The sequence below is a fragment of the Solanum dulcamara genome, chromosome 4 (genome assembly GCF_947179165.1).
Source record: "Solanum dulcamara chromosome 4, daSolDulc1.2, whole genome shotgun sequence".
NCBI classification, from domain to species: Eukaryota; Viridiplantae; Streptophyta; class Magnoliopsida; order Solanales; family Solanaceae; genus Solanum; species Solanum dulcamara.
This window is the reverse complement of record NC_077240.1, coordinates 47,946,933-48,019,021: the sequence shown is the minus strand read 5'-3', so window position 1 is coordinate 48,019,021 and position 72,089 is coordinate 47,946,933. Positions and strand designations below refer to the sequence as shown.

General features: G+C 34.9%; 2 protein-coding genes across 2 annotated transcripts; one reads left to right on the top strand and one right to left on the bottom strand.

Moving 5' to 3' along the window:
- Positions 1-35,920: 35,920 nt before the first annotated feature.
- Positions 35,921-46,906, top strand: LOC129887413 (pentatricopeptide repeat-containing protein At5g56310-like). The gene is given in 4 exon segments (XM_055962503.1): positions 35,921-37,667; positions 37,670-37,700; positions 45,741-45,803; positions 46,222-46,906. Coding segments are annotated over 2 exon segments (1,698 nt in total). The 5' UTR covers positions 35,921-35,992; the 3' UTR covers positions 37,693-37,700; positions 45,741-45,803; positions 46,222-46,906.
- Positions 43,550-54,161, bottom strand: LOC129887412 (kinesin-like protein KIN-14B). The gene is made up of 11 exons (XM_055962501.1): positions 53,725-54,161; positions 53,550-53,633; positions 53,298-53,453; positions 50,345-50,451; positions 49,655-49,839; positions 49,226-49,387; positions 48,792-49,007; positions 48,563-48,600; positions 46,913-47,040; positions 44,354-45,719; positions 43,550-44,190 (listed from the first exon to the last, which is right to left on the bottom strand). Exons 1-11 carry the CDS (start codon positions 53,987-53,989, stop codon positions 44,075-44,077), a joined length of 2,823 nt encoding a protein of 940 aa, XP_055818476.1. The 5' UTR covers positions 53,990-54,161; the 3' UTR covers positions 43,550-44,074.
- Positions 54,162-72,089: the final 17,928 nt, after the last annotated feature.

Genomic DNA, 72,089 nt, shown 5'->3' with positions numbered 1-72,089 from the left:
CACTTCTCCTAACGAGGTTCATAGTTTTTGTCGGGTTGGCAGGGTATTACAGGCAGTTTGTTGAGGGGTTCTCTTCTATTGCAGAACTTTTGACCAGATTGACTCTGAAAAATGTTCTTTTCCTGTGGTCTGACAAGTGTGAGGCGAGCTTCCTGAAGCTCAAAGCCTTGTTGACCTCAGCTCCAATTCTTACTCCTATTGTCGAGGGACATGGATTTACAATGTATTATGAGGCCTCAGTTGTTGGATTGGGTTAAATTCTGATGCAGCATAGTAGAGTTATTGCGTATGCTTCCAGGCAGCTGAAGGTGCATGAACGGAACTACCCCACACATGATTTAGAGTTGGCAGTGGTAGTTTTCGCATGGAAGATTTGGAGGCATTACTTGTATGTATCCCATTTTGAGATCTACACTAACCACCATAGTCTTCAGTACATATTCAGCCAGAAAGACCTTAATTTGAGACAGTGCAGGGGTTGGAGTTACTGAAGGACTATGATGTCACTATTCTCTATCACCCGAGCAAGGTAAATATGGTAGCAGATGCTTTGAATGGAAGGAAGTGAGCATAGGGAGTTTGGCATTCTTATCAGTTGAGAAGCGACCTCTAGCTTTAAATATTCACTCCTTAGCTAACCAGATAGTTCTCCTTGATATTTCTGAGTTCGATAAGGTACTTGTTTGTGTAGAGGCTAGGTCTTCCTTGATGGAGCAGATTTGGGAATAGCCATTTGAGGACCCACAGCTGAGGGTGGTGATTTATGATAAGGTACTCAGTGGGGAAGATAGTAATGCGAACTTTAATTCGGAGGGCATTTTGAGGATTAAGGGTCATATCTGTGTTCCTAGAGTTGGAGATCTACTCAGGCTCATCCTTGATAAGGCCCATTATGCCAGATATTCCATTCATCCTGGTGCAGCAAAGATGTATCGTGACCTACAGAAGCATTACTGGTGGTGTGGGATGAAGCAGGACATTGTAGCTTTTGTGGCTATGTACTTGAACTATAGGCAGGTCAAGTTTGAGTATCAAAGGCTAGGAGGTTTGACCCAGTGACTACCCATTCCAAAATGAAAGTGGGAGCAGATAGCTATGGCTTTTGTAGTTGGTTTACCATGTACCTTCTAAGGTTTTGATTCTATTTAGATAATTGTATATCAACTGACTAAGTCTGCTCACTTCTTACCGGTCCAGACTACCTACACTTCACAAAAGTTGGCTCAAATCTATATCCGAGAGCTAGTCCGATTGCATGGGGTGCTGTATTTATCATTTTTGACCATGGTACTCAGTTTACTTCACATTTTTGGAGGTTTATTCATATGGAGTTCAGTACCCGAGTTGATCTTAGCACAAATTTCCACCCTCAAACCGATGGTCAGTCAAAAAGGACTATTCAGGTCTTAGAAGACATTTTGCGGGCCTGTGTTATTGATTTTAGAGGTTAGTGGGATTAGTCCTTGGCTTTGGCAGAGCTCGCTTATAATAATAGCTACCATTTGAGCATTGTGATGGCTCACTTTGAGGCATTGTATGGTAGGAGATGTCGTTCCCCAGTAGGCTGGTTTGATGCTTTTGAGGTTAGGCCTTGGGGCACTAATTTGTTGCGTGACTCGATGGATAGAGTTTGTATGAAACAGGAAAGGCTTTGTACTTCCCAGAGAAGGTAGAAGATTTATGCTGATCGAAGTATTCGTCCTTTGGAGTTTATGGTTGGAGACTGGGTATTCCTGCGAGTGTCTCCCATAAAGGGCCATTGTTTATTGGTCCTTTTGAGATCTTGAGACGGGTAGGGGAGGTAGCTTATGAGTTATCCTTTCCCCTAGAACTATCAGGTGTTCACCCTATGTTTCATGTGTCTATGCTACGGCGGTACAGCTCTGATGAGGCTCACATACTTTAGTGGGATTCAGTTCAGTTTGATGAGTCCTTAGCCTTCGAGGAGGAGCTTTTAACTATTTTGGACAGACAGGTTAGGAAGTTGAGGTCAAAGGAGATTCCATCTATGAAAGTCCAGTGGAGCCACCAACCGATCGAGGAAGCTACTTGGGAGACCGAGCAGGACATGCGGACCCGATATCCTAATTTTTTTCAACCACCAGTTACCTCTCTCTCTTGACTTTTGAGGATGAAAATCCTTTTAGTATTGGATGTTGTAATGATCTCTAAGATCATTTTTATGCTTTTATGTGTTTTTACCATTTTAAACCTTCCCATAGTTTCTTAATAGCCCTAATATGATGTCGGGATAGGTGGCATTCTCCATAGGGTGTCCGTTTGAGTTTTGGAAGTGGTTGGCCATTTTAGAGGCTTAAGGTTTGATAGAGTTGACTTTGGTCAAAATCTGGAGATTCGGACATCGTGTGAGAATTCTGACGGTTTCATCAGCTTTGGAAGGTCCATTTTGGTCTAGCAGGAAGGTTGGTTTGGGTTTTCGCTTTAAGGTTGAGCCTAGTTTGACTTTGGCCAACTTTTTGAGTAAACGCGCTCGGATAAAAATTTTGTCAGTAAGGTTAGCTTCGGGATGCCATTTTCAGTTGGTGTAAGCTCCTAGGAGAATTTGGGAAGTTCCTATTCAAAATAGAAATAGAGAATGAAAGTGCAGAAAGATGCAAAAAAATAGCACCAGGAACCAACCACGGAAGGCCATCAAGAGCCATGAAATGCAGTACTCCCTATGGTGATCCTCCGTGGTGGTGATTCAGAGGCTCAATCCTGCAGGCATGGATCACAAAGGTGGAACACGGACCATTGTGATCACCACGCACTGTAAAGACCTCCGTGATGAGCCATCCTCAAAGTCCTCAAAAAACATTCCAAGGCACAGGCGACGAACAACCACCACAGCTCATGGAGCATTTCACAGACCATGTAGTAATCCGTGGAGGGAACCTTTGTAGGCCTTCTGCAGGACCTGCACCATGGCCACTCTTCATAGGCCGTGATGCGTTGCACGGACTGTTAAATCCCCCGTGAAGAAACTTCAGAGTTTACCCAGCAGGCCCTTTTTTTGAGATTTTTCCAAGTCCCTTACCACGGGACACCACCACGAGCCGTGGTGAGCACCACGAACCATGAAGGGGTCCGTGAAGCCAGTTTTGGCCAAAATTTTAAAGGGCATTTTGCTCTTTTCCTTGTGTTTTAACACAAAATGAGGTCATTTTGTAGGCAAAATTTCACCTATCTATAAGACCCAAAGTCCTCCTATTCTCATTTACTCTTCCTCAGCTTCTAAGATGCAAACCCTAACTCCTCAAGTTTTCTCAAGTCTCTCTCTCGTCTTTAAGAAAGGGGTCTAGGGTATTACTCCAAGAAGGTCAAGTTTGATCATCCCTCACATATTTGCCATTGTTTATTCATACACTTCTCGAATATCTTGTGGGTTGAGATTGTTGATGTGTTCTTTGATATTTTGATAGAGTGACATCATTGGAGGTGGACCGAAAAGGAAAGACTCAAATTTAATGGTTCAAATACGGTTTTGGCTTTGAGGTAGGTTATGGGTAATTTTTGTTAGACTTGGTTTGGCTAGAATTGATATATCTTGAGTAGTAGTGTATGCTTAGGTTGGTGATTTAGATGTTGTGATACATTGAGAAATTTAGAATCGATGATCATCGATAGTGACTAGTTCGGGTTTTAGTTGTTGGATCCTTAGTCTAAGTGATATCTTGCCTTGGTTATAACTTTTAGAATACTTAGATATTGCTCCTAGGTGATTTGAACTTAGGATACCGATTGTTGAATTATTTGGTTCGGTTGGTGTCACGCCCTGAGAGGGTACCCTAGAAGTGATCGGCACTCGAAGACAATTGCTGGTCCCCAAGCGAACCACTTGGTCCAATCACACATCCATTCAATATCAATCAACCAGCGGAAGTTTAAAATAAATAAATAATTTAGTGGGCAACTCAAATCATCAATCTAACTCAAAGAATAAAGGCCATGGGCCAACAAATCGAACTCCAATCTATGTCGTTAAAAATAGTTTGACAAGAATAATTCAAAGAAAGAAAATACTCAATCGACCCATCACTATCTAGTCTATGAAGCCTATATCACTACTATCTAATTGGTGCCAATGACATGTTCATGGCTAACTCGACGCAAGAATGACATAAGCGGTGTCCTCCAAATGTAGGGAAGGATCACCAATACGCTGAGTGTGTATAGATCCTCAATGGTGCTCCTATTGATGATCTCTTAAACTTGTCTCTACATCATGAAACAATGCATGCCCAAATGGACGTCAGTACATGAAATGTACGAGTATGTAATATGGCAGAATGAAACATACCTCAAGGAAGAACAACGTTGGTTCAAATATCTCAAATCAGAAAGATAAGAGAGATTCAATCAAAGTGTCATAAGTCTAAAGTAAGAATACAATTTTTAGACAAAGACCAATCATATACCATACAATTCAATCCAATCATGTACAATACAGTTCAATCAAATCATATACAATTTGATCCAATCCAATCATACACTATCCGATCACATATCATTTAATCCAATCCATCACATATCACCTAATCCGATCAAATCATACATAATCAAATCACATATCATCCAATCCAATCCAACCATGTATATTCTGATTCAATCCAATCCAAGCATATGCAATCAACTCCACCATAAATTCAAAGGACTCAATTCAATAGATATGCAAATTAAGTTATGCAATGTTTTACAATTCAACTCAATCATCTACAATCACAATCAAACCAATCATATCAAGCACAATCCATTTAATTGGGAGTTTCTCTAACAGACAACTATCACCATATGAGCGAGTGATAGTACAATAAGCCGATGTTATTGCCACATCCGTTCATACCTTGCTAGGGTAAGAACGAATTAATAATCATGGATCCATAACCAATCAAGTCCTATCATGTCAGGACAATAATTTAGGAAACATCCAACTTTAACGGTTCAATCCTCTCCTTGTTTGGCGACGTAGTTTATTGGTTCGAGTATGGACTATACTCTTACCCAATTCGGTGCTCGATACTCCTCCCAAGACTCAATATGCTCATATCTATCAAGTGAGTAAAATACTCAAAATACTCATTTAGTCTCATTGGACTCTTTCAAATCAACTCATTTAGTCTTATTGGACTCTTTTCAAAACTCAAATCAAATCTGGCCTCATTGGACCTTCTTTCAAATCAACTCATCTCAAATCATCAAACTCTTCTCTTTAAAATTGATACAATCTCAACTCAATCTCAAAAATCGACATTTTAAAGTAAAAATGCTCAACTCATTTATACTCAAAATACTCATGTTCAAAAATGAGAATTTAAGAGACTTTTTCAAACTCCATTTATGCTTAAACTCTTTCTAAATCAAGAATGAAAATAATCACTCTTTAAACTCAAAATAGTGTATAAATAGTTTATGCAAAAATGTTCATAAATCATTTATTTAAAACTCCTTCTCGGAAGATCATTTATTTTCAAAATGTTCATAAGACTCCAATCAAATCAAATCATGCAAATCACATATAGCGCCAGCAAGATTTTTGCCCAGTTTTCCAGATTTTGAAGAGGGGTAACTTGGGCATTTTCCCTAAACATATATACCCTAACATAGAATGTTTTGGGATCATTTTTTTCAGCCTTCTCACCTCCCAAAACCCTAATCTTCATCCCCTCTTCTCTTCCAAACATCTCCAACAAGATTTGCCCTCAAAAGCTCAAGGATTCAAGCTTCCCATTGAAGACCCAACAAAAAGGTTTCTTTAAAATCTACTCTAAGGTATGTAAGACTAACTTAAAATATGGATTGAGTTCTTCCATATGCCCATAGATGTGATGGATGGAAGTTGTGAAATATTTGAACCTTCTATGAATGTTTCTTGAATTTGTTTTGTATATAAATTCATATATTAATAATGTTCTTGAGTTGAGTTTGTTGAGATTATGGATTCATGTATTCATTCACATGAAACCAAGATGAGATTTTCTTTTTGGTCATAATTTGTCTTGAGGTTGAGATTGATGGTTTTTATGTATAATAAAAATAATATTATTTTTTATAGTGAAATGAGGTATTCATTTACATGAGTTTGATAAAAATTGATTTTTAGTTATATGAGAATTTTGGGATAGTTATGAATGTGAAGGGCATAAAAAGAAACGAAACCTTGGTAGAGTTAGAATGTCCTTTTATCTCTATAAATTGAACATAGAATTAAATAAGGATTTTGGAGTAGATGTTTAATGATGATGTGATGATGATGTTTGGTGATGATGTGAATAATGATGTGAATGATGATGTGAATGATGATATTTGACGATGATGTGAATGAAGAGGTTATATTGATAAGGATGTTGTGTGATGAAGTGGATTGGAGTCTAATGTGATTATGTGCTATAGTGGCGCATCGCGCCACTGCAGTGCCAAGCCAAAATGGGCTTAAAACCATGCACACCTAATAGTGGCGCGTCGCGCCAAGGACCAAACTACTGAGGCTATTTTCTGGCGCTGTAGTGGCGCCGGATGCCACTGGAGCGCCAAGCCTAAATTCCTGGAGTGGTCGCCCAGGCCTAAAATTCCTGCAGTACTAGTCTGTAGTAAAATGGTCATACTTTTTGACTCCAAACTCCAAAAATTACAAACTTGGTGGCATTGGAAAAAAGACTCAAAGAGATTTAATTTGGTAGGTCGTTATCCACCCATTTCATTAAATTCTAGGAGATATACTCGTTTGAAGTTGACCCTTATACTAACTCATTCAAAAACTTAATCGATCGGAATTCTTTAGACTCAGTTTGGTGTTAGAGATCCCTTATGACCCCTAAACATATCAAACACACTTCAAATACTTAGGAATTAATCCTAACTCATATATAAAATTACAAGTTCTTTGGTTCGAGTCTACACACACGTGAAGAAATATTTGAGTCTTTGCAGAAACAAATTTTGGGGTGTTACAGTTGGCCACTTATTATGATTTTTGGCTTATGCTCATGCCTTGGTTGCTTATAATTTTGAAATGTTGGGCCCGAGGCCTTGCTTTTGTTATGCTGGTATCTCAGGTGAGTAATTTTTTGGTTGTTTATGAGTTGAGGTTATGGCTGAGAGTACATGACTTGTTGGGTTTACTTGATTATTGTATCATCTTCCCGTACCTTTTTCCCTGAGATTATAGATTTTATGCTTCTTTCTTGTTGTTATTAGTATCATCGTGCTACTTATTATGTATTTTATTCTTTTTGAGGTTGATCAGCCTATGATGCTTATAGAGTACCCCGTGTTTTGGTAGTCATAGCACTTCTGCATCTTTTTGGATACAGCTCCTAGTTTGAGCCACCCTTATCGCGCGCTTGATTATCTATAGCAGTGCTAGTTCCAGATCGTAGTGAGCTCTTAGTATTCATAGACTTGCTACACTTCCTCTTTCGCTCTAACACGTATTTTGTATTTTGGGTAGTCAGATCTATATTGTATAGTTACATATTGTCAGCTTTTGTACTTAGTAGCTCCTGTATCGGTGATACCAGGTCCGGAGTTTGGTCTAGTGTCAGTACATCCTTTCATTTTGGTCACTACCAGGCCTTTTGTATATTTTGTATCGTATTTACATATCTATACCATGACCCCACTTTTATTTGGTTATCTTCTTTTTCTTCCGCCTTCTTATGTCATTAATTATTCAATTAGATTGAGTTTAGTCTTTTTCTTGTCTTGGATTGGCTTGCTTACTAGGGGTTTATGGTAGGCGTCATCATGACCAAAATCTGGTCGTGACAAATATCTTAAAACATAAGGAAAACCATGGAAACATTAAAACATCATAATCATTGTACAATGCATCAAAATATCATTATCATAAGAACTTTACAACTTTCTTTAACTGGTGTGGGATAGGACTTTAACCGATACTTAAGACCATATGACCAATTACATGGAATCCGATGATCCCCACATCTTAAAAGGGAAGGCTACCTTCCCAGGGCATACTCCATTCTGGTACTCTCTTTAACTGTGTTATATCTATCCATTACCTTCGCCATATTGGCATCTTTGAACCTACGCGGCCAATATAGGTAGCGACTAAAGGTTGCTGCTAGGATTCTCTTGTGTAGCTACAATGGCTACCGGACTGAACCCCACCTTAAATTCCTTTCAATGCTAAGTCTTTATCCCAATGAAACTTTCATCAAAACATAATCATTAACATCATTCAGAAAGATAATAAGAAATATCAATCTATCTTTATAAAATAACATAAGAGTATCTCATCTATCAACTTCATCATAATAACATCACAAGAATAGATCATTAACTTGATTGATTCATAAAGAATAAATAAATTTGTTGATAATTGTCCTTATCACCTCTTTAACTTGATTGTGCAAGAATTATCCTTATTGCACAAGAACTTCTTTTCTTATAGCATTATTGAAACACCATTCATAACTTTCTTTGCTTGAAGCATCTTTAAACATCATTCATAAAGCTTTTATTGAAATAACTTGAAAACCATGATCATACCTCATAAATCATACTTGAAACTAGCATATAGCATAGGTCTTTGAAATTCATCTTGAAATCATACAATGTAATGTGAATTATGAATAATTAAGCTAATAGCATTGAAATATATCATAATTAAGAAGACTCAATGCAAATCATGAAATTAGGGCTTTTAGAAGAAGATATCATAAGAGATTTAAGAAGAAATCTTTGAGATTCCATGAATGAAAAGGCTCAAGGATGAATTTTCACATACCTTTGATCTAGGAAGCCCTAATTTTACTCTTGATTGGAGAATGTGGTCTATTTCACGATCCATAGTGGGCTTCGTAAATACCACCTGGTGCCAAAAAGTTGAGTTTTCTGGGGAAACTTCCTTTGTAACTCATTTTTTGGCTTTTTCAATTTCTGGGATCTTACATTTTGGGCTTGCTATCCAGTGGATGTGTATCATTAGGATATAGATGCATCACTATACGTGAAATTGTATTGCACTCCATTGCATTATACATCTTTTACCATTTCTGAAGCGTGTTTACCCCTGATATTCCCATGATTTATACTATTGAATGGTGTGGTTTGACTGAGACTTGATTTGTACTATTGATGATATATATATATATATATATATATATATTCTTTTATTATTAGAACTATTAAACTGTGCTGATTTCTATCCATGTTTTAGTTTGAGGAGTTCAGTTGGTATGACAAGAGTAATTGCATTTTGTTAGTATCAGGACCCAACCTAGGTCCTAGTCATAATATGGCGATTAAAATCCCAAGGGACTCCAACTAAGCCTCTTAGCGTAACATTCATGAGCATACATAAGGTAAATGAAATAAACAAACAAACAAGAATCAATGATATAGAAGCATAGTCTCAAATAGAGCATAAGTCTCAAAACGACAGAATGACATCATAGACTCCATAATATCTAACATGCCTCTACTACTATATGGGGGCGTGAGACAATCTCCTAGCTTACCCAAAATAAAGTGTAAACAAATTCTTATACTTGTAAGAATTAAATATCTCATCCTCGAAAGATGAGGACTCACCATAATAAGCTAATAGCAAAACTCTAACAACAAGTGGGAGGAGGATGAATGTGATCGTCGGCCCCTACATTATGATACAATATAGGAAAAAAGTATGTGTTAGTACATGAAATGCACTAAGTATGTGAGAATATGCATGAATAATAAATATGGGACATAATCAATATGAATCATGGATGCAAGACCAATATCATTAAAAGCATGAGTAAACATGAAAAATATTAAAATATTTATCTCATTGGTCAATGCATCAAAACTTAACTTACATATGTGGGAGATAACCGTAACTGACATTAGAGGTATTACATGGAATTTGATGATACCCACATCAAGAAGAGGGGAGGATACTTGCCAAGGTATGCTCCATCTAATTAATATCATGATGTGTTATATGTGGATCCACTAGGTAGGCCATATTGGCAAATCCTATGATGGTAACGTAGTTTAATAGACTACAGGGTACTACTAGGGCTTAGGTCGATCCCTCACCACAAAGTTCACTCAGTGCTAAGTATATAAACCCACAGAATACATATCATAATTAAAATCATAAAGCATACTTGCATAAATCATAAGTTTTTTATAATCATACTTCATAAATATGTTCATAGGAATAGCTCATTAAGGATTTCAAGTCACCTTTCCATTATGGTCTTAAGTCGCCCTTTTTCATTAAGGTCTTAAATCACCATGAAGGGTCTTGAGTCACCCTTCCATTGAATTCTTCATCATGCAATGTGGGTGTAGGCCTTCCATCATTACACATACTTTATCATATAAACATCATTAGTTAGGGTCTTAGGTCACCTTCCTCATTAAGGATCCTAAGTCACCCCTTGCATGCACCTTCTTGAAAAATCATCATTCATAATCTTCTTTGTATAAATCATCTTTAAATTCATTCATAAATCTTTCATAGATTATAACTTGAAAATCATGATCATATCTGATAAACCATACTTGAAACTAGCATAAAGCATGGGTCATTAAAATTTAACTTGAAAATAGGTAACATGATGTGAATTATGCATAATTAAGCTACTAACATTGCAGAATATCATAATTGAAAAGACCCAATGCAAATATGAAATTAGGGATTTTAATTGAATAAACCATAAGAGAATTGAGGATAAATTATTGGTATTCCATCAGTGAAAGGTACCCGTGGATGAAGTCCCACAACCTTAACCTTGATTCGCCCTAGATTGTAGAGATTAAAAGATTGACTTTGAACAACCCTTTTGAATTTACTTGAGAGAGAAGAAAACCTTGAGAGAAGACCTGGGAGAGAACACTTTGGGGTTTTGGAAGTTATGGAAAGAATGAGAGAGTTAGAATATATTAGGGTAGTTAATAGATATGAACTTAGTCCCAAAAACCATCCATATTCTTTAATGAAGTATTGGGGAAATAAAAAAATAACTCCTACTTAAAACTGAATCCGAAATCAAAATGGACCATTACCACGGTCTGCGATCCCCTCCGTGGTGAGGGATTTGAGATTTTCCTCAAGGGGTTTGGGAAGGCTACCCACTACAAAAACCACCATAACCTGACATAGGCACCATGGTCCGTGGTGGTAGACATGGTCATGAGATTTTGAGAGTTGTAATAAGGGTTGCAAGAGTTTCTCCATGGAGACCTTCATGGTCCATGGAGGACATTACAATCCATGAAAGTGGGTCATTGAAGTGATCCTGATAAGAGCCTACAGAGATGTCCACTACGGAAGACTTAACGATCTATGGTGTGGACCACAACTCGTGGTGGTCCTTCGTGGTCATCACATCTAGAACTAATTAGTTGGGCATGGACCACGGCTGTGTAGGGACCAAAGGCCATGTAGGGCCCATGGTTCTCTTCACGGCCTATGGTGGATCCTATGAAGACTATCTGGTGCAAAAATTTGAAATTTTCTTAGATTTCACCTTTTGTTCCTCATATTCCGATTTCCCAACTTTCGGGGTCTTATAATATCTCCACCTTGGGAATATTCATCCTCTAATGGGACTCAAGCTAGTATGAATGGAATAGGAAAGGAACATAATAGCCCAATATGAATGTAAAACATCTCAATAATTCATAAAATATTAAATCTTTAATCTCAAGCACAAAATAACTTTAAAACTTATTTCATGAACATGAATGCATATGAAAGCATGAGAACAACTAAAATGCATGATTTGAGATGATTGGATCATGAAGGAACTGAATACCTCAACTAGGCACCGAAGGAAAGAGATGACGATATCAGGACATCATATCGGCTTCGGCCTCCCATGTAGCACCCTCAACCTCTTGATTCCTCCATATCACTTTAATAGAAGCTATTTCTTTTTTCTCAACTTTCTAACTTCCCGGACCAAGATCTCAACTGAAGCTTCTTCATAAGAAAAACTCTCCTTAACCTCAATGATTTCCAATTGCACAATGGAGCTAGGATTACCAACAAACTTCCTCAATAATGACACATCAACACCGGATGCATCGATGCCAACTCCAAAGGCAAATCCAACTCATAATCCACCTGACCAATTCGTCTTAAAATATGATATGGGCCAACATAGCGGGGACATAGCTTCCCTTGCTTACCAAATGCATCGCACCCTTCATGGGTGAAATTTTCAAATAAACATATCATTAACCTCAAATTCAAGTTTCCTTCTTCTCACATCTGAATAAGATTTTTGCCGTGTAAGTTCTCGAAAGTTGGAAAGTTCTAAAACTAGGAACAAAGGATGAAATCGCAGAAAAATACAGAAACTAACACCGGGTGATGATCACAGAAGGCCATCATGGGTTGTGAAATGCACCACGAACCGTGATGAGCAACCATGGTGGAGATGCAGAGACTCATACCTGTAGACAAAGGACCACGAACCATAATGACCTCCATGGTAACCCCTCCCCTAAGGACCCAGGAAACTTTCCAAGGCAAGGACCATAGATGACCACCACATGTTGTGGAGCTCTTCACAGACCGTGGTGTATTTCCATGGTGGTCACTCTGCAGGCCTCCTACAGGACTTGTACCACTACCACGTTTCACGGGCTATGATGCCCTCCACATACCATAAAAAGTCTCATTAGAGGAAGTTCAGAGACCTTCCCTGCAACCCCATGATTTTTCCCTCCAAGTCAATCATCATGGGAAACTACCACGGGCCATAGTGAGCACTACGGATCGTGATGGGTCCTTCATGAAGCCAGTCCAGCCATAATTTTAAAAGGGTATTTTGGCCTTTTCCTATATTTTATAAACAAAGTGAGGTCGTTTTTATAAACAAAGTGAGGTGATTTTGAGGGTTGAATTTACCTATATAAAGGACCCTAAACCTTCTAAAGCCCCCATTCCTCACATTCCCTCAAACAAAAATCCTAACCTCTCAAGTTCTTCTCAAGTGTTCCTCTCCATTAAGAAAGCTAGGGTTTCATTCCAAGAATATCAAGTCTCCATTATTTTCAAGCTTGCATTAGGGATTCATTCCCCAAGGTATGTGGGCCTTATTCAAGGGTTCTTCCACCCATGGAGCCCGAATGTTTTTACCAACTTAATAGTTCAATTTCAAATGGTGAAATCCTATGGGTTTCTATATAGTGATTCCAAATGCATGGAATATTGTTTATTTAAAGTTTATTTATCTATCATAGTCTATATTGACTCTTAATTGCATGAAATTGATGATTTTATTAAAGGTCCTCATATGAAGGCATAAAAGGGTTTTAAGGTATTTTGTGGGTTGTTCAAAGATATCTAAATTAATGTATTTCATTACTCTCATGCATGCTAGCATTGTTTTAAATGATTTAAAGGTTGAATGAATAGAACCCACCAAGTTTTACTATCTTCTCAATGAAGTTTGAATTGAAAGCTTTGACTCCAAATGAATATTTATGAAAGCAAATCTATGAATAAAGGGAGTCTCAAGAAATGAAAGAATGATAAAATGATTATGAAATGATGTATTCCACTTGTGAAAGGCCAATTCTCACTTGTGTGAATCCAATGAAAGTTTTTATGAGCTATTCTACCGAATGATGTTCTGATGATCTAAAGATATATAAATGATATGTTCTTACTATATGAACTATTCTGTGGGATTGACTTAGCATTGAATGGGGGCATTGAGGTGGGATTCAGTAAGAGAATCCTAGTAGCAAACCCTTGCCTCATAAACTATGCACCAACATAGGAGCCCTTGTAGGATTAGTCTAGTAGATCTACAAATAGCTCTTAAAGTTAAAGTTAAAGAAATGAATGAAGTTGAAAGAGCTCTGCCCGGCAAGTAATATCTCTGTGCCAATGTAAGGGGTTATGTTATATTTTATGTAATAGCTCACATGGTCTTAATGTCGGTTATGGTCATCTTCCCAAAAATGAATGTTTCAAATGTTAATTACATGATTGATTACGCATGCATTACACTACGTTTTGTACTATATTAATGTTCAAATGTTTCTTTAATGTCCATGAATGGCTACATACTTAGTACATTCAAATTACTAAAGCATACTCTATTGCCTTCATGGTATCACCAAGTAGGGACTGGCGTTTCTTTGCATTCACCTCCACGTGGCTAGTTTGTAGGCTACTACCTTGGTGAGTTCCCATATTTTGGGAATAACATCCTTTACTTTCTAACTTTATTATGTAAAGACTTTTGGCACACTTATCACGACACTTATTTATATTAATTATGAGGGTGAACTAGGGACATATCTTAGCCCCCGCCAAGTCTAAAGTAGTAGAGGTATTATTGGACAAATAGACTATGTTGATATGGCTAATTACTCTTAACTATATTGTTTTCCCTTAGTCCCATTTTTACTTTTCACCTCTACTTATTCTTGAATATCATTGCCTATAAAATCCATGAGAATGTCAAGAGGCTTGGGTGAGGTACCTCTGAGTGTCTCATTTGTCGTGTCGCATCTAGGACCTAGACTTGGGTTGTGACATGCCAGCTTTGGGCCATATTCAATCTTTCTCTAATGAGTCTAACTTTTTCCATATCCTGAAATACCAACTCGGATTCTATCAAAGCGACTTCATCTACTTCAAACCAACCAATAGGGGATCTACACCGCCAAACATAGGAAGCTTAAAGTGGACCCATCTCAATGCTTGAGTAGTAACTGTTATTATAAGCAAACTTTATTAATGAGAAATGATCATACCAATTTCCTTTAAAATCAATCATGTATGCTCTAAACATATCCTCTAATGTCTAAATGGTACACTCGGCCTGACCATCTATTTGTGGGTGAAAAGTTGTACTAAACTTCACTTGGTTCCAGGACCCTTTTGGAAAGATCTCCAAAACTGAGATGTAAACTGAGTACCTCTATTTGAAATGATACACAATGGAATACCATGAAGCTTAACCAACTCTCGGATTTACAATCTAGCATAACCATCAGCTTAATATGAAGTCTTAATTAGGAGAAAATAAGCCGACTTAGTCATTCAGTCGACAATCATCCAAATAGAGACATGTTGCCTATGGGTACGAGGCAAACCTGTAATGAAGTCCATATTTAAGGCTTCTCACTTCCAATTAGGAATCTCAATGTCTTGAGTCAAACCTCCCGGATTTTTATGCTCAAATTTCACTTGTTGACAATTGGAACACTTAGTCACAAACTCCGTAATATCCATCTTCATGCCATTTGATCTTGGGCGTATTTATGTAACCAATAGAAAATAAAACCCATAATTCATATCAAGTGGAGAGCAAATTCCTAGAGTTTAATTTATATTTTAGCATATTTGTGTATTTTTGTAACCAACCAACATGATTAGACACTTTCAAGGCAAACTGAGGAAAAATGGACATTCAAAACATGGTCGGATTGAAAGTGGATCTCTAAGGAGAAGTTGGGAACAAATGCAGAGAAAATACATTATTTTGGAGTGTGTCAGCGTAGCGCACTGAATTTCAGTGATTTAATTCCAACACTTGAAATTTATTTGACGTAACAGAGTGGTGCGCATCAGGTCCATGTCGCGGGCCTAGTTCTGTATAGAACAAATTTTTACCGGCTCAGATACTGTAAAATTGCATTAAACTAAACCAAGTCCACATTGCGGACTTCAGTGCAGTTACATTAACTCTGCATTTTTAGTGTCTATAAATAGCACCTTAATATATTTTATAATAGATCTAGATCAGATTGTCACATTTGGACTAAAGGAGACGAAGGAAGAACTACTTTCAGGTGATACTTTCTTTTTTTCTTTCAATTGAATTCGACTTTTTATGCTATTAATGATTGATGTAATTATGTTACAAACTATGAGTGGCTAAATCCCCTTGTTCTTGGGTTGTAGCCACAAGATAAAGGTTTATATCTTATTTGCTTTGATTGAAAATGGGTTTTTGTATGTAATTACTCCTATATTCTTGTTTTGATTATTTTAATGCTTGATCACCATTAGAACAAATTTGTTGTCCACACGGAACTCGGAAGATGGAAAGGGAATATAACACTAGAATATATGAAGCATGTTTTTCCTAGAATTGCCTAAACCAATTCATGTATAGAATGACTGTGACATATATCTATACACCATATTTAGTTATTAAATAGGATGATATAATTAATACATTTTTTTTGGTTCATGCTTATCCCCGCTGAATGATGTAGTTAAGCTGTCAACAAACGTAGAAAATTAGAGGTCGAAAGATCATAATTGTAAAATCAACTCTGTAAATTAGTAATCGAAAGATCCATTGGATACAAAAGTAAAGGATGTTAGACTGGAAATCTATAAGCGCTACAACCCTAGGATAATTCCTTAAATTGATACAATTTCTCTAATATATTTGAGTTATTTTCTTATATCATTTTTAGTATAATTATTTTAGATATAAATGAACTCAACTCTTTGCAAACACACATGAATAATTTGATTCATTGAAAAGCTAAACAATGCCTAATTAAACTTTCCTGTGGGTTTGATATCCGACACTTAAAAAGAGTCACTATATTACTTTTGAGACCGCGTACACTTGCGTGTGCGTTTGGACACAACACCATTCCACCTATATACTTCCCTCAAATATCGATACATTTTTGTAGAATCAGGATGAATGGAATACCGCAAGCTATGAGCTTCGGAAAATATCATATCTTTCAGGCCATCAACATTCGAAACACACAAACGGCCTTGATATCTCAAAATACCATTTTTTCCTTGGGAGAAAGCCTCAATGGCTTTTTTGAAAACCATTTTCCTCAATTCGACCAAAGTGGGATCACTATCTTGTTTTGCCTCTACATCCGCCATAATAGATATTCAGAATCATTTTGCACAACAACAACACCATCCTCGAAATCGACCAATCGAACACCTAAATGGGATAATTTGTGCACATCCCGAACTAGTTCCCTCGTTTCATCCTCAATATGGGAAACATTATTCATGGATAATCTACTAAGGGCATCGGTAATCACACTTTCCTTACCTGGATGGTATAACACACTCATACCATAATCCTTTAATAACTCAAACCATCTTCTTTGTCGAAGGTACAAGTCCTTCTGAGTGAACACATAGTTCAAACTCTTGTGATCAGTGGAAACATCCACATGGACAACATAAAGATAGTGTCTCCATAATTTCAAAGCAAATACCACCGTCGACAACTCCAAGTCATGCGTCAGGTAATTCTTCTCATGTGCCTTGAGTTACCTTGAAGCATAAGCTATCATCTTACCATTTTGTATTAGCACAAAACCAAGACCAACTCATGAATCATCACAATACACAACGAACCAATTGGAACCTTCTAGTAGAGTCAACACCGTAACAGAGGTAAGTCTATCCATCAACTCTTGGAAGCTTTTCTCACATGCATAGGACCATTGGAATTTCACTTTTTTTAGTCAAAGAAGTCAAGGGTAATGAAATGGAAGACAAACCTTCCACAAACCATCTATAATAACTGGCTAAGCCCAAGAAACTTCGAATGTCAGAAGGAGTTAATCATTTAGGCCAATTCTTAACCACCTCAGTCTTCTTAGGATCAACCACAATGCTTTCTCTAGAAATAATGTGACCAAGAAACACAACTGACCTTAGCCAAAATTCACATTTACTAAACTTTGCATACAACTAACGGTCCTTGAGAATTTGCAACACAATCCTCAAATGATTGGCATGCTCTTCCTCACTCCGAGAGTAGATCAAAATATCATCAATGAAGATAATCACAAACATATCCAAGTATTTCTTAAACACCATGTTCATCAAATCTATAAAAGCTACAGGGGAAATTTTTACTCCAAAAGACATAACCAAAAATTTAAAGTGACCATACCGAGTTTTAAAGGTCGTCTTTGGAATGTCACACTCCCTCACTAGGAGTTGATGACAATCTGATCGAAGATCAATCTTTGAAAAGTATCTTGCTCCTTAAAGTTGATCAAACAAGTCATCAATCCTTGGAATGGGATACTTATTCTTAATTATGATCTTGTTCAATTGCCAATAATGAATACACATTCGAAAAGAACCATCCTTCTTTCTGACAAAGAGAACCAGAGCAACCCATGGAAAGATGTTCGCTCTAATAAAACTTTTATCTAGCAAATCCTTTAACTAATCCTTTAAATCTTTCAATTTTGTTGGAGCCATTCGGTAAAGAGAAATAGAGATAGGCTATGTATCGAGTAGGAGATCGATACCGAAGTCTATTTTCCTTTCGGGGGGAATACTTGGGAGATCTTCGAGAAAAACTTTTGAAAACTCATTAACAACTGAAACTGACTCGAGTAGGAACTTCAGAATTAGTATCTCTAACCTAAACTAGATGATAAATGTAACCTTAAGATAACATTTTCCAAGCTTTAAGGCATGAGATGAATTTACCCTTAAACAAAAAATTACTACCTTTCCATTCTAGGACTGGCTCATTAGGAAACTGAAACTTAACTATAGGGGTTCTATAAAATATAGAGGAATAACATGCATGAAACCAATGCATACCAAGAATAATATCAAAATTGGTCATATCAAGCTCTCTACAATATCTACGGAGATGACTTTATGAAAACTAAAACTGGATATTTCTATAGACTCTTTTAGCCACAACTGAATCACCAACCAGAGTATAGATCAAAAAAGGTTCTAACATGATCTCGGGACTAACAATGAACCTCATAGCAAGATAAAGAGTTATAAATGATAGAGTAGAACCCTGATCTAATAACACATAAACATCAAACTCAAAGACTTTCAACATACCCGTGAACACATCAGGAGACTCCTCAACTTCTTGCCTAGCTTGAAGGGCATAGAACCTATTTTGGCGTGGGCCACCAACTTGTGGATTTTTTCTACCTTGAGTAGTTTGACCTTGAGGACACCCTTCTTTTCCCTTGTTAGGACACTCGAAAATCATATGACTCATCTTACCATATCCAAAGTATGCACCCATTCCAATCAAACATTTACCTCCATGATTTCTCCTATAATTTGGCACACTTAGGAGTAGATCCACTAACACCGCCTTGATCCTTAGATTGTGAGACCTTATATTTGTCAAACCTTTTCCCCTAAGCTTGTGAAGAACCTTGGCCTTGAAACTTTTTTCCTTGTCGAAAATGTTCATTACCACCATCGGATTTGTTGTGAGAAAATCTACCTTCATACTAAACCCTTTTGGACTCACTTGCACTTCTCTCCTTAAGTTTCTCTCATTTGATTTGCTCGGCATAGGTCATGAGCTTAGAGATGTCCATTTCTTTGATAAGCATGGATTTTTGACACTCTTTCATAACCAAGTCCGATACTCCATAAATAAACTTACTTATTTAGGCACGAGAGTCAGCTACCAAAGACGGAGCATATTTAGACATCTTAATGAACTTGAGGGAATATTCCTTCATACTCATGATGCCTTGCATAAGATTGATAAACTCCAACACCTTTGCTTCCCTTAACTCAAGTGGGAAAAAGTGATCAAGAAAGGCAACCTTGAATTCTTCCCAACCTATGGGACCCTCTTCAACCCTTTCCACTCTCTATTGAGTGTACTAAACTTGAGCGACACCTTTGAGTTGATAGGCCGCCAATTCAGCTTTCTCCTCCGAAGACACTCCCATAATCCCCATAATCTTATACAACTAATCAATAAAATCTTGGGGATCCTCATCAACCTTGAATCCATGAAATTGGGGAGGGTTCATCCTCATGAAGTCTATTAGTCTAAAGCCAGAGTAATCACATTTTGATGAGCTACCACCCCTCGATTCACTTAAGTGGTCAAAACTTGGGCTAACATCTGAAAAGCTGCTCGAAACTTCACATTAGAGACTTGCTCATTCACATGATCATTTAGAGCATGTTTTTCCTAATCAACAATATTCCTTTGAATAGGGTATCATCGTGGAGGCATGATTTTAAAATTGCAAAGAGAAAGCATTAAAGGAGGAAACGTTAGAGTTAAAATCTATAGCATGATAAAATCATGAAAGAAGTGAAGTGTTTCCTAAGACTCCTCACAGCCTCCTATTCATAGATGTGGTACGCTTCACACAAATGAACAAGAATCTACTTGAGGCAGCATGTTAGACTCCCTACGACACTTGAACCTTGCTTTAATACTAAGTTTATCACGACCTGATCTAGGGCCTAGTCATAACATAGTGATTAGAATCTCAGGAGACTCCAACCAAGACTCTTAGTATAATATTCATGAGCATACATAAGGTATATAAAATAAACAAATAATAATCAATTATACGAAAGCATAGTCTTAAATAGTACATAAGTCTCAAAATGAGAGAATGACAACATAGACTTCATAATATCTATCATGCCTCTACTACTATATGGGGGCATGAGACAATCTCCTAGCTCACCCAAAATAAAGTATAAAGAAAGTCTTAAACTCGTAAGAAGTAAATGTCTCATCCTCAGAACAAGAGGACTTACTAGAATAAGCTAATAGCAAAACTCTAACCATAAGTGAAAGGAGGATGAATGTGATCATCGGCTCCTACATTATGATACAGTGTAGGAAAAAAGTATGCATTAGTAAATGGTGTTATACCCCATACCTTTATGCTTCGGAGCATCTTCTTAAGCTTCTTGAAAGTTTTCCCGTGAACCATATTATCTATAACATGATTAATTAACTCTAAGGAAGGGAGGACGTGACGCCCCTTAAGAGTGATGGTTGGAAATAGGTCTATAAAGATTTGAAATGAGTTGGAGGCCAAAATAACAAGTCATAGGACTCGACTTACTTACGTAAGCGACCAACTTAGACGACTTACATAACTAAGCTACTGGAGTACGCATCAAGCTTAAGTAGCAAGGAATGCATAGGCTCTTGAAGTAAGACGAGATTATGGACCTACGGAAGGGAAATAAGGAAACGACGCGCCTACTTGAAGAAAGTAGGTGATACACCTACTTGGACAAGCAGGTGATACACCTACTTAGGCTTAAGTAGGTGATGCAGCAGCTTGGGGTGGACCCCACTGCCACATGGCAACATGTGGTTGGCCGTTTGGGTTGAGGTATCACCCTAGGAGGCTGCTACGTATCACCCCTAGGGGGCTTCCACATGGCACCTTCTAAAGAGGTACATATATATGTCTTATGATGACTATTAACTTGAGTCCTTAGCCAAAAACAAATCAGCAGCAACATGAAATAAGAACCCTAATCCGAGAGAGGAAAGGGTGACGGCTTAGGAGGAAAAAAGAGGTAAGTTCCCCGATTTATTTCCATGAATTAATTATTTAAGGTATCCTACGGTTATATGATGGTGTTTAACAACATAAAAATTATCATTAGGGAGAAGAGGAGGTTTTTGTTCTTGTTAACAGACCCATTTTTGAATGATACTGTTGTTAGTAAAACGAGTATAACTCCTTGTGTAAGGCTTCGTTTCAAGTGATTCAAGATGTTTTGGAAATCTATTTCATAGGAATATAACTTTAATTTAGACTCTAAAACCCAGTTTTGCTTTTCTCTGCTCGAAAAAGGGTGGTGAAGCATGGGGGAGCTGCTGCCCAGATTTCATTTTAGAAATTCTACAAGGACTACTGTTGGTATTTTGGGCATATCGTTTTGTACAAAATTGTTGTAGGGTTAATTCGAAATTTTATGAGACCATAAGAAACATGTCTATAACTTTAATTGAGAAAACAAATCCTGTTTCCCTCAATTACCCCTTCGAAACTAACCGACAATACAAGACAGTAGGCTGTCTAGAATTCACATTTTGATAATTTTGGCGAGTTTGACGAGTTTAGGTTAAGGTAAGGGTTTTACTTCCAATTTGGAGTTTATGGTGTGGTTATGAAGTGTATTAGATGTTGTGTAAGTGGCTATAAATAGGTAAATTCCATATATATGCTTGACGTTCGAAATAATCTAAATTGGAGTCGTTATAGTTGAATTGTCATCGAAGTATAGTGTTATTCATGTGAGGTGTTGCTGCAGGGGTGTGGCGTGTTGTTGCAGGGCCTAAATGTGTTATAAAATGGGTAGGGGTGCTGCGGGTTGAACCCACATGACCCCTCGTTTTGTATAATTAAAGGTGTTACAAAATAAAGGCTAAACACCCTATTTTGATATCGTAATTTTGAGCGAGTCGTTTGGAGCTTATGTTATATATTATTGGTGTGAATTGCTTAATCATATGTTGCAGGTTGTTGTTGTTGGTTGGATGTAGTGTTTAAGGAGCTAATTGAAAATTTTGATAGGGCACATTATAGGGGAGGTGCTGCCCAATTTTTGTTAACGCCTTAACTAATTAAAGAACTAGTTGAGGAGACGAACAAGGAAATAGGTTCCATGAATACTAAGGTGCAACCTAAGATGATGGAAAGTTAAGAGTGGTTGATATTCGTATTACTTTCATGTTGAATAGTTTCAAAGGACGACGAGGCGAATGGGATAAAGAGTAACTCATAAGAGGTATGTAAAGCTATTCCTTCTTTTGGCATGTTTTGGTATAAATATGTAAAGCCTATCTGTTCTTTATTTTGGGCCTGTGTTAGATCTAAGTTACAAGTGATATGTGTATGAAGCTTGGGGTAACTCTATTCATGGGCTCTGAACATGGTTCATGATTTATAATTTGTGTTCACAGTTGAATGTTAAGACTCTTAAAGTAGTTAAGCTTCCATTCCTCAAGTATTCTATATACTGAGAAGTAGTGTATGTAAATTTATTCTTCCTCTCCTTTGGCACGACTTAGATGTAAGTATTGTGTATATGAAGTTTGAAGTTATTCCACTCTTAAAACTCTGAGGGTGAGTTAAGACTCTTGTTCACTTCCTACTGATTAGAACTCCTGTAACAAGTTGAGTCATTACTTTTCAAGTCTTCCATGTGATAGAAAGTGGTGCATGTAAAGCTTGTCTTTTCCTGCTTCGAGAAAGACTAGACTAAAGGTTCTATAGGACATGGATTTGTATATAGCCCCATTTATAGATTCTGGATGTAACTCATGACTTGTGCCCACTTTTGAATGATAAGGGCCTTGAAGTAGTTGAACTACGACCCTTGAGCCTCCTATAGGTTGAATAGTGTTGGGATGTGTAAGCTCCTATACCTAGGGGCTCTTGAACATGCTTTATGATGATATCTAAGGGATGTTTGATATGTTACAGAGGTTTGCATGCACGTATATGCATTATGATATATATATGGATCGGGTCGGACGTACCTCGGCACATTTTTCTATGCAAGGATCGGGTGGTACGTTCCATAACAGATTATGCATTATACGGATCAAGCCGTCGTACCTCGGCATTATTATGCATTATACGGATCGGGCCGTCGTACCTCGGCATTATTATGCATTATACGGATCGGTCCATTGTACCTCGGCATCATCATATAATATATGGATCGGGCCATCGTACCTCGGTATTATCATGTGACATATGGATTGGGTCGTTGTTCCTCGGCATGTGCTTGCTGTATACATGAATTAGGTTGTACGTCCCACAGTGCTAATAATATGCATATGCCTATTATGATAGATGATGTGTTTGTAACATCGAGTCCCCGAGCGGGTCGGATACAGTACGTGATAATGGTATACATGACTTGATTTTATGAGATGCAGGTATAGTACCCTATTAAATGCTATACTTGGTTTCTTGCATCCCTGTTTCAGTTGTTATCTCAGTTATGTATGCTTATATACTCAGTACATATATCGTACTGACCCCCCTTTCTCTAGGGGGCTGCATTTCATACCCGCAAGTACAGATGTTCATTTCGGAGATCCGCCAGCTTAGGATTTCCGCTCAGCTATGTTGGAAGTGATCCACTATTTCGGAGCCTAGCTTTTGGGTACTGGTCCTGCGATGTATATATTTATTTATGCAGGGGTACGGCGGGGGCCCTGTCCCGCCATATGATGTCGTTTCTATTCTTAGAGGTCTGTAGACATATATGTGTGGGTTGTTTAGGAGTTTATTTCGGTTATGCCTATGTGATATGTTATAAAAGCTATTATGTTGTGGCAGCTTTGTCGGTTGTCTTTCCCTTTCATGGCATGATGCAAATGAAAGAAGCTACATGTGTATGAATATTCTATCACCCACTGGATTCATGTATTTGGTTCCTATATCTAGAAAGCTATATGGACATGAAAAAGTTTTAACCTATTGAGGTTTGTGTGAGCAGTATCAGGCTATACATAGTCCAATTTGACTATAGTCGACAGATAGGTACACGGGGGTCCAGGTTGGACCCCAGTCGTGGCCCACGGGGTTGGGTCGTGACACATGAAATGAACTAAGTATGTGAGAATATGCATGAACAATAAACATGGGACATAATCAATATGAATCATAGATGCAAGACCAATATCATTAAAAGCATGAGTAAACATGAAAAAAATTAAACGTTTATCTCATTGGTCAATGTATCAAAACTTCATAATCATCATAAGAACTTACATATGTGGGACATAATCGTAACCGGCATTAAGACCATACGAGCTATTATATGGAATTCAATGATACCCACATCAAGAAGGGTGGAGGCCACTTGCCAAAGTAAGCTCTATCCAATTAATATCATCATGTGCTATACGTGGATCCACTAGCTAGGCCATATTGGAAAATCCTATGGTGGAAACATAGTTTACGAGACTAGAGGTTGCTACTAGGGCTTAGGTCTAGCCCCCACCTCAAAGTCTACTCGATTCCAAGCATATCAACCCAGGAATACATGTCATAATTAAAATCACGAATCATGCTTGTATAAATCAGAAGCTTTTCATAATCATACTTCATAAACATGTTCATAGGAATAGTTCATTAAGGATCTCAAGTCACCTTCCCATTATGGTCTTAAATCTCCCTTTTTCATTAAGGTCTTAAGTCAACATGAAAGATCTTGAGTCACCCTTCCATTTAATTCATCATCATGCAATGTGGGTGTAGGCCTTCCATCATTACACATAATTTATCATATAAACATTATTAGTTAGGGCCTTAGATTACCTTCCTCACTAAGGATCCTAAGTCACCCCTTGCATGCACTTGCTTTAAAAATCATCATTCATAATCTTCTTTGTATAAATCATCTTTAAATTCATTCATAAATCTTTCATAGATTATAACTTGAAAATCATGATCATATCTGATAAACCATACTTGAAACTAGCATAAAGCATGGGTCATTAAAATTTAACTTGAAAACAGGTAACATGATGTGAATTATGCATAATTAAGTTACTAACATTAAAGAATATCATAATTGAAAAGACCCCATGCAAACATGAAATTAGGGATTTTAATTGAATAAACCATAAGAGAATTGAGGAGAAATTGTTGGTATTCCATCAGTGAAAGGTACCCATGAATGAAATCCCACATACCTTAACCTTGATTCGCCCTAGATTGTAGAGATTGAAAAATTGACTTTGAACAACCCTTTTGAATTTTCTTGAGAGAGAAGAAAACCTTGAGAGAATACCTGGGAGAGAACACTTTGGGGTTTTGGAAGTTATGGAAAGAATGAGAGAGTTAGAATATATTAGGGTAGTTAATAGATATGAACTTAGTTCCAAAACCCGTCCATATTCTTTAATGAAGTATTGGGAAAAGACCAAAACCTAAATTTGGAATCAAAATGGACCATTACCACGGACCTTGAAGGGAACCACAGTCTGTGGTCCCCTTTGTGGTGAGGGACTTGATATTTTCCTAAAAGGGTTTGGGAAGGCTGCCTATCATTAGACCCACCACGGTCCGTGTTGGTCCTCCGTGATGGTAGACTTGCTCATCAAATTTTAAGAGTTGCAGAGAGGGTCCATGGAGGACAATATAGTCTGTGGAAGTGGGTTGTTGAAGTGATCCTGATAGGAGCCTACATAGGTGTCCACCACGAAAGCCTAAACAGTCTGTGGTGCGGACCACGGCTTATGGTGGCCCTTCGTGGTCCGCATATCTGGAACCAGTTGGATGGGCATGGACCATAGTGGCCCTACATGGCCTGTGGTCCTCTTCACGGCATATAGTGGGTCCCATGAAGACCATCTGGTGCCAAAAATCTAGTTTTTTAGGGGATTTCACCTTTTGTTCCTCGGTTTCCGACTTCCCAACTTCCGGGGTCTTACAGTTAGCTTTACTTAGTCTTAATTATTTGCTTGTTAGGTACTGTGTTGGTGGTAATCACTATTTTCTATCTACACTTGTGTAGGTTCTGAGCCCGAACAGTGATTCAGTTCTCTTTTCTTTCATCCGAGACTTACAAAGGAGACTAGAGAGGTAGTTGTTGATGCCGGCGATCTTCCTTATTTCTCTTTACTTTACATTATTCTATTTGAGTAACAAAGATTTTGAAATATGTATTTATTTCATTATCATTGTATTAGAGGCTTGTACATGTGAACCAATCATTTGGAAGTTTTTTGTAGTTGACTAAGACTACCGCTTTTGTCTATTATCTATTTATTTTAAACTATTTTCGTATTATATTCCATAATTTTTGGGTTTCGGCTGACTTATCTAGTGGGAATGAATAAGTGTCATTACACCCGAATTCGATTCATGAAAAGTATGCAAGCAACTAACGATTTAGTTCACAATAAAATATACGATAATTTCAAGCATATTATTGAGCTATTTATGTGATCTCTACTGACCTCGAATTCCAATGTTTGAATGTGTATTATTCCAATAGGTTCTATCACCAACTCTAGCTGAAAAGTTGTGTCACCGTTCCATACTTTTGAGCTAAAATCAAAAAAGTTAGTCAATACCTTCCCCTCAAGTGATATATATCATGCACTTGAATTATTGTATCCGAATTTTAAAAATAAATATTGTATCCTTCATTAACTCACCATCTCCATTTATATAAAGTATGAACCAAACTTTTAATGAATATTATCCATAGAATGATCTTTTACTAAATTTCTTTTTTCTTTTTCTAATCAACACATTGTTAACCGATGAAATTGACTTTGTATCAAGTTGCTTGTTTCACTTACATCATATTAGTGTTAGACTTATAGTAAATTTCTGTTATGTCTATTTAAGAACAAAACTTCATATTTTTATATTATGAAGTAATTCCTTTATCTTTCACTTTTTATTTGTCTAGTTTATATCATAATAATTTTTGTTAAAGAAAGGTACACTGATAATGTGATAAACATAAGAAAGTAGTTATAGAGAAATATGTATCCCTGTTTTATGAATGTATTATTTCAATCAACTAAAAAACATGTCTTCTCCCCAGAAAGTCCTTTAAATTCCTCCCCGATCAACATTTAACAATATATGTGCAAAATGTCAATTAATGTTTTTCTCTAGATAATAAATATAAGTTTTCAACTAGTGAATAAGTGAAGGAAGTACAACACTACTATAAATATTTAATTTGAGATTGATATATTTTTGTATGGTCTAAGTTGAAATGAGTAAAGCAGGTCAACAAATTGAGAAATTATATTACTAAGATATAAAATGAGTATATACTTGTCTGCAATTCATCACCATATTGATCTTTTTTGGAAACCATCTTCAAAATTCAAGGTTATGAACTTTTCATGCAACAATCAATAACATGATATAAGTTTTTAGTAATTATTGTACCTACTTGCAATTGAATAATTAATTATAGTCGGTTGAATTACCAGTTCAATAATTTCATCTTTCATTCTCTCTATTTCAAGTTTTCCTCCTCTGCATCATAACTTGGTAATGTCGCACAAGAAAATTATTCTTTCAGGTTGATTGGTAAAGAGATTTTTTCTCTTCGTATTGAGACTATGTTCAACATTTGTTACAAACATGGACATTACAAAAATTACCTTTCAAATGTTATCTTAGCTAGCTAACAAAGTCACAATAATATAGTTGAATCAAGCCCCTAAATATATATATACTTTTGATCTTGCATGTCTAACTCTGGTGCAAACACTACGATGCATGTAACAACAAATAATTAAATAATAAGAAAAAAACAACGATTCATTAATTTCCATAATATAAAAATAAAGAAGTAAAGAAGCAAAACTCAACTAATAATATTATGGCTACCTATAACATCAAAGCAAAACAGAGCAGAAATAACCTTCTATAAGTCAAGCAGTGTGCCATTTTCTCACCTTGACCAATTTTTACTTTTAGAAAAGTGTGAAATTATAATTTTACAATAATTTTATTCTATCTCTATGAATCATAAATATTTAGTAATCTCATGCGTTAAGAAATTAAAATCCTCAAATTATTAACATTGGAAAAGATGTAAACGGATAGATCCAAAAGATTATGATAATGTAACAAGAATTCAATAACACGGTACATCTTTGGAAGCCAGAGAAAGAAAAAAAGAGCTAAGCACTCTGCACTATTAATTTGAACCAATTAAAAATCATGTATTATAAGTAGTTTTGTTAGCAGCCATGACTGATCAGTTCTAACTCAGAAGATCAAACTTATGCTTAGAATCAGAGAAGAAAGAAGAGAGGAAAATATCTGAAAATGAAAATTTTGTTTCACTCAATTCTCTATAATCAGATGAGTACAATATATAGTTAGCTGTCTAACTAACTTATAGTAACTGACTAACTAATTCTACCAACCTCTATCACAAAATATCTTAATTGGTTAAAGACCAAACTACCCTATCTCTGATTAGCTTGAGTTGGTTTTCACCACTCAACACCCCTCCTCAAGTTGATGGACTAACCAGGTCTTATACACCAAGTTGATCTAACAAGTATTCATGTTGAGATTTTCCCAAGCTTTTGATTAATATGACAACCAGTTGATCTTTGGGCGATACATGATTAGTTCTGATCACTCCTTGCTGAATTCTTTTCTCTTATAAAGTGGCAGTCTATGTGTGTATTCCTTTCATGAAAAATAAGATTTGAAGCAATTTGTAGTGTTGTCTTACTATCACACATTAAATAAATAGGAATTTTTACTTCACCGCCTAGTTCTTTTAATAGGCTAGTCAACTAAGTGATCTCAGCAGATGCTAATGCAATGCATCTAAACTCAGCTTTTGCTAAACTTTTGGACACTGTATCTTGCTTTTTAGACTTCCAGGAGATCAAGGCTCCTCCAAATTTCACAAGATATCTTGTTATTGACCTCCTAGTTTGTAAACATGCACCCCAATTTGAGTCACAATATGCAGTTAGGGTATTTATGGATTCTGTAGGCATTAGATGTCCAAGACCAAGTGATCCTTCAATATACTTCACAACTCTCAGGTCTACCTCCATGTGTGAGATTTTTGTATTGTGCATGAACTGACTTAGCACTTGTACTGTGAATGTAGGTCTGGTCTGGCAATAGTCAAGTATAACAGCCTCCCTTCTAGCCTCTGATATAGACTAGGGTTGAGTAATGAGCCTGCTACCTCACCCTTGATTCACTTGTCATATTCTTTTGATGTGAGTTTTTAATTTAGTTCTAGGGGTATGCCTGGTGGCTTAGATCCACTCATTTTTTATTCGTCAATAAGTTCCAAGGCATACTGTAATGTCTCAATTCTTGAGAAATTACTTTTTCATGTGAAATGACTATTTTTCTCTTCCGCTTAGCATTTTCATACTTTGTTTGTGCTGTGGGGATAGCGCACAGTTTCTGATGTGATTGGATGTGATTTTAGTAATTTGAAACCTTGGTGGAGTTTTTATCGAGATAGTTGACTTTGGTCAATATTCTGAGATCTGAGCATTGAATGGAAATTTTATTAATTTTGTTGCATCTAGAACATTAATTTTGGTCTTGTAGAGTATTGACTTAGAACCCCGGGATCTTAGAATGCATTTTAGGAATTTAGGCTAAAAGTTGAGTTTTAGGCAAAAAAGAGGTCTGAGAGGGTATTTTCATCATAAAGACTTTTTTTCAGAAATTTGATAATTCCATTGACTCCAAAATATTGAATTTAGTATGGTAGCATGTCCAATTTATTTTTATCATATGCCAAATGAATCTCGAGGGTCTAATCGGAGAATTTAGAAATTTAAACTGCTGCTGGTTTGGGGTGCAAGTCCCCCCTACTTCGTGTTCGTGGCCATGAGGTTCACATTCGTGAAAGACCTTTCTACTCTTTTTCACGTTCGTGACCTTGATCCCGCATTTGCGAAGGATCAGTCTCTAGTGCTTCGCGTACGCGATGGAAGGATTTTCCTTTGCACTGACTAATTTTGATGAGCACCACAATCGCGAAGTTAGTATCCGCGATCGCGATGAATGATTTGGTTTCTAAATAGAGTCAGTTTGGTGAAATCTCTATTTCTTCACATTCCACTATTAATACTCGATTTGAAGCTTATGAAAGGGATTTTGAAGGAAACCTTTGAGAAATATTTCTTGGGTAAGTCCTTCTGTCATTCCTAAATCATTTCATATCAATTTTATCTTCTAAAATCATTTCAAAGTCAAGATTTCAAATGAGTTTAAGGGGTTTTTCTTCCAAGTTTCAAAATTCAGTTTCTTGATAAATTTTAATAGGTTTTTCAACCACAAACTCTCCTTGATGTATAGAATACGAATTTCAAATAAAATTATAGTTTTGCTTTTCATTTCTTAGGTGATTTTTTTATTGAAACCAGTTCAAAAACCTTGCAATATGGATATCATTAGACTCATTTTGATGAACTCTTTCCATTCTTGATAGTTAGGGATAGTTCTGGAGTCAGTATTTGAGTATAGAGCTCCAGTTCAAGTGTTCGTGTGAAGTTTCATCCTTAAAGGTAGGTTTGGCTATCCTTCTTTGAGAATGGATTAGGTAATTAGTCATTAATATGTTATAGACTTTGGGATGTGGTTGTAATGTCAATTGAGACTATTGATTATATTGTGATGCCCGTGTCGGGGCTTGATTATACTGTGTTACCCATCTAGGGCCTTATTTTTGTAGCTTAGCCCATGTGAGGGCCTTATTTGCTATCTTATTTTTTGTGAGAGCATGTGATTCATGTTTTTCCTGTGAAAGAGGCTTGTATACTATTTGACTTGTAACTCCCTCATGAGTGATTGAGTTGGAGGTTTTGATCACACTTTAGTAATGAAACATTTACAAAAAGGTAAACTTTTATTTCAATGTATCTCTTTCCCATTGCTATCTATTTGAGGTTGTATATCATGTTTAGGTTGAGTTTTGAGAACTTTGAACCTTATATTACATGTTTAATTGAATATTGCATCCATGCCATATGTGTTGTGATGCATTCATCCTCATTCAGCATATCATTGATCTCAAGGAAGTTGAGACATGTGAAAATTCTTTTTGAGAAAGTAAATATGACGCCTTTTTATATCCTTGACCATGATCTAGGTGGAAAGTTGATGAGATATTGAGATTGTGATTTGGTATATGGATTGCGAGTCCCCCATGGGTCCTTTTCTGGAAGCCTTAGCTCAATATGTGTATACGATAGGTTGTACAACAACCTTGATTCCACCGTACCACATCATTACATTATCTCATTACATTGCTTTTTAGATTATTTGACTTATCAGATCATATGTGATATTGAACTATCCCTATGTGTTTACGTTACTCGTGTCATTTATATAAATTAGCGGCACTAATGCCAGAGTAAAACTTTTCTGTATGCTGATGGAAGCGTTCTTTAGTTTATTTCATAAGTTTGATTAATTCATTATACTCAGTCGGTCAAATCTAATGAATACATGTGGATTGTACTCACCCCTACTTTTGTGTCCCTTTTGATGCAGATCCTAGTCAAGGTATTCCATGTGGCAGCTGATTTCCTCAAGCGGTTTGAGACGTATCGGATTAATGGTGAGACTTGTGATTCGGATCACCATTAGTTCCATCTTTTTCTTTCAGCCTTTATTTTTGTTCAAAGACTTATGATGTTTATCAGATTCGACAGTTGTACTAGATACTTTTTACACATATGACACCTCATTTTAAGATATTTTTCTTGTTATTCTTCTTTTCGTTTCTTTTGTGGCTTGACTTCCCCTTGAGGAGTATCGTATGAGATTTATTATAAGGCCTACACATCAGGTTGGGTGTTGAAATATGTGCCATCATGACCTTAATTTTTGGGTCATGACATATACTTTCTTTGGGATATTACAATTCCTTTCTTTGATCTGTCAACTTCTATGCCCAGAAAAATCAGCTCACCAAGATCCTTTATTTTGAATTTTCTTTGCAGCTTAACTCGTGTATGATTGATTAGCTTGTGATTGCTTCTTGTGACAAAGAGATTATCAACATACACAAGGATAATTGTGGTATCATTCCCATCCTGCTTAGTGAATAGTGAGTAGTCAAAATGGCTTTATTTAAAATTCATGTCTTCTAGGCTTCAGTTAATTTCTTATTCCACAGTTTGGGGGCCTGTTTAAGGCCATATAGTGACTTGTGGAGTTGCAGACCTTAGTAGAATCCCCTCGAAAAAACGATCAAGAAGCTTTATATACATCTTTTATAGAAGCTCACCATTCAAGAAAGTATTGTGGACATTTATCTGGTAGATGAACCATTGCCTAGAGGCTGCAAGAGCAATCACTAATCTCACAGTGACCATCTTAGCCACTTGTGAGAAAGTTCCCATACAATCTACCCCCTCCTTCTTATTGAACCCCTTAGCCACCAGTCAAGTCTTAAATCTCTCCACTTCACCTGAGGCCTTATATTTGACTTTGAAGATATATTTACTACTAATAGGAGACTTATTAGGGGGCTAAGTCCACAACACTCCAAGTGTAATTATCTTCAAGAGTAGCAATCCCCAACTTCATGGCCTCAACCTACCTAGGATCAAGAGAAGCATCTTCGAAAGATTGAGGTTCATGATGAGAAGAGTAAGTTGACAGGGCATGTATGTAAGAGGAACTCACATTTGAATAAGTGACAAAGAAAGATATAGGATAGGCACAGTTGCATGTCACTAGAGTGGTGACATAATTTTTCAACCAAGATGGAGGTCTATGCTACCTGGTATACTTTCTGGCATCAGCCAATAATGGTGGGGGATCAGAGACAATGGGCATAGAATGTGTGTGATCAGACACATCGGATGCAGTAGGTGGATACCCTTTTTGGATATATATATATGAGCTGCCAAGGTGTACATCAGGAGATAGTAAATCTAGAACTGGAAAGACAGGAAACACTAATCATTGCGTGTGCTTGAAAGGAAAAATATCTTCCTTGAACACCACATTCCTTCTAACAAAAACTAACTTATATACTAGATCAAAGAGTCTGTACCCCTTCTATGATTGCGAGTATCCCATAAGAACCGTAGAAATGACTCTAAAGGCAAACTTGTCAAGTACCCTAGGACTTTTTGCATAGCACAATCGCCCAAACACCCTAAGATGACTCAGAATAGGTGAGTGCAAATACATTAATTCATAAGGGGTTTTGTGCCTAATAACTCTTGAAGGAAGCTTATTCAACAAATACACTAAAGGCTCACATACTCACCCTAGAATCTCAATGGCATTGCTAGTTGAACCTGAGTGATCTGGCCATGCCAAGAATGGTTTTGTATCTCCTTTTAGCTACTCCATTCTGTTGAGGTGTGTATACACAAGTACTTTGATGATGAATGCCAAAAATAGTGGAAAGGCTTTGGACTTTATTAGTAAGAAACTCATGACCTTTATCAGTTCTAAGAGTTTTACAAATGAAGAAAACATATTTTGCACTTTATTGATAGAGTTTCCCAGAACTACAATAGTATCAGACTTAGAGTGGATAAGGAATATCAAGGTTAATCTAGAGTAATTATCTACTAGAGTAATAAAAGTATCCCTTATCATCATAAGTGGGAACTCTATATGGACCCCATACTCACAATGTAACAACTTAAATGCAGAATGAGATCTAGTAATGCTAACAAGAAATGGAAGTTTGTTCATCTTAGATAGTGGGCAGACAGTGCAATGGGGAGACTTAGTATGAGCTAAATGAGTGAGATCACCATGTTTTCTTATTACTTCAATAAGGGCATGTCCAAGTCTTAAGTGTCACAGATGATTAGTAACAGTGAGTTGACTAGCTATGTTAGTAGTTTGATATTGAGTGGTAAAGCAAGACTAAGACTAGGATCTTGAGATGCCCTTCAACATATAGAGACCTTGTTGTTCCCTACCAATTCCCTCCACACTTCAAGTGTAGAGATCCTGAAAAATATAAAAATCAGGGGAAAAATTGTTGAGAACTGTAATTCATTGGTTAGTTGGGAAATCGATAGGAGATTGTATTTAAAATCAGGTAGAAAAAGCACATTGCTAATATTCTGACATAAATACATTAGAGTTTCCTGTGTGGGATACCTAGACTACATTTCATGTTGGTAGTTGCACTGTACTCCTGTCATTGTGAGAGATAGCTTGACAGTCTTTAGCATTTTCAAGATTGATGTCATGTGATTGGAGGCACATATGTCTACTATCCATTTTTTATTAATGTAATTGGTCAGTAAAGAGATCAAGATACCTTCTACAGCAGTACTTAATGAGGAGCCATCGGGAGTTCCTTTGTTTAGCATATCAACCACCTGTTGGTATTGTTTAGGAGTGAAGTAGGGCCTAATTTGATTCATCAGTGAAGAGTTTCCCCTGCTTTCCTAAAGGCCAACTTGTTTCATTTGGGGAAACACTCTTGGATGTTGCATAGGCATCTGAGATCCATATTATGGGAGTATATCCTTGTGATACAAATTACTGCATTGGCATCTGATGGCCTATCTGTTGAGGCCAGTGACCAAAGGTAGGTCCACCTACTCTTTCTCCTCTAGTCAACACATCAACATGATTGGCATAAAGTCTAGGCTTACATGCAAGACTGAATTAGTGTTGTGATGGCACTGCTTTCTTTTTACCCTTCCAGTCTATCCGGAGGATAGCCAACAATTCTATAACAATTGTCCCTTGTAAGACCTTTAAAGCCACAGACTTCATATATCACTTGAGGCTTCATTTCTTTGGAGCTTCCACTGGATCCCTGGTGAGAAAATTTAATATTGCTGAACAATGCAACTCCATCTCTGATCGCCATTATTGGTGTGGAACCTCAGAAATTGAGAAGTTCTAAGATCAGTTACTTTTGTTACAAATTAGCACTTCAAATCAAATGTAAAGGCTCTGATACCGCGTTAGTAGTCATGACCGATCAGATCTAACTCAGAGGATCAAACGTATGCTTGAAAATCAGAGAAGAAAGAAAAGAGGAAAATATCTGAAAATGAAAATTTGGTTTCACTCAATTCTCTATAATCAGATGAGTACAATATATAGTTAGCTGGCTAACTAACTTATAGTAACTGACTAACTAACTCTAACAACTTCTATCACAAAATATCTTAATTGGTTAAAGACCAAACTACCCTATCTCTGATCAACTGATTCACAGGAAATAGAAATGGTTTTCTTCAAACAACATCCACACATGACTATTTGCATGGTGAGGCTCATTTGGTGTTCATCTCTATAGAGAAGAATTTGAAAAATCACCCCATTGTAAATAAGAAATGCATGATTAAAAAAGCAAAGTAAACACAAAGAAGTTATCAATTTCGTCGAATCTCTATAGTGAAGAAACTTTAAAAATAATAATATAATCCAAGAAAAACACCACAACTAAATAACACAAAAAATGAAAGAAACAAGAAAGGAAACAAAGAAAGAAGAACAACTACAATTAAATAACACAATAATTAAAAAAAAAGAGTTGAGAGAGAGGACGAGGGGAAGAACCTAGAGCAAGAAAAAGGGAGGAAGAAGAAGTGAAGAGAGAGAAAAATTAGCTGGAGGTGGGTTTGTCCACAAATTAACACGTGAAATGTGAGAATGTTAGAATCTTTAAGCTAAATTTACGCTCACTTATTATATAGTAGAAATATAAGACAGAATAAGAGATATATATAAATTTGACCCTTGACAATATAAATATAATTCTTGACGACACCCTTTTTCCAACAAGCAAATGTTGCGGCCATTTTCTAGGCCATCCTCTAAACTTGTTCACAGTCTACTAAAACCCAGCTCCAATCACTCCCATTACAACTACCACAAATCCAGTCTTCAACTAGAAGACACATATTTACCTTTGCTTGAAAAATGTTCCAACGAAAATCACATTTATCAAACTCATGGCTTCATGGTACATCGTGCTTTAGATCAAGACAACTTCATTCTCAGCCAATTCTTCCACACATGTTCTGCCCTTGGCTTTGTCAACTATGCATATTCAATTTTCACTTCCAAACCCAATCCAAATATATATCTTTACAATACTTTGATCAGTATCTTCTCTCGACAACAACATTTATCTAAGGTTGCAATTTACCTTTATAAACAAGCTCGAGCCATTGGCTTATATCATGATACTTACTCTATCCCTTTTGTGTTGAATGCTGTAACTTGTCTGATCACCTCTAGGCAAATTCACTGTGAAGCTATTTTAACTGGATTGAACAATGATGTACACGTAGCAACGTCGGTTGTACGGATGTATTCTTCTTTTGGGTGCATTTCTGATGCACGTAAGGTGTTTGATGAAATGCGTAACAGACATGTGGGCTTGTGGAATGCCATGATTGTGGGTTATGTTAAGGCTCATGATATGGATACCGCGAAGCACCTGTTTGATAATATGCTGGAGAAGAATGTGGTTTCTTGGACTACCATTATTGCGGGGTACGCTCAGGGGAATCAGTTTTCTCAGGCTATAGGTATGTTCCGGAAAATGATGAATGTGGAGGTTAGTGCTAAGCCTGATGAAGTAACAATGTTAGCTGCACTTTCAGCTTGTGCCCACTTGGGTGAGCATGAGTTGGGTGAATGGATCCATAGTTATATTATAAAACACAGGTTACGCAGAACTGTAACTCTTAACAATGCACTTATTGATATGTATGCAAAATCGGGCAATGTAAAGAAGGCAGTAGAATTGTTTGAGAGTATGGAAACTAGGAGTGTTGTTACTTGGTCAACAGTGATTTCTGCATTGTCTGTCAATGGCTATGGAAGAGAAGCACTTAACATGTTTTCTCGGATGAAAATGGTTGGAATTAAGCCAAACAGAGTCACCTTAATAGCAGTATTATCTGCATGTAGCCACGCAGGACTCGTGGAGGAAGGCAGATTGTATTTTAAGACAATGGAAGAAAAACATGGCATTAGTCCTGACATCAAACACTATGGTTGCATGGTTGATCTTTTAGGGCGTGCTGGATACCTCGATGAGGCTGCAAATATGGTTAAAACGATGCCGTTTGAAGCAAATGCAGCAATTTGGGGATCACTTCTTGCTGCAGCCAGGAACCAAGGTCATGTCAAACATGGGGAGCAAGCTCTGAAGCATCTAACTGAAGTTGAACCACATAATAGTGGGAATTATTCCCTTGTGTCCAATACATATGCTGCTCTTGGTAGGTGGAGTGAAGCTAGGGTAGCAAGAACGATCATGAGGAACACAGGAGTCAAAAAGTTGCCAGGTGGTAGCTTCATCAAGATGAAAGATCGAGTTTATTATTTCTATTCAGGAGACAGATCACATTCTCAATGTGAGAGAATATACAGAGTTCTTTCACAGTTAAACAGGGTGTCAAAGATGGTACCGCATGAATATTGGGGATATGAAGAGCTTCTTGATGCTGATAACCTCAAGAGGACCACTTATAAGACAAGGGGTAGGATTTTGCATAACTTGACTGATTGTTTCAAGGACCATTAGCTTCAGAAAAAAACTCAACTAATGTTGAGCAGCATTAAGTACCTTCATGTGAAGTTACAAGTAAGTAGGACTTTAAAAGAGCACAGTTTAAGAATCTTCATAGAACTTGGCATTAGAAAGAAGAGGATGTATCATTCAGCTCAGATTAATACCATTATTCTTGCTTCTTCCGTTCCGAGCCCCCACTTCGAATTTTCTATTGGTGACTAGTACCTAATTGATCAAGTTAGCTAGATTCACTAAGTTAGTGACAAATCATGCTTGAAGGTTACAAATTAGCTTTGTTGTTTTTGTTTTTTGAATTAAGTTCTAACTAGTTGTTGGATATTCTTGGTTTACAGTCGAGAAGTATTTCCAAATGCATTTTGTGAGCTCTCAAAGTGAATATTCCTTCTAAATCTTGTGAAGCTCTTGTCCATGTGGCTTCCTTTTATTGATTTCCTTTCTCTCACTGTTCTGGTTATCCTTTTTGATTTAAATGATATATAAACTACATTCCATTTTCTGGCAAAAGTTAAAATTTCCCCCCTAAATATCAACTTCCAATCAAATACTCCAGCCATTATTCCTTTGCATCATATTTGTCCCATTTCTCTAGTTTAGCAGATGGATCCTCATTGTTTTTCACCATTGGCCACATCCTCTGACACATGTAATTTTAAGAGCCACTTCAGCAGACAGTTTCTCGAGGGTGAATAATGCCCATCTCTGCTTTCACTTTCAATCTTACACTGAATAATCTCCCTGAAATGGAACTTTCCTTCGAGAAATACTCACAGTGCAAGAACCCCAAGAATATTCATTACTTCAGCTTTAATAGTAATCATTATGGCTCTTATCCCTCTTTACCACCGTATTAATTGGTACCCCACAGATTTAGTAGTTCATCCATCTGAACTATCACCCACATACCATTTGAGGAGCAGAAGATAAATATTACAGACAGCCAAATACATTGCGGAACCCTCAAACAACCAGAGATCACCATGATTAATGGTGAAATAGAGCCGCATCCTTTCCAGCAGTGTTCTTAAAAAGGGTTTTGACAAGGGTTACACTGGAAGAATCCGTAGAGTTTCGATGTGTCTGGAATGAATCTTCAGTTTTTTGATGGTCACATTTGTGAAAGTTGCAAATGCAGAAACAGACATCTTGAGATGTCCAGATAAACATAGGATTTTGTAAAGATTGGTTTGTAATTTTAGTATTGTCAATACTTAGTTGAAGTTTTCATTTTATTTTTATGGTTAAAGGTCATAGGAACAATGATGTACAAGTGTGATTTTTATGTCAATTATAATTCTAATCCAACAATAAGAATGTCGCCTTTCTTGGGAGTTCATCAGTTGGAAGCAGTCTATGGTGCTTCGGAAATTTCCAATGAGAAGCTAGTCACAGAAAACAGAACTAACCTCCAACCTCAAGTAAAAAGGAAACCTAGAATCTAAAAGTCATTTAATGCACTAAAGAAAGGGGTAGAACATGCAGCATGCATATCAGCACAATGTGTTTAATCTGCACACATTTACTGAGGCTGAAGTGTCTAATAGGTGAATGCTTCAGTTGAGGTGTCTAAATGAAAAGAGGTGACAACTTTAAGGGGCTGTCTATGTATTTGTCCATTAAAGGTGTGAGCTTCCCATTTTCAACCTTCTCAGTTTTTGGGTATGGTCAGGAACAGGTCATTAGCACTTCTCAGTGACTCAGGTTGAGCAAACCAAATGCAGTCCTTCATATGTCTCTTGGCCCATGCATTATTTTCTTATCTGCAATTCTTGTTACTTTTGCTTAAGTTTTTCGTATGAACTTGCTGAACTCTGTTAATTACTGCTTCTGCACTGTTATAGTTTACCTTAATTTCATGAATCTCTAGTTTGCATTATCTAGTTGGATGCACTTAGCTTGTTGTTGAATGCATAATTTAAGGTTTGTAGAAGATTTGGTCTACCTTAGGCTAGACTTCTTCTCGAGATTTAGATGAAATTTCATGTAAGGGTCAATGAGTATTGTTTTCCACATTTACTCACACCTGGTAGAGTAACTGGTAAAGTTGTTGTCATGTGACCAGGAGGTCACGGGTTCAAGCCTTGGAAACAGCCTCTGGCAGAAATGCAAGGTAAGGCTGTGTACAATAGACCCTTGTGGTCGGGCCCTTCCACGAACCCTGCGCATAGCGGGAGCTTAAGTGCACCAGGCTGCCTTTTTTTTACTCACACCTGGTAGTTATGCAACTCCAACGTTGATTACATTAGCAAACTAGAACTATCATACAGAATAAGGGTGTATACGTTACATCTGGGTAACAATGAGGGATTTTTGTGGCCAAACTGTTGGGAAAAAGGCACCGACTGTTTTTCCACCCCTTCCGGACCGCCTTCAAGCAGAAAATAACAGAGAAATTTAAAGAGAATAACAACACAAAGATTTGACTTGGAAAACTCTCCAATTGGATAAAAACCACGGACCACCCAGAAAAATATTCACTATATGAAAATTGTTACAACCATATAATACACAATATTTTTCTCACACACCCAAATACCTAAAATACTACATCCAAGAGATCTCCAAGAGAAAATTTTCTAAATCTCAAATGTATTTCTCTAGATTTTTGTTATGTGTTCATGGTGGAGATACCTATTTATAGGCAGTTTAGAGTCGTGGTTGGTGCTTATGAACACATTTATGCCACCATATTTGATAAAATGTGTGAAAACCATTAGCTTTCTTTCTTGACTTCCATCAACCAAATGCCCACAATTTTGACCTTTTTTCTTCTTTTAAAAAGAAGAAAAATATAACTCGTTGGCTTTTGCAGTTGTCCAGCTACACATAACAGAATTAGTTCTCTACCTAACTCTATACTTGGTCAACCATGTGTAACTACAACTTTCACATTGTCTGTTACTGACAATCATAATTTTAAATTTGGAATTATCATACCCCCACCATAAAGAGTGCATCCACTCAGATTGAAAAACCAATCCAAAAATTTTCACTTGAAATTATTTTTCAATTTCAAGAATTTCAATTTCGGCTCATGTCGGAAAAACTTGCTAATAACTTATGGTGCAACCCTCTTGTTGATTTCTTGAGAGTTCATTAACCATCGACATCTTTTCCACCACACACCTTGCATCACTTATCAACCAATGCCTATGTGCAAACTTGTGGACCAACTACTAATTAAACATCCTCTTCCATGGCAATTCTAAAGGTAGCATTCATGCCATGAGGATTTTCATCTTTCTTACAAAAGAATATCATCCCCCTCTTCTAGGCAGACAACATTGACAACATTTCCTTTAGAGCTTCCAGCCGAACTAGCCCCATTATTTGGACATTTACTCTTAACATGTTCTGGTTGACCACAATCCCAGCAAACGACCTTCTTCTTAGAGCTTTTATTTTGCTTCCATTTTCCTTTAACAACAAGAGCTGAATTTTCTTAAGATTTTTCATTTCCATTCTTCAATCTTTTTTCCTCAAAAATCAATTTGCTCGTTACTTCCGAGAAAATCAAAATTTCCTTCCCATACATTAACATGGATTGCGTGTGCTTATAGGAAGATGAAAGAGACCAGATGAGTCGAAGTGGCTTGTCTTCATCATCAATTTTCTCTCCAATAAATTTCAATTTAGAATCAATCTCATTCAAGACACTCAGATGATCAGAAATAGTTGTACCTTCATCCATTTGCAATTTATGAAATTGCTTCTTCAAATATAGCCTATTTGAAATAATTTTGGTTTGGTACAATTCTTCAAGTTTCTCCCACAACTTCTCTGTCGTAGACAATCTAATCACATTGGCAAGAATATTTTTAGCTAAACATAAGCGAATCTGACTTGCGTTTTCATGTCTAGTTCTTCCCATTCTTCATTACTAATTTTGGATTTTTCTGAGCCTCCACAGCTTTCAGATTTTTCTGAACCCTTGTCATTTTTTCCGCTAGTTGGTCTTCCTTTCAACGCCTTGTGTAATCCAGATTGGATTAACACATCCTTGACTTGCACTTGCCACAAGCCAAAATTAATTCTCCCATCAAATTTCTCAATCTCAAATTTTTTCCCCATCTTGCTTATCAGTACTAATAAATGGACAATAGCAATGAAAAATACCTACTAAATTAGTTTCCAAGAAAGAGAGGTGGATCACAACGGATACACTTAAGTATCAAGTCTTTACTTAGCCAGAACCTCTTTAGATTATACTTATTCCAACTATTACCAAATATACAAGTGCCTCAAAGCAGCTCCACCAGAATATCAAACTTCATCAGAATCAGACTCCACTTGCTAATTCACTAGGATGAAACTTCAAAAAAACTCTGATATCACTTGTTGAGAAAAAGGCACCGACTGTTTTCCCACCCCTTCCGGACCGCCTTCAAGTGGAAAATAATAGAGAAATTTAAAGAGAATAACAACACAAAGATTTAACGTGGAAAACTCTCCAATTGGATAAAAACCACGGACCACCCAGAAAAATATTCACTATATGAAAATTGTTACAATCATATAATACACAATATTTTTCTCACACACCTAAATACCTAAAATACTACACCCAAGAGATCTCCAAGAGAAAATTTTCTAAATCTCAAATGTATTTCTCTAGATTTTCGTTGTTATGTGTTCATAGTGGAGATGCCTATTTATAGGCAATTTAGAGTCATGGTTGATGCTTATGAACACACTTATGCCATCATATTTGATAAAATTTGTGAAAATCATTAGTCTTCTCTCTTGACTTCCACTAACCAAATGCCCACAATTTTGACCTTTTTCCTTCTTTATTCAAACAAATACAACACCAACTTCTAATGGAGGTATAATAAAACAAAAGTAACTAGTTGAAGGACAAATTAGGACTTTTTCCCTTTCTTTTCGTATCTTACTATACTTTAAAGGATCGTTTGGTGATGCATAAGAGGAGTTAATCTCGAGATAATTTTTGAGTGGCATTTAATCCCTTGTTTGGTTGCAAAAGCTGGGATAACTTATCCCAGGATTAACAATTAGTACTGGCATAAGTTATCCTTTCCTGGGATGGAATAATAATCCTAGGATTAACAATTAGTACTGGGATAAGTTATCCCTCCCTGGGATTGAAATAATAATCTTAGGATAACTTATCTTGGGATAAAGATGTAAAAAAACAAAAAATACTCTCTTAAACTCTCTTTTATACACCACTTTTACATTCATGTAAATTGACATAATTTTTAACAACATTTATGTAACATTCATAACTTTAATTAATCGTTGTTTTTATGAAAATATATTTTTCTATTAAAAAACTACATTTTATAAATACAATTTCTATTTATGAATATAATATAAGTTGAATTTATTTCTCTAATTCTTATATTTATTTATATTTTGATTTCTCTTAAAATGTTCATACCACTACTAAATTACATATTTTTAATTATATAGTTTATTACGAACTTAAATTTTATATATCAATCAAAATGTAGATAATTTTAATTATAAAATTTCTTTTACTTTAATAAACTTAAAATGAAAGTTTTATTTTTAAGCTAAATAAGATGGAAGTTTTATTTTTAAGCTAAATAAGATGAAATTTTTATTTTAAAGTTAAATAAGATGGAAATTTTATTTAAAGCTGAATAAGATGAAAGTTTTATTTTTAAGTTAAATAAAATGAAAGTTTAATTTTAAAAACACATGGCACAATCATGAAAATGAATAAATAAAATTACGTAAGTTAAATAAGAGGAAAAATTTATTTTTAGGAATGAATAACTAAAGCTTGCAAAGAAAATGTATAAATAAATAAATAAATAAAGTGGAGGGTATTTTTGTAAACAAATAACTTATTCTTAGAAACTATGCAATGGATATAATTTTGAATATGACCAACCAAAAAAGCAATAAAAACTACTCTCAGCATAACTTATCCCAGCATAACTTGTATCCAAACTAAACGACCCCTAAGAATACTAAAACAAAATAGAAAGGTGCATCTCGGAAAACAGCTAATGTTGAAAAGAGTTAAATTTATTGTTGAACTCATGGGATTAAATATTTGGTACATGTACATATGGTGACTTTTCACCCTTATTTGGAGAGGCATGAGATGGCACTTAAAATAACCACCACTACACTTGTTCCCTTCCATATGTAATTCCTGCATTATCAACAATTTGAGCTTGGGAATGAGATTAAACCTCTCACGGTTGCCTAGAAGCCGATGAAGATCTCCCTTTATCTCTTGAATAAACTACATCATCACTTGGTACCTAGCTTTTGAAAGGAAAACTCCAAATGTGCATCATGTATGGCATGTGATAAGCAAGTTGTTTAGAGAGTCAAAGCATAGAAGAAGTCATGCCCAAGACCTAGGCTTGCAAATCCCAATGCAACAAGAGCACTGCTATATAAGATGTGTACTTTTGGTTTCACAAGATTAAGGAATCCTGTGAAGATACAATTTGAAAAATTCATGAGACAGTGAACATAAACTTAGTTTATGCTGAAGATAAAAACAAAAGAAGGCATTAGTCTCCTTTTTCTTTTTTATTGCAAAAAGACTTATACTGACTGGTTGAACAAGTAAAGATGGTTTCTCAAAAGTCTTACCTCCAGTTCTGGTGTTGTCTAGTGATTTGGGAACAAGGTAATAATCCATTTGATTTGATTTGCAAATAGACAAAGCGCTGGGAGATCTTAACTCATAGTGGCAGGGCTTTGTTCCTTCTCTAACGCATCCTGGGACATGCATATTCTCTAAGTTACTTTCTTCCATTTTATGCATTTCTTCATACTTTGGTTTCTTCTTTGAGCTAGAGGGACTCCCTATCAGGCCTATGCTAAGGTTGTTGACCTTAGATGCTGAAATATTATATCTCTCTTGATATGCAATGTCTGGCATAATCAGTTTAAGATCATTCAAATCAGCAGGTCCACTAAAACTTCTGCATTCACTGACCTCAGTTGTTGAATCGAGTACTTGACCTTGTGTTCCATTCACGGTTACCGCATCAATTTTGCCGGCTGGACATGCAGGATATGACTTCTCATAATCGATAAAGTGCTTCAAAACTGGATTAGACACATTAACTTCTTCTTCTAACTCGGAGCTCAAATGATTCTCCATATCAGCTGATTTTGAATCTCTATGATTCATGTTTCTTGTTCTCAACTCTTTGCCTGGGACCTTTTCATCATGTGAATCTGGAACAATTCTGCCTCTGACCCTTGCTTTATTCTCTGGAATTGGTATCGCAAGAATTCTTTTGTTCTTATGAGTGCACCTTTTTATATTTGATGCACATTTGTGCAGTTGAAGCCAATTATCAACCTTTGAGTGGTTTTGGGTTGATCCTCTTTCCATTGTATTTGCATGGTTCTTCTTGCTGAGTCTCAAATTAAACTTTTTGGGTATTGAATCTCTTTCTGATAGATCTTGTTTCGTAAACACTGCCACCTTAATGTCACTATCTGATGTGTCTCCGCTGAATTCTGTCTCATTATCCGCACTGAATTTCGTAGTTGGACTGATAAGGCAGCTAGTTCTGGAAACACTGCTCTCTGAATAGCATTCTGATGTTCCTTCTATGGGAAAATCCAGAGACTTGGCACAGTGAGTGGATCCTTTTCCTTTTCTAGGAGGAAGCAAGGATCTACTTTTCAAGGATTGGATTTCTACTCCAGCATTTCCTGATTTACTTCGGCTACAAACAGTAGGCCTCATAAATCTGGGAAAGTCTGCTAAAGAGGTAGATGTGACACTAATTTTTTGAAATCTCATGTTAGACCCTAACCCTTCAATGCATACATCTGAGAGATCCACTAGTTCAGTTGAAGAGGGTGATATTACTGTAAGCTTTCCTAGTTTCTCATTCAGCTTCTTGATTTCTTTTGTGACATCATTGCGGTTGTACTCAATTTGGTTCATCTTCTGCAGCAGATTATTTATTGCAACTTCCTTTTCTGCCTTAACTTCCTGTAATTGAACATGTCACAGTTGATTGTAAAAATAGAGAAGCAATGATGGGAGAGCAGGAAGTGTTTGCATCTGGATTCTGAGGTAAGACAGCCAAATCCTTATCTTTTGGATGAACAAGCAATTACTTACGTCTTCATAATGGCAAATCACGTATAAAGAGTTAACCCTTTAGGTATATCAGGAAATTCCTCTTGTGCTCATGTCATGAGCGTGTATATTTGTCTACTTTCCTTCTTGAAGCATTGAACATTATTATGGCAATACATAAAAAAAATCATTTTTTTAACTGAATTGTTGTTATATAATCACTAACTTTTTCTTTTTATGAGAATGGTAACCTATTATTCATTTTTACAAATATTGTTAAATTATCTCTAGTTTTAATTGTCTCCCTATTCTCCGTAGAAGGCTTTGTGTTAATAACTTCAACTTGTTAGGATAATATACATGCCTAATGCCTTTTCCTCTTATGTTTATGCAAAACTTTTGAATCATGTAGGTCCGTCCGATCTAGAAGCTGAAGCTATTAGTAGGACAGCAACTTTACTTTCATATAAGTTATCATACCAAGTCAAAGTGCCTACAGTTCAACTATAACTTTGGTATCTCTCATTTCAACTAACATTAGCCCCTAACACCATCTCTTTCCTAATGGGCTGTTCAATTCCTGTTAAATTTGCCATCTCACCTCACTCAAATGTTCTATAGGCTAAGGGTCTTAGAAAAATAACTTAGCCCAGAAAAAAGGGGGTGTACTGAATACATATAATGAGCAAATAAGCATATTCCCTGTGTAGCTGCTTCAGTATTAGATCAGGTGGAGCCAAATGTACTCACAGTGTGCATATGGATAATGAAGATGATGGTTTATTCACTTCCGTGGTTGAAATTTAAATCAGTAAAAGATCATATTTGTATCCATGATTCCATGGCATTAATAGTGGCCTAGATTTCACATTGCTACTAAGGTTGTTTGTGGTTGTGATTTCAGCAAGTATTTTTTGTATTGAAGCTGATGTACACCATCTTGGAATTTTCCATTACTTTTGGACAATCAGGATGACATATTGAACTAGTCATAACAAATCAATTACATGACAAGAAATGAACAGAGATATGTTGTATGTCGTAATAATGTAAGAAGTTGCCCGGATTAGTACTAGGCTCAGTTGATTTTTTCAATGACTTACTGTTGATTCTTCATTTCTTAATTGAATATGTTTGACTCGTGTTGCAAAATTTAATGTACACAATGTCTCGCACAAATCTTCTTCATGGGGACCGACATGAACCAGCATTAGTGTTTTGGAATCATCACCTGGATATTAAGAAAACACATGAATTTCTGGCATTATTGGTGTGATACTAAAAAGGAGTGAAGAAAATGTGAAATTTTCAACTTGCGTAGATTTTGCATGTTGAGTGAGAAATGGAAAGTATCCATGAGAATGTGAAGCACAAGCATAATTTCTAAATGCTTGTTATGGAAAACATTTGTTGATAGTTCAATGAGTATGAAAAATATTTAACAAGAAAAAGCATATAAGAACTTATTTGGTTCAAGTTGCTAGAACAACCAGGAACATCAAAGAAATTGGGGTGTTCTATTTCCACGTGTTATACATCTCTCAATGATATTTTAACCCACTGGTTGATGCTGGTCCCTAGGTCTCCCTTCTTAGGCTCATGCTACTGGTTGCTGCTTCTAAATTGCAAAGAAGACTAACAGGAACATATGTAGACATATGTACAATCATTTCAATCCCTTCGTCCTCTAAGATTGAATGTTGAGTTTTCCATTGCTATCCTACGAGCTGCATTACAGCAAGGTTAGACTGAGAAAAGGTGTGGTTTACAGATGTTTCGATTGAATCGATTATGTGGTAAAGGATTGTATTGCATACCAAGCCTATGTTTAATCCTAGTAATTTAATCCACATTGTGGAATTCCTCAAGCTCGCTAAAAGTCTAAAACAGCTGGCAAAATCGCAAATCACTGAAAGTTTTCAGCTATCGCTCTCTCCTTTGTTCCATTTCTAATTCATTCTCAGCACTTTAGTTCTCTCCTTCTCTCTCACCGTCTAGGAGAATGATGTCCCCAAGAAAGGCCAGGAGATCGATTAAACAACTCCCATAAAGTAAGTCTTCGTCGTACTACCTAAGTTACTCTAGACTTATCAAGAAGTCTAATTGTGAACATTTGCGGACTCTTGGATGTGCATTACTTCAGAGGAGACTACATGATGTCGTTCTTGATTCAGTCCATGAATGCAGGGTATTGTTTGACTCTTGCTATAGGTCAGAGCTTCTATTGTGCTGCTGTGGAGATCGATGGTGAAGAAGCTCGAATTAAAGTAGGTCTCCTGTTTCAGTTTGATATTCATTAATCAGCTTGATAAAATGTAAAATCTGTTTACATTTTTCCACTCCTCCAGTAGCATATTCAAACTCACTTCATTTGAATTATTCGTGTTCCTTCACTTGAGCATACGATCCACTCGAGTATGCCTCTCTGTTTGCCATCAATGTTTTCTTTACCCTTTTTATTTTTGGTTATTTCATCCTAAGTTGCTACCATAAGCATAACCAGATGTGGGACCAGAAATTTAAGTGTTCTGTTTTTTTCGATGAAGATTTGGAACGAGAATGCTATATTAAGCCATCAATATCCTTTACTTGAAGAAACTAATGTCTAACAGTGTAAGATAGTGTACATCCATTTCAGTTTCATCTTTACTGCAAACTTCCAGAACGTGATACTTAACATGCAGAATAACATAGGCTCTTGGCATAGGTCAAACAGTCTGTCATATGAACATTCAGCTAAGATGCATGCTTACCTAGGGAATCTTTAAGAACTTGCGTCAGCTTGCTATTCCTGTCAACAGTAAATGCTACGATCAGGATTAGTTTTGAGTTAATGGTGAAACTTCTATAATTATATGTCACCATCAGCAATTACTAAAGCCTACAAGTTTTTTGAGTGGTCAGAATCTGTCTGCTTGGATTCTCATCCACTTTTTTTCTTGAGTCAGGTATTGGTATCGAATGTCATGTTTGTTGAGTTACCTGTAAGGAATGTGGCGCTTTTTACTTTGGAGGGCATAGATGACATCTCCAAGGGCAGAAAGTGAGAGATTAATTGCTTTTCCCTCTTCAAATCTTCTCCCCAGTGCTTTTGTTTTTAGAACACGTTCACTTCCTCCAAGGTCGATCATCCACAGTTTGTTCGTTAACCTTCTCCGTTTACTAGCACTAAAGCTGGAAATTGATATGCGAATCATGCTGTATGGAGAAGACGGAAATTATTTAGAGTTTAGACACCTTTGAGATTTGTGATCTATATTATTCAGAGTTATCCTTCAAAACCTGGATCAGATTCAAGATATCCACATACACATCTCTGTCAGATTCATTTTTTTAATCATAGTCATTTAGCTGTACTTGATAAAAGCTAAAGACCTTTCTACTTGACATTTTTGTATCAAAATAAATTGATTTACCAATGAGATCTGCTTGATGTTCGGTTGGAATATGTGGAAGCAGTGGATCTGAAACCACATCCTAACTTGTACAATCTCATGGCTTGGTTCAAGTCATTTACTTGGATGGTCACAAGATTTTCAATCTCGGTTTCTCCATTGGGATGTGTTTGGATTGAAAGACTGCATGAAAAAAATATGATTTACATGAGAAAGTAGCTAACCTCTTCCAGAATGCTGTAGGAAGTGGACCAGAATTAAGTATTGATCGTAATGTAGACTGCAAGTAGACTAGGTTCATTAGACAGGATTAGCAAGTTGATGCAAGAATTTGCATCAGCTTGCTATTCGTGTCAACAATAAACACTAGGAACAGTGGCCTTCAGTGTCAGTAAAGCATGCAAGCTGTGCAACCAAACAACAAATTAACAAGTTTGTTCTGTGACTTGCCATGGTGGTAAAGGGAATATTGACTTTGTTGTCTGACTATGTGGGGTGAGTAGATCTTTTAAATATCCCATGTATATCTCCAGCATACTGAAACTGAAGAGGAATGCATGGTTACTGTCTGCAGCATACTTAAAAAGCGCCTCAATCCCACGGGGCACAACCCCTGGAAACTCCTCTGTGCCTTCCTGGTAGGTATAGTTACCAAAAACATTGTACTTAGATAATGCAACAATATGCTTTCCAAAATTTTATAGTATAGACTCTCTCTAGGTATCACCTGCTAATTTTCTGACCGGTTCTCATTTAGCTCTGTGCTATTAGTTGAGTAATTCTAAGAGGCCGTTAGGTATACAATTTGGTTATACATGGATTATAATGTATGAGTTGTTTGCGTGGTGAATAATAATTTATAGAGATTGTTATGCAGTGAATAATAATGTGAGGTTTCTTGTTTACTTTAATGGTATTCTTGTTTTAAGATACTCTGATCGATGTATCTTATTCCGCATTCTATATGGTACAAAGTAATACAACATTTGGTTTTCAAAATTAAACTCTGCATAACTTAAGATCATATTATTTATGTAGGGGTTTATATACTGAGAACTAAACATCGTTTAAGTAATACATTTTTGATAAGATGTTTTGCTTTGCTTATTAAAACAGAAGGATGTGTAGTAGAGAATATACCATTGTGAATGTTTTCCCTGTGCCCGTCTGTCCATAAGCAAATATGCACGCGTTATAGCCATCCAGAGCGGACTTAATTATTGGTTCTATTTCTGAAAACACCTCACCTGCCGTAGCAAACCAACAATCAGCTTTGCATAATAAGCTATTTACGTAATTTATTATTGCTGGTTTTGCGTTAATTTTTAATTTCTTCAAAGTAAAATTTGCAATACTCCCTTTTTTAAATCATCAGCATTGAAGAAACTATGACATGTTGTCTATGAGCTGGATTGGTTCATGAAATTGAAAGCAATATTTCTTTTTTCTTTTCCATAAAGAATTGAGTACTAGCTCAGTAACAGCTAAATGAAAGAATTTTTTTTTTTTACCAATTAAGAGCACTTGCCCCAACTTTAAATGAAGGAAAACTGTCTTATTCTAGGAATGCTCATATCTTTAATGATTCAAAAGGATGCTAAGGAATAGTCAAACAATAACATCCAAGTAATTCTAGGTGTCTTCATCTCTTTTTTAAAAATCTATTAAATTATTAGATTATTTGCATTTTGGGGTTTCTTTCTTTTATCTTGCTGCAGCATACACGTTTGCCTTCAATTTAAGTTCATAACTTTTAAGTTTGATTTTGGTTTTGTCCTTAACTTAATTGTGTGATTTTTATTTGGTGCTTTATGTGATTTTGAGATTCTATCCTTTATTTTAGTTTGAGATACGTGTTAAAATCACACTTGAACTATTTCTCTTTTTTGAGTTTTATAACTAAATTATTGGGAGTGTGAGTTTCGTACCTAAACTATCACTTATTAGTTTAAGAAATACACCTCTCTTTTAGATATGAAACTAAAAAAAAGGGATAGTTTAAGTGTGTTTTTGACACTTATATCTTTTAGTTTAAACTGGTTCGCATTTTTTAATTGTCATAATTTATGTTTGCTAGAATTTGTGACCTCACCCAGAATGTAGATAAGATTGATATTTGTTATTTTATTGTCTCAATTTATGTGACATAGATAGAATTTAGGGAGTCAATTAAATTTTAATATGATTTTAGATATTTTAAGTTGTTAATTATTGTGATTTATAGTATTTTTATGTAATTTTTAAATAATATATGTTACTTTCCTTGTCCCAATTTATGCGTCACCGATAAAATTTAATTTTTTTTAATTATTATGATTTATATTACTTTTACTTCATTTTCAAACAATATATGTTACTCATCTATTCTTTTTTATGTGGCACTTATTCTAGAATCAATCGAACTTTTTAAATGTCTTTTAAATATTTAAAGTTGTTAATTATTATAATTTATAGTATTTTTTACGTTGTTTTAAAATAATAAATATTACTCCCTTTGTCCTAATGTATGTAGCACATATAGACTTTCAAGAGTCAATCAAATGTTGTTAATTATTGAGATTTACAATACTTTTTACGTAGTTTTCAAATTAAATAATACTTATTACTTCTTTTGTCTCATTTTATGTGACACCGATAGATTAATTTCAAGAATCAATCAATTTTTTTTTATGTTTTTAAAAATATTTTAAGTTGTCAATTATCATGATTAAATAAGACAAAAATTAAAACGGAAGAACCACTGAAAAATTACAGATATACCCTCAAGTTGCTCAAGCAGGCATGTCACATGCAGCCTGCTTGAGCAGCGGAAAGCACAAGTTCCGTATTTTTCAAATTGAGTAATACATGGTACTCTTTTTGTCCCATTTTATATGACACTAATAGATAATTTCAAGAATCATTCGGTTTTTCTTATGTTTTTAAAAATATTTTAAGTTGTCAATTACCATGATCTATAGTATTTTTTTTTGCATCTAAATATATAAAAAAAAATAGAAACGAATTAAAACGAAAGAACCACAAAAACATTACAGATATACCTCCAAGATACTCAAGCAGGCATATCGATCCGTTGGCTGCTTGAGCAGCTTAACTCCCCTCTTATTATATAAGAGGATATCTCAAATTTATTTTGTAAATCGGGGAGATAATAAGACAATGAAGATTGTCCATAACAACATCGTCGTATAGAATTATTGTCTCTAGAGATGTAATATGGAGAACACAAAATTGATTCAAACACCGATAGAACCGGAAGTGCATTCTTAAATACTGTTAAACTTTTCTATAGTGACAGTATTTGTTTGAAATTTTCATAATTGTTATAGTGATATATATATACACACACACATTAATATTGGACGTTTAGATTATATTTAGCTGTTATAAGCAAAAGTACGCAGAAGAATGGTTTAATGATTTAGTGTACGAAGAAAAAGAAATATATTTGTTAACTAATTTAATCAAAAAAATAGAAAGAATACGAGCGTAAAAAAAAACACAAGTAGTCTTTCCTCGTGAAGTTATGACCATAATCAATGATATCATTTAAATACAATAGTTTCCTTTTATATATTTGCACATGAAATTTATTATGTGCATGGCATTAATGATGATTACAATAAATATTTTAATATTTTATAAATATATATATTATATTTCTTATAAAATATTGTTACACAATATTTGAATAGAATTGTTAAATAAGAGTAATTTTACAAAGAGTATATCGTTATAGTAAATGTCGTTGTTATAAAAAATTAAAATGCAGCATGAAAAATCTTTGAAAAAAAGCAGGCCGCTAAGTGCTATGCACATAAGTAAATTTTCATTTACAAATAAAAGGAATATAACTTTACTAGGTAATTTCGTATATTTAAGTGATCATTTAAGTAACGAACTCTATATTGTTGCTACAGAGAATGTTTTTTTATAAAAAAAGAGTAATTTTAAAATAAAAATGACTTATATTACCCCAAAGTAAATTAAAAAGATCTAAGGGAAGAATTATTGTAATGGAACAATCCATTCACAAAGAAGTACCAGTTTAGCTCATATAACTAAAATAAATAAGATGAAGAAAACAGAGTACCTTGTGAGGAAGAAGGATGGAAGACCTTGTCAAAGCTATAAATTTTGGACTTATTGTCAGCCAAATTTATGAGCATCTCATTCGAATCCAAAGCTTCAACTGACTTTTGACTGCCAATGCTAATGGGTCTTATCCGACAAAATACTCGAATATTACCTGAAGTAGTAGTGTTTTTCTAAATAACATTAACAACTTTTCTTAATAATTACTGTAATATGTAGAAATTAAATTTATCCTGAAAAAGTTGCTAACCTTTCAAATCCAAGAGGTCATTAAGAACCTGCCTCCTCTGTACGTTAAGTTTCATAATGCAATCATCTAATACTTCAAGTTCACCTGATATGTGATGCATATGAGACAAACTAACACACCAAGGCGAAGCCAAAATCTAAAATTAATCACTTGATCTATCCATCCATGTCTTTACCTTTAATCTTTGAAATAGCAGCTTCCTTATTACTGTTTTCATATACCTTATTGTCATCTGGTAGCTGTTGTTGTAGGTCTACTTCTTCTTCTTCTTTATCAGTTGGCTTTGGTTGCAGGGCCTTGATGATTCCACGAACTGAATCCACCCAGTTACAAGTTAGGTGTGTTTTCGAACCCATGAGAGAATGAATTGATTCATTTAGGGACCCAAAGGATCTATCCGAATGCTCCATGCTTTTCATATTCCCTGCAGCCTCCTTCATTATACTATCAAAATGATGTATTTGCTGTTTAACTGGTGATGATAGGAAGAGCGTTTACATATAAATAATTCTATGGATTGCTAATGTCATCTCCATGAAGAGACTACATTTATTTCAGGTGTCAATAATATAATAACATGCATTATATTCATGTTTGGATTTTGGCTTCTTGACAAAAAAACATTAGATTAAATGTATGACTGACCAAGAGAGAAATGATTGACAAAACATAGTAAATGCTAATAGAATATGAGTAAGAGAGAGAAAGAAAAGCTACTACTTGTGTTGGTTGAGACTTGAGAGAGACTATAAGGACGGTAGTCGGGACCCATTTCATTAGGCCATATGTTCCCCCCTCATTTCTTAAACACATAAATAAAGGCCTCATCTTTAATTGTATATGTGATCAGTAATTTAATAGGGGTGTTGGGGGTATGTTTCGGGGAATTTGTTATTATTTAAATTAATTTATCAATATAATATATTTTTTTGAAATTTTACAAAACTAATATAAACGTACTTGGTAATAATATTTTATATATTATTTTATTCAAAAAAATTAATAGCAAAAAGACGAATGCTTGATGAAGTAAACAAACATAAAATGTTATTGCCAAGGCCATTTTTTTAATTCATTACTCACAGACATATTTTAAATCTAAAACGTTATTAATAACAACGACTCTTTAGAATTCAATCACGGACATCTTATAAGGCTAAAAATCATTACTGATGAGACTGACAATTTTACTCTATTGATTACTGCCACCATATATTTTATTGTTAAATTGTCTCTGATATTTAGAAAGAACTTATTCATCTTTTCAAGACTTTCTTTCCTGTTAGATTTTTAATTTTTATCTAGTCAAAATTGTTGATTAGCAAGACCAAGTTCTATATTTCCCATCATCAGCGTTAGCTTGCCTTTAAAATCCTATTGATCTAAATGACTTCAAGTAAGTATCTGCTCACATATTATTTTTGCTTTTTTAAATTAAGCTGCTCAATCTTTTCCGTTTCTTTCTGCATGCAGTTTCTTTCTAGTCATTTACAAGTAAAAACAATAGCTATTCTTGTGTTATTATTCAGCTCTTTTTTTGGTACAAATTACGCTGTTTGTAAATTAAGTCGGCTTTTAAGACTTAAATTATTCTTGTGTTATTAAAGAGTCGTTACTGTCAGTAATATTTTAGGCTTAGAATGTGTCTGTGGGTAACGAATTAATAAAACATATTTGATAATAACGTTTTATGTTTGTTTACTCCGTTAGATATTTGTCATTTTGCCATTGATTTTTTTGAATAAAATAATACCTAAAATGTTATTGCCAAGTACGTTTATACTAATTTTGTAAAACTTCAAAAAAAATAATACTATTTTAATAAATTGATTTAAATAATGACTTAATTCGGTCAAAAATTCATGTTTCAGGTGAGTCTGGGGTGGGGCAAGTAAAAAATGCATTGAGGCAATTTGGGAGACGAAAGTATCTCCAAAATTACATTTTTGTCGTTTTGAGTATTGCGTTTATATATTGGACAAGTTTTTGTTTCGAGGCATAAATTTAAACGATCTCTTCAAATTATAATTAAAATAAAAATTACTGAACAAATCCTTAATTTTGTACCAAAAATATAAAATCAACTTTATATTACATTAGAAAAAAGAAAGATTAGAACTCAAAGGTCAATTTTTTTTTTTTTATCTTAGCCTTAACTTTAATTTTTTTTTTTGTCTCTCATCGAATAAGCGAAAAGAGAATCAATTTACACTACAAAGCAAAAATATTTCATCCTCCATAATTTGCTATGGTTTGACGCTTTTGAATGTAGGTTCCTCCTCTTTATTTTTATTTTTTTAAAAAAAATACTTTTCAAGGTATTTTGCTTGATCAAGTTCGCGTATAAATTTCTGCTCATTTTTTTAAAACGTAACTAATGTCATTTATGAAACAGATCTAATTATGTTAAATCAATTGGTTATCCTAATAAGCGTTTAAGAAGAAGTATTTATATATTAATTTTCACTTATTTTATATTGTCATGATTTTTTAAATAATTCTATATAATTTAATTACATTATTTTAATATTTATTATTATTAAATTTTAAAAATATTAAAATTAAAAATTTATAAAATTAGCATCTAGCGTCTTGAGACTTGCGCCTCATCTCTTATTATGTAAAATGTCTCACCATGCAGCCCGCTTTTTAAAACACTGAATAAGACTACTTTGCATACAGATTAATAAATATTTGCTCCAACCTACTGAGACAACACTTTTTATATGCATGATACTCTGTAATTATATTAAACTCAAACATCAATCGAGAAAAGGTCCTCGCTGAGCATTTTATTTCTTGTTGCGACTGTGCTTGCTATTTTAACATTACATACAACGTATATATAAGAGTAAGCTATGAATGTAGAGATAAAGGTTAAGAAGTGAAGTGGTATAAAATTGCTTGAATTTAGTGATGTGTTCGATCGAAAGGGTAAGGACAAAAATACTGGATGTATTTTATCAGGGTATATCGATGTAATTGAGACGATAAAGTAGAGGATGGAAAAATGTGAGATCGACAAAGGTGAATTCTATATAGCTATACATTTTAACAATTCGTACTATTTTATTTGAAATTTTGTGAAATCGTTAATTCCTTACTTGCTACATGTATCACTCTCTAGCTTTTAGGGGTCGTTTGGTACAAAGATATAACACAGGGATTACTAACACAGAGATTAGTAATGCAGGGATTAGTAATGTACTGATTATTTTTTTATCAAGTGTTTGGTCCCACCTAATCTTGTGTTTGATTTAAAAATCTACAAAAAAAAAGCTTTTTTTTTCAATTATGCCCTTGAATTATTATAGGAGTCTCTATTTCATGTAATTGGGTCAAGGTAAATAATTGCCGGACAACATTAATTTTTTGTGGCCTTCTAACTAGTTAGGAGAAGAACAACTTTGTCTTCATGTTTCCTATTTTCTCACTTGAATTATTTGAGGGTAAATAATTGTAATCTTAATAAATTGATCACTCACAAACGTCAACTTTCAATTTAATAAAGATGGACCATCTATTTTTAAAATTGAAAGATGGTAAACAATAGTAAAATCGAATAAATCATCTACGTTTACACACAAAAAATGCAAGTTATAATTTTATTATGGAGTTAATATCTTAAAAGATCACTCAACTTTGAGAATTTATCTGGTAAAGTCATTAAAGTTTGTTTTGTATCATATGAACCCACAAATAAATAAAATTTAAAAATGTGACATAACAAAAAGATATTAGGGAGATAATATCTTAAAAGATCACTTAACTTTGAGAATTTATCTGGTAAAGTCATTAAAGTTTGTTTTGTATCAATAAAATCACTCAATTAGGCCTTTGTATCAACAAAATCACTCAACTAAATTAATTATCAAAAATTTGACATGAGAGTTTTTTTTATATTAAGTAAATATGAACCCACAAATAAATAACATTTAAAAATATGACATAACAAAATATTTTTTATATTATGTAAATATGAATGAACCCACAAATAAATAAATTTGTAAGCTAATTTATTAAATAAATTTACTAGTGTAAAACTACAAATATAAAACATAAAATAAAGAAAATGAAAAAAAAGTGATTAAAAAATTTGAGGGGTATTTTTGTATTTACATATTTAATCCCATGATATAATATCCTATGTATTACTAATACCAGATATTAGTTATGCACTCTATAATACATGTATTAGTTATATACATGCCCAAATTCCCTACCAAACATAATATTAAATAATAGGGAAAAGACATAAATTCTCCTCTAAAGTTGTATCGAAAAGTCAATTACACACTTAAACTATCATAACGACCTATTACACATCTAAACTACCTAAAAGTGAAACTATTAACCCCCTACAACTGACGTGGAAAAAAAAAGCAGTGTATCAGTCAGATACAAGTCAGTTAAAAAAAATTAATAAAATAAAATTATTCCACCCCCACATCCTTTCTTTTTCACATCCACCTACCCTCTTCTTCTTGACACCCACCTCCATTTACTCTCATTTTGAATCTTGATTTTTTTTTCTTTCAAAACCCATTAAAGTAAAATAATTAAAAAAACAAAATCACCCCACCCCACGTCCTTTCTTCTTCACACCCACCTACCCTCTTCTTCTTTACACCCACCTCTATTTACTCTCAATTTTGAATCTTGATTTTTTTTCTTTCAAAACTCATTAAGAAGAAGAAGAATTCTTCTTCCTATTTTGGTGGAGAAGACGATTGGGGTTTGGGGGTGGGGTGGGGGTCAGATGAGTGGTTCATAATTAATTAGGAGTTAATTAGTATAAAATATAGTTAATAAAAGAAAAGTTAATTAATAGAGAAAAGAAAGGAAAAAAATATAAAAAATTGGATGGATAGTTAATAATTAATTAGAATTTAATTAATATAAAATATAATTAATAAAAAAAAAGTTAATTAATAAAGAAAAAAAGAAAAGAAGTATAAAAAATTGGATGGGTGGTTAATAATTGATGGGTAGTTAATAATTAATTAGGATTTAATTAGTATAAAATATAGTTAATAAAAGAAAAGAAAAGAAAAGAAATATAAAAAATTGGATGGGTGGTTAATAATTAATTAGGAGCTAATCAGTATAAACAATAGTTAATAAAAAAAGTTAATTAATAAAAAAAAGAAAAGAAAAAAATATAAAAAATCGAATGGATAGTTAATAATTAATTAGGAGTTAATTAGTATAAAATATAGTTAATATAAAAAAGTTAATTAATAAAGAAAAAAAAATATAAAAAATTATAATTTCTGACGTGACATCACATAGCAGCGAGTGTAATACACCACATACTATGAGAGTGGTGTTATGCGTTCAAGTGTGTAATAGTTTCACTTTTAGGTAGTTGACCACTGAGAAACTAACACGTGGCATTCTGTTATACTCAAGGGCATATTTGGCCCAAAGTATAACGGTAGGGGTATAATTGGCCCTAAAGTAGAACGAAGGGCATAAATAAACTATTTTTCAAAGTTCAGGGGTAATTTTGACCCTTTTCCGTATTTTTTTTACTGGACACTTATAATACATTTATAATACAGATTTACTATAATTTTAATACATATTACCTAGAATAATTTATAAAACTCATATAATACAAAATTTATTCATGGAAAATATATTTATCACACACTTTAATACATTTATAATACATTGTGTCAATTTCTTACCAAACAAGTATAATATATTTTAAAACTCTTATAATACATTTATATTGCATGCATAATTCACTTTTTAATACATGACAATATATCAAAATATTATTATGTATTGCTATAGATATTAATAAATTAAAAATATCACTAAAATCAATAATTATTTATTAAAAAATGTTCACCCAGGTAATTTATGGTTTGAAATTTGTGGTTAAAATTAGGTCATAGATATTTCTGTGGCTACAAAATCATTTCAATAATTAAGAGTAAAACAAATATTTTAAAGTTAAATTATTACTAAATACAAAAATATATCATTCTTTGTAACACTGACTAAAAAAAAAGAGGTCATATATAAATTGAGACGGGAGGTCATAAATAAAGTACAAAAAATTTATTAGAATTTATTTAATTTAACACTTGTTAATTCAGGAGTGTATATATATCAAGAAAAACGCTTTTCCTCAAATAGTGCCATGATTAGCATTAGCATTATAGATTACGTAATGAGCAAAAGATACTGTAAATAGTGTACTGGCATCGTAATAGATCTTCTATATATATCATAGTGAGAAAAAATAGAAATTTTCATATTTTTATAGGTGTTGGGATCCCAAGTAAAAACTTTACTATACAGTGCACATTGTTAGGGAAATACATTATCTTAATTTTATTAGGCACGAACAACATCACTCACCAACCAACAAATCTATGATCTTGTCAATCTTGAAAGTGTGAGCCCACAATTGCACATCTAAGATAAGAATGGAGTAAAACCTGAGCATTTGGGTTGCTATCTTGGTTAGATAAATTTCAAGTTTGCAAAGCACGTCAACACAGCCAATGAATGGGCCACAAGAAAATCTCATCCCATCCTACGAAAACTACCCTAATAACAAGAACATATTATATTGAATTGCTTTGCTTAAAGAGCTAAAAGAATTTTATGGTCCCATACTATTCCCTAGTTTTCCTAGGTTGTGACCTTGTGCAACGGGATTCATACAGTAACCTATAATATTGTCCCTAATCTATACAGTAACCTATAAGATGGTCCGTAATATATCCAAAACAACATTACTTACATGCACCGATAACATAGATAATTTTTTCACTATGAGTTTATTTAACATATTGTAGCAAGTAATTCGAGAAGAATTAGCAGAAGGGACTCCTTATTGTTGGAGCACGCAGCAGAATAAGCGATAAAAAAAATTAGGAGGAATAAATAGAGCAAAGTAAACATCAGAAATTTAACGTGGTTGTGGTTCACCCAAAACTTTTGGGCTACATCCACAAACCAACTCCGAACAGTCTTCCACTATTACAAATGGTAGGCATACAAAGAGAGTCTCACAACAACTCATCACTCTAATCAAAGAACTTTTTTGATTACTAACCCACTCTTTAAAGAACCTCTCAAAAGAAATACAAAATAACTCCCTTTTATCGAAGAACGTCTTTGATCTCTCTAAGCGAAGAATGCTTCAATTACTCTTGTTACTCTTGTTATTGTGTTGCGTTAAAGCTGAAGAGAGAATGGCTTATTTATAGCCAAATGAAATGAGTTAGGTGAGCTTTGATTTTTCATATGAAAAATCAAATTTGCCTTCCCTTCACATCGTTTTTAACTTCTTTGGTTTTCAAATGAAAAATCAAAATTATCTTTTCTTTCTGTCGTTTTTGACTTCTTTGATTTTCCATAGTCAAAAGTTATGCAATTCTTTTGACTTGTCCACAGTGCCAGCTTGCATTTTGTCATGTAGGAGAAACATTACATCAATTCTCCCCCATTCGACTATATAAACGCTCGGTCATTCCTGCTGCTTGTCGACAGTATTCAAACTTCTCCCTCGTAAGAGACTTTGTCAGCATATCTGATCCATTCTCATCGGTATGGATCTTCTCCAGCTACAACTGCTTTATCTCCAATACTTCTCGAATCTAGTGATAGCGCAACATCAACGTGTTTTGATCTCGAGTGAAATGAGGAATTCTTCACGAGGTGAATTGCACTTTGACTGTCACAGTACAACACATACTTTGCCTGTTGGAAGCCAAATTCATTCAAGAAATTCTTCATCCATAGAAACTCCTTGCAAGCTTCTGTTATCGCGATAAATTATGCCTCTGTTGTAGAAAGTGCCACGCATTTTTTCAACCTTGACTTCCATGACACAACCCCCCTGCACAAGTGATAAAGTATCCCGATGTAGACTTTCTTGAGTCAACATCGCCAGATAAATATGCATCTGTGTATCCAACTAACACAGGTTCTGCCTGTCTAAAACATAACTATATATTGGATGCACCTTGAAGATACCTGAGCATCCATTTGACAACTATCCAATGTTTCTTTCCAGGATTTGAAAGGAAACGACTCATTACTCTGACTGAGTGGGCAATATCTGGTCGTGCACATACCATGGCATACATCAAACATCCAACTTCTGAGGCATATGGTATTCTAACCATTTCTTCCTTCTCATTGTCAGTAGAAGGGCACATACTGGAACTTAATCTAAAGTGATTAACAAGAGGACAACTAACCACTTTAGCCTTGTCCATATTGAATCTTTGAAGTAACTTTTCAATATACTTCTCTTGTGATACCCATAACTTCGTGGTGCCTCCATCTCTTGTAATTCTCATGCCACGAATCTGCTTTACTGATCCCAAGTCTTTCATCATAAAAGACTTACTCAATTGCTCCGTAAGGCTGTTGATTCTTGACATATTTTTTCCAATGATCAACATATCATCTACATAGAGTAGAAGGACAACAAAATCATCTTCAGAGAATTTCTTGATAAACACGCATCGATCTGCAGTAGTTTTCTTGAAGCCTTGCTCTCGTATAACAAACTCAAACTTCTTATACCATTGTCTTGGTGCCAGTTTTAAGCCATATAAGCTTTTCTTCAATCTGCAGACATAATCATCTTTTTCCTTTACTTTGAAACCCTCTGGTTGTTTCATGTAAATTTCTTCTTCTAGATCTCCATGTAGGAAGGCAGTCTTCACATTCATTTGCTCAATCTCTAGGTTGAGCCTTGGTTCTAGCCCTAGCACAGTACAAATGGATGTCATTTTCACGACAGGTGAAAATATCTTGTCAAAGTCGATGCCTTTCTTTTGACTGAAACCTTTGACGACCAGTCTCTCTTTAAAACGCGGATGGACTCCATGTTCTTCATGCTTTATTTTGAATACCCATTTATTCTTCAATGCTCTTTTGCCTTTAGGCAACTTCACGAGATCAAATATTTTATTCTCATGCAAGGATTTCATTTCATCTTGGATGGCTTCCATTTATTTTTTCTGTTTTCATCATCCATAGCTTCATTAAAGCTATCTGGTTCTCCACCGCCAGTCAGTGTAACCCACTAATCAGCTGGATCTTTAGTAGAAGGCTGCATATTTCTGCTAGATCTTCTTAAGGGTACTGGAGACTCTCCAAGCATTGGTGGCTGAGTGTGACCACCATCAACATCATCTTCTTCTAATTCATTTTCTTCGGGAATACCTACACCATCTGTATCTTGTAGATGCTCATCATGAACCTCATCTTCAACTGGAGGTGGTACTTCTATCGGAAGATTCAACCTGAAGCTTGTTAAATCATCTGTAGGAGTAGGAACTTCCTTGTCTGCTTTGTTTATATCCTTGATGGTTTTATTTTCAACAAAGATAACATCTCGACTCCTAATCAACTTCTTGTGCACTGGATCATAGAAAATATAGTCAAATTCATCTTGACCATAGCCAATAAACATGCACTGTCGTGTTTTGACATCAAGCTTTTGCCTTTCATTCTTCGAAATATGAACATAATATTTGCACCCAAATACTCCCAAATGGTTATAAGAAACATTCTTACCTAACCAAACCTTCTCCGAAACTTCATACTGAAGAGGAACACATGGTGAGTGATTTAGCAGATACACTGCTGTAAGTAGAGCTTCACCGCAAAAAGATTTATCCAAATTTGAATAAAAGAGTAAACACCTTATTCTTTCTATCAAAGTTCGATTCATCCTCTCTGCCAAACCATTCAACTGTGGAGGTTTTGGAGGCATCCTTTGATGTCGAATACTATGCTTTTTGTAATAAGCATGAAATGGTCCAGTATACTCTCCGCCGTTGTCTGTGCGGATACATTTGATCTTCTTCCCAGATTCTCTCTCAACTAAGGCATGAAATTGCTTGAATATTTCTAACACTTGATCTTTGGACTTAATAGCATAAGCCCATATCTTCCTAGAATGGTCATCGATAAAGGTCACAAAGTATTTGGCTCTACCAAGTGACTTTGGCAGTGGACCACACACTTCAAAGTGAATCAGATCCAAAACATTCTCTCTAGCAAGTGACTTTGGAAGTGGACCACACACATCAAAGTGAATCAGATCCAAAACATTCTCTATTCTAGAAGGTGGAGAACTATGAAAGGAAACTCTGTTTTATTTCCCAGCTAGACAATCTTCACATTTCTTCAAGAGTACTTGATCTAAATCAGGTAGAACCTTATCTTTCACCAACTTAGACATCCCTTTTTCACCAGCATGGCGAAGTCTCTTATGCCATAAATATTCAGTATTTTCATTTTTCGTCACATTTATAGATACATCGAAGACCTTTGCTTGAATCACATACAATCTTGAGAGTTTGTGTCCTTTCGCAATGATAAGGGAGCCTTTTGGTGAGCTTCCATTTTCCATTTCCAAAACTATTTTGGAAACCTTTATTGTCCAGCTTGCCTGTAGAGATTAAATTTAGGCACATGTCAGGGATGTACCTAACATCTTTCAGAATAAACTTTGTGCCATTCTCCATTTTAAAACAGACATCTCCTTTGCCAATAATTTTTGACAAGTTTCCATTTCCCATCTTTACAACACCATAGTCTTTGTGTGTAAGATGAGAATATTTGTTTGTGTGGTATGACGTAGATGGTTGCATCTTTGTAACCATGAGAAGATCCTTCATCTTGCTTCTCTAGATACAGTAGTTTATATCGTTCAGATTTATCATCTTTCTCATCTTTACCTCCATTGCCATGAACCTAAATCTGGGCTCTGATACCACTTGATGGGAGCAAACAAATAAAAAAAATTAGGAGGAATAAATAGAGCAAAGTAGACACCAGAAATTTAACATGGTTGTGGTTCACCTAAAACTTTTGGGCTACGTTCACAAACCAACTCTCAATAATCTTCCACTATTATAAATAGTAGGCGTAAAAAGAGAGTCTCACAACAATTCACTCTAATCAAAGAACTTCTTTGATTACTAACCCACTCTTTTAAGAACCTCTCAAAAGAAATATAATATCTCTCTCTTTTATTGAAGAACGTTTTCGATCTCTCTAAGCGAAGAGTGCTTCAATTACTCTTGTTGTTGTGTTGTGTTAAAGCCGAAAAGAGAATGGATTATTTATAGACAAATGAAATGAGTTAGGTGAGCTTTGATTTTTCAAATGAAAAATCAAAATTGCCTTCCCTTCACGCCGTTTTTGACTTCTTTGATTTTCCATAGTCAAAAGTTATGCAATCCTTTTGACTTTCCACAATGCCAGCTTGCATTTTGTCATGTAAGAGAAGCATTACATCACTTATATCCTTAATGGAGAAACTATACTATTCCTTTTGTTTCAATTTATTTTCAGCTCAATTAATACTTATATTTAATTCTCATAGGGGTCCCTTTTAAAATTCTTAAAAGTTTAAGATTAGGTTTCAAGTTATAAAATATACTTTAGTCCTTTTCTCCCTCTCATGTTGTTGCTCAATCGAGCCATTTCAACCCTCATCTCTCTCAAGTTCTTCAGTTGTTGCTCGATCTCCAAGTTATTGAAGTTTGTCAAGTTCATCATTTTAAGATATCAATCGGACTGAAGTTGACAAAGACAAAACATAGTTCAAGTGGAATTAGGATTCCGACCCTAATACTATAAATATGTCAGTCTGACAATGTTTTTAGTATCACAAATTATTTCTAAGGATCACTAATTAGAGTTAGAGATCGCAATTCATAGTTCTTAGTTTCTTAAGGTTTAATTATAATTTTTAGTAGATTTTTGTGGAACGAACAAGATTCTCTTGCAAGAGCTATATTAAATAAAGATGTTGTTTACTTTCTTCTACATTAATGTTCTTTTGTAGTTTATATTATAATAGTTATTGTTTACTACTGACACACAACACAAAGAACGAGTTCTTTAGATTAAAAATTATGTGGAACTCCACCCGAATTTTTAAAAATTCTGACTCTGTCTGCAATAAAAATTATAGCTTACAGACTAGCCTTAAAACTTTTGAGGGGGAAGCTACAATTTGGAGTAAGTTGACGTTGGCGATTTTTTTATATAAAAAATAAAAATTAATTAATAGACTCAATCATCCCCTAGCTAGATACACAGAAAGCCCATTCTCCAACAACTGGACAAACCTTAGGGGTCATTTGGTTTGTATACAAGTTATGCTGTTGTTAGCTATGTTAGGATAACTTATGCTGAGATAAGTTATGCTCAGAGTAATTTTTATTGCTCGTTTGATTTGTCATATTCAAAATTATTTTTATTGTATAATTGCTAAAAATAAGTTGTTTGTTTACAAAAATACCCCACCTTATTATTTTTTTTTATATTTTCTTTGCAAGCTTTAATTATTCATTCTTAAAAATAAAATTTTCATCTCATTTAACTTAAATATTTTTGTGTATGCATTTCCATGATTGTGCCGTATGTTTTAAAAATTGAACTTTGATCTTATTTAACTTAAAAATAAAACTTTCATCTTATTTAGCTTAAAAATAAAACTTTCATTTTAAGTTGATTAAATTAAAAAAATTATTATTAAAATTTTCTACATTTTAAAGTTATCTACATTTTAATTAATATATAAAATATAATTTTTAAGTGATTAATAAATTATTTAATTAAAAATATGTAATTTTAGTAGTGGAGTGAACATTTTAAGAGAAATTAAAATATAAATAAACATAAAAATTAGACAAATAAATTCAACTTATAATATATTCATAAATAGAAATTGTATTTATAAAATATTTTTTAATAGAAAAATATATTATCATAAAAACAACGATTAATTAAGGTTGTGAATGTTATTATAAATGTTGTTAAACATTATGTTAATGTATATGAATGTAAAAAGTGGTGTATAAAAGAGAGTTAAGGGGGTGTTTTTGTTATTTTACATACTTTATTCCAGGATAAGTTATCTTGCGATTACTTTTCGATCCTAGGGAGGGATAACTTATGCAGTATTAATTGTTAATACTGGGATAAATTATTCCAACCTTTGGAATCAAACAAGGGATTAAGGGGCACTCAAAAATTATTCCGGAATAAACTTCTCTTATCCATCACACCAAACGACACGTTAGTCTTAGAATACAACCTTCTTTTAATAACTAAGGAAGATTTTTGGAAACTAAGATCTCGCATCAATTAGATTATTCAAGGATCTTTCACATATCAACACTGAATAGAATGAGACTAAACGGAATAAGCGCTTTACTACTAAAAGACGGGAGTTGAGTCTATGAACAAAAATAAATTACTCAACAAAAAATAATCTGTTTTAAAAAGCTCTTCCAAACAAACCACTCCTACTTTGTCAAAGACAATGACTAGCTCCTCAACCCTCAACAAACTTGATTAATCCATCCTTGACCAAGATATAACAAAAGAGGAAATTTGGGAAGAAGTTAGCTCCTTCCAACCAAATAAGGCTCCTGGCCCCGATGGGACTCATGCCTTCTTTTATCAGAAATACTGGGATAAAATTGAACCTTTAGTTAACACATTTTCTAAAAATATATAGGCCAAAGAACTCATTGACGTGTAATGACGACTTTAGCAGAGCCGAAAGAGATTCTTTCAATTGAGATTCGCCTAAAAAAAAGTACAAATAGCAGCCCTCGACCCCCCCAGGGTATGGAAAACATAACTCTTATATGCTTGATTCCAAAAAGTGAAAATGCCTCATCTCTTAAGAACTTCAGACCCATCAACCTATGAAATATTTCATATAAAATCATTACTAAAATCATCACAAATAGAATTAAACCTTTAATGAATAAATTAGTTGGTCCCTACCAAATTAGCTTTCTAAAAAATAGAAAAGCCTCAGACAATGCCATCATAGTACAGGAATTAATTAACTATTTCAAAAGAATGGAGGACAAAGAAAGGCAACATGGTCATGAAAATAGACCTTGAGAAAGCTTTTGATAAAATAGAATGGTCATTTGTTAAATGTACCATCCAATTTTTTAGGTTTCCTTCGAAGATCACTAGCCTCATCATGTCGTGTATCTCTACCAACAAGGTAGCAATACTAGTAAATGGGACTAGAACTGAATTCTCTGAACCATCAAGAAGAATCCAACAAAGAGATCCAATGTCTCCTTACATATTCATACTATATATGATAAATATATCTAATTGCATAATCAATTCTGTGCAAGGAAAGAACCAGAAACCCATAAGAATAGCTGGAAAAGGCCCAAATTTATCCCACCTATTCTTCACTAACGATCTTGTACTAATGTCTAAACCAGACTTGAAGTCTTGCCTAAGTATAAAAAATTCACTCAAATATTTTGGTAACCGAAGAGGGCAAAGCATGAACCATGACAAATCCAAGATTATATTCTCTAATAACTGCTCCAAATATTCTAGACTAGTCATAACAAAATCTATGGGATTTCAATAAAGCAAATAATTCGAGAAGTACTTGGGATTCCCCATTATACAAGGAAAGAGCGTCAGCTAAGGAATTCCAATTCATCCTTGATAACCTTCAAAGTAAGATGGCCGTTTGGAAGACTAGATTTCTTAATATAGCGGGTAGAACCACATTAGCTAAATCATGTCTAACTAGTATACCTACTCATATTATGAAATTCCATAAACTACTTGTGAGCATCACCAATAAAATAGATAGGATACATTATAATTTAATTAGGGGGACTGCGAACTTCAAGCATAAATTACACTTGAATAATTGAAATACTATTACAGAAGAAAGGAAATAGGAGGCTTAGGCTTACAAAAAAGCAAATAGAAAAACAATGCCCTTATTAGTAAACTAGCTTGGAAAATCTTCAAGAACCACAACATACTTTGGGCTTCTACACTATTAGGTATCTACACTAGGAACTCAAGCTTACGAAACTCCAATAACCACAAAAAACTTTAGTAAGCTATGAAGAAACATCATTACAGGCTGGAGATATTGCAAGGATGGTGTCCACTGGGACCAGAAAATAGGGAGATTAATAAATTCTGGACGTACTCTTGATTCCCCCATCAAAAACCTTTGAGAGAAGTATAGGGCCCTTTAGGTGAAATTTGAAATAAACACAATAGTTAGCCATTACATTTGTATTGGTAAATGGAACCTAGAGGATATTCCTTATGACTTACCACATAACATCTGCCAAAAATTATAGGCATTCCAATACCTAGTACATGAGGCACTACGGATACTCCAGTATGGTCTTTAACCAACACAGGTAACTTTAGCCCTTCCTCAGCCTACAAACACTTTAAAAATTACCACAAAAATAATCCTTCAGATGAAAAATATTACAAGTGGATTTGGAAAATGAAGTATCCAAATAAAATCAAATTCTGTCATCATCATAGACTACCTACATTGAAAAATAGTATTGGCATAAACATTACCCAAACTGTACTAATTGTGGCTCAATAGAAACCATTAAGCACATGTATATTGAGTGTTTTACAGTAAAAAAATATTGGGAAAACCTAGGACTCCTTGAAAGTATTATAAAATTCATGGATTCTAGGGAACAAGAATGGCTCTATGCCATAAAAAACAAAAAACTTCAACATCACAAACATTACTAGTTGGAAAATGGTGTTCCCCTTCTACATATGGAATATATGGCTTCAACATAATCATAACTACCACCATAATACCACCATGGACATTCTACTAACCACCCCTACTAACTAGATGTAATGATCCAGAATGTCATTTTTAGAAATTTTTAGAAAATTACTATTCTACTCCTCTTGATAGTTGCTCTGAAGAATCATGTTTAATCAGTATATGCGGTTAAAAATTAAAACCAGATCGAAAAAGATGTGATTTTTGGAAACTTTAGAGTTTTGGAGGATTTTGAATTAAAATAAGTGAGTCCTGACGTCATGTGAAGCTACGAGTCTTGGAATAAAATTTCGTTAGTTCTATCAGCTCTAAAATATAAAATTTGATCCAGAAGGATTGTCGTCTTCAATTCTAAAGTTTTTATGGTGATTTGGACCCTTGAGTTGTGATTTTTGTGAAATTAAGGTCTAAGTTTGATTTGGATAAAAATTCAGATTTTGGACGCTCGAATTGACAATTCATCAATTCTATTAGATTTAGAAGGTGATTTTAGGCATAGTTGGAGCTTTGGTTTTTTTTGGAGGTTCTGAGAGTGATTTTGTCTCTTTGGTGAAAAATTAGTTAGTAGTGGCTTTAATGGGTGTCATGTTAAGAAGACCTCAAATTCGTATTTTGATGAGTCCAATGAGTCCGAAATGTCGAAGTTAATGGGTTTACATTTATGGTTTGTGTGCACAATATTCCAAACGAATTTCGAGGGTCTATTCGGTGATTATGTTTAAGCTTGATACTCTACTGTGCTGCTATCTGGTTTACTCCTTCGCATTTGCGGGACCTGGTTTGCATTCTCGAAGGGCCAAGTGGACTAGCCTTCATGTTTCCAGGACCGGTCTACATTCGTAAAGGGCTAGGTAGCCTACCATTTGCGTTCGCCGAACATGGTCTACATTCATAGAAAGTTGGCTTGTTTGGCCTTCGAGTTCGAAGGACCTGGTCCGCCTTCGCGGAATGTTGGTTTGTTTGGCCTTTGCATTCGCAGGACCAGGTCTGCGTTCGCGAAGAGTTAGGACATGGCAGTTTATTATTTTTCCAAAAATGGGAATTTTTTTCTCGTTTCAACATTCTAGGGAGGCATTTTAAAGTAAGATTTCAAGATGAATTCTTTTGGGTAAGTGCTTCAATCCTTTATTTTCCATTTATTATTTCATGATTTTAACATCAAAATTAGTGATTTCAATTTCAAAAATTGAGGGGGGTTTCATTTACTTGACTTTTGAGAAAAAATGGATTTTAAGCTTGATTCCAACTTGTTTTTTGATGAGATTTGGTGTGCACGTTCTAAAATATTTTGGAATTAGAATTTTCTATAAAAATTCCAGATTTTTAGCCCTCGGATTTGACTCTTTGGTTCAATTTGGACTCTATTTTCAAAAATAACAAAATGGGTATTGTTGTTTATATTTTCGTATGGAAATTTCATATTTGATTAGATCTTATGGATTCAGAGGCATATCGTAGGGGGAAGTCTCAAGTCCCAAGTTGATTTGATTCTCTTTTAAGGAAAGTGGACCTTTTTGACCTTCTGTTAAGTGTATTGAACATTAAATGCCTTGGTGTGTGTTTGTGTAAGACCCCGAAAGTTGAAAAACCAAAGCAAGGAGAAAAGTTGTAGAAAATTTGATGGTGCAGACTCCTACGAGCCAACTTACAAACCGTAGGAAGTTCTATGGGCCGTAGGAAGGCTACCATTAGGAGCCTAGCACTTGGGAAATTTTGAAGTCTGAGACGGGTCACTTTGACGACCCGTAGGAAAGGTCCTTGTCACGATCCCGACCTGCCGTGACTGACACCCAAACTAATCCTTCAGTGGGATAACCATTCTTATAGACCAAGTTATCAAAATTTATGAGATAAAACAATTAAAGACTTGCGGAAGAAGAAATAAATCAAGAGACAATACCGAGTCCCCATAAACTCAGAAAATAATCTAAACAACAAATTAAAAATGTGGAAACATCCTAGAAGCTGAAAGTCATCCGTACCAAAACTCTAAAAATGAACAAGTCTAGAAAAAGGGAAATACAACCCCAAAAGGGTTCATAATAAAAACAACAATGTTTGAACATCTGGGTCCCGGACGAAGGACTAAGACAATGAGAAAGTATACAACAGCATGACAGAATAGCTCACCCTTGGAGTTGAACAATATTTTAACTCCTCTAAGCAAGGTCTTTTTGCAGCCGACTGAATATGCCCTGTACTCAACAAAAGGCAGAATAAGTGTAGTATCAGTACACAAAAATAACGGTGTATTGGTAGGATCACGCGGTTAGCAGTAAGTGGATCATAGACAAGTAAATTCAATATAACAAGCATATACATATAAAAAATAGGTCAACCAATCTCATGTTTAACCATATTCAGCCAGATTACAATTCAATATCTTCAACATGCTATAACTTCACACAAGGGTTCTCGCAAGGGACAATCAACTTTGTGTCGGAATATGACACCTAATTCAAATATGTGTCGAAACATGACACCCAATCCAAATATGTGTTGGAATGTGACACCCAATCTAGTTTATGTGTCAGAACATGATACTCGATCCAAACATACCACAATCACAAATATATTTAGTATTTACAATATTATATCACCAAGAATAGGTTCATAAAAAAATAGGCCAGTAAGTGATCATTTCACATATAATCTAGCATGTCTCCCTATTAATATACACATATGCATATCATGAAGAAATTTAACAAGTATATGAAATACATACGGGAAACAAGACCATCACCTACCTCAAATTCACTCTTCAACAAACTTACAATATAAGGGCTTTCCCTTTTTGGGTTCGTTCCTCTCGTTCTTGGTCTAGAAAATAGTAAATACATATAAAGAATCAACACAATGGCCTAACTATCCTGAAAAATAATACAATTCTCATCCTAGGACAAACCCATAATTCTAAC

Bases quoted from the DNA above. Each gene is read 5' to 3' on its own strand.
- LOC129887412 (XM_055962501.1), bottom strand. From the start codon at position 53,989: ATGAAGGAGGCTGCAGGGAATATGAAAAGCATGGAGCATTCGGATAGA. The intron at 49,840-50,344 runs GTATATTCTCTA...TATACCTACCAG, and splicing joins CAGGGAAAACATTCACAATG to GAAGGCACAGAGGAGTTTCC. The intron at 45,720-46,912 runs GTAAGTCATTGA...GTTCAATTACAG, and splicing joins TAAGAAATGAAGAATCAACA to GAAGTTAAGGCAGAAAAGGA.